The sequence below is a fragment of the Juglans regia genome, chromosome 14, assembly GCF_001411555.2.
Source record: "Juglans regia cultivar Chandler chromosome 14, Walnut 2.0, whole genome shotgun sequence".
In the NCBI taxonomy this organism is placed as follows: Eukaryota; Viridiplantae; Streptophyta; class Magnoliopsida; order Fagales; family Juglandaceae; genus Juglans; species Juglans regia.
Window position 1 is genome coordinate 14,390,365 of NC_049914.1, and position 72,089 is coordinate 14,462,453.

Below are 72,089 nucleotides of genomic sequence, written 5' to 3' on the forward strand. Positions count from 1 at the left end.
ATGTCAATACATGCCATGTCAATTGTCAAGTCACGTCAAGCTCATTTATGATCATGTTATGCATTCATATTTTTACTGTCATGCATGCATCTTTAAATTGTCACTTAAGTTCTTTATTAATTTGCTGAGGTTTGTACTCAAATCTCATCGTGGTAGTCTCAACTATCATTCCTCCCAAAATGGTAGACGATGTGTTAGGACCAGGAGATGCAAGAGAAGATGGCCGACTGGAGATGGTCGATTAGGCAGTGTAGGCACAACGCAAAACTCATAGCCTCCATGCATCGATTCATATATAGCGTTATGGCGTCCCTGATCGAGTTGCGCGAGCCACTCGACAGCGCAACTCGACAGATTAGCCTAGTAGATGATTTAGTTTATGCATGTACTTAAGAAGCTTTGTCTCCCGAACTTTTGTGATTACAAACCTTTTGGATTTTTTTTTTTTTTTTTGTAATCATGAACATCTATCATTTTAATGTTTATATATTATGTTTCAAAATTGTTGGGATATATCTCATTTGGTGAATAGTATTGCTCAAGAAAAAAATTAACTACTGTGAGTATTGCATACTGCTGGATGTATATTAGGTGCATTTCATATTTAAATGTCATGAACGGGGCAGGTAACCTTGTATTGCATGTCTCAGCGCTTAAGAATCTGTCCGATCCTAAGCGGAATCTATAAGCGTCACACTCACCACCAAGACCAACCAAGGAGAGTAAAAGTGCTTGCCAGGAGAGCATCATGCCCAAGCTAGCACCATGGAGAGCAAAAGTTCTCGCCCCCAAATGAGCATAATGGAGAGAAAGAGTATTCATTACCTTGGTGAGCACAATGGGAAGAAAAAGTTCTCACACCTCGAACGTGCACCTTAGAGAACAAAAGTGTCCACTACCTCAACGAGTATAATGGAGAACAAAAGTGCTCACCACCCCAAAGAGCACCATGAGAAGCAAAATGCTCCTCACCCCAGCAAAATGGTCCATCCTTGAGTCGAGAAGACCCATGGCAACATCCAACCAGTGACCCACATCGATATCATGGTCCATCACTTGATCTGTCTGGACATATGGCGGCAATGTGGTCTATCAAGACATATGGCGGCACTTTGGTCCATCTGTGTCGTGGGTTGATATGTTGATATTGCAACATTCGATCTAGACCCACTTCGACGCCATGGTCCATCTCTGCCATAGGTTGATAAAGCTGTGCCATGTGTCACTAGTTGAATGTCGATCAGCTAGTTTGATTTGGATCAAGGGTATTTATATTTAATTTGGTATATTGTATGGATATTTTATCTCATCCAAATATGTAACAGAGGTATTTTAACCTAATTAGAGATTTGTAGCAAGGGCACTTTGGTCATATCAATATATTTAGCAGGGATTTTAGTTCAACTTGAGATCCATAGAACGAAATTTTGGTTTAAATCATCACATAAATTCCTAAAAAAAAAAATCTCTTTTTTATATATAGATATGTACCTTAAAAAAAACCAAAAAAAAAAAACGTGAGATGCTCGTGTCTTTGCCGTCGGAAACCGATCATTGTTGCTTTTAGGGGTGAAAACCGACCCCTTCGGTTCGGTTCTTGGGCAAAACCGACGCCAACCAACAGGTAATTTGCGGGGAGAAACACCGGCCGAAACCGATCGACGAGGAGGAGAAACACCGGCCGAAACCGTTGCTTCCTTTCTCTATCGGTTCACGGTCGGTTCCCGGACCGAGCTTCCTCTGAGAGAGTAGAGAGAGATTGTTGCAGAGGAGAGAGAGAGAGAGAGGATGAGAGCTGGTAAGAACGCGAGGAAGAAGACGCGAGGAAGAAGATGAAGCTATTTTGAAACGACACCGTTTGGTTTAAACGAAACGGCGTCGTTCTACTTAATTTTTTTTTTAAATCGTTATAAATTAAACGACGCCGTTTGGTTTAATACCAAACGGCGTCGTTCTACTTATGTTTAAAACACAACTAAGGCTTAAAACGACGCCGTTCCGCTTAAACTTAAGTAGAACGGCGTCGTTTTAAGTTTAAAATATATATAAAAGGAAATAGTTTATTTAGTCGGTCGGTTCAGCGGTTTTAATTTGGTTCGAACCGACGCCGAACCGGCCGATATCGGTTTTCTCTATTTTATGCCGCACGCCGACCGGTTCCCTGCCGGTTCCGAGCTCCGGCGGCCGGTCTGAGTCGGTCTAGGTCGGTTTTTCGATTTTTTGTACAGCCCTAGTTGCTTTAGGGACGGGGAACACATGCTTCCCCATTCCCCAGGACCCCATGCATAAAATTAATTCCAACGAGGGGACCGCTCGTTATTGCTTCTCTCCCCACGTGAGTAGCATGAGACCATGAGAAACATTAATGGCCAACCCGTCCAATGTAAGATCTTGTCTGTTCGAACTTCGAAAATAATGATAATCCATTTTACGGCATCTAATTGGAAGGATCCTACGTCCCCACGTTATTTATTTGAAATTTCTGAACACATGTAAATTCACATGAGCATTTAATATTATAATTACCTATTTTAAATTTGGTAATCCGATCCAATAAATAAAAAATTAGAGAGAATTACATTTGTAATAAAGAGCATGTACTGCTGAATAAATTTTTAAATTAAAAATTTTTTTTCATTATTTACTATTCATCATCTCATATTCGATACTTTATAAAAAAATCATCATATCTTTTGAAAAAAATTATAGATATAAAATATAAAAGTAAATAATAACTAAATGATAGAATTCCTCTTTGAAATTGTTGGCATGACACATGTTGACAAGGCACGGATATTGAAAAGAGAAATGTAGGTGCTAAAAAATTGCATGGAAATTGTCTCAATATTTAAAATTAGCAAATTATATGTACATTATGTAACAGATCTTGACGAGTTCAAGAAATAATTATATTATTCAAATAATATAAACAGTAAGTGCCAAAATAAATTTCCAAAATTGTTTTAATTTAATTTGAAATTTTTAGTTTTTAATTTGTAAGCCTCTTTTTTGAAGTTTTATTTTTATTTTTTAAAAATTTTATTATTAATTTTATTATTTTTAGGGCTTTCTTTTTCCATTTTTAAGTTTTTTTCAACTTCGGTTGATTTCTTTTTAATTTTGATTGCTATTTATTTTTGTTTCTAGTTGTATTGATCTTTATTTTTTTAAGTTTTATATTTTTTTTTTTCCTAACTTGGCATGCCGATTAGGTTTAAAAAAAAACCCTTAGTGCACATTTCTAACACATCTGCTATGAAATAGAATGAACACTTTCAAATTCCGTCTATACATGTCATTTTATTTTCCAAAAACACATTACATCGAGACATATTTGTGAATTTATTTTTATGAAATTCGATTGTATTTAAAAATTGTGCAAAGTCCAGGAAACTATGGATGAATGTACTAAGAATAAAGTTATATTGGTCTCAGCTGCCTTGAAGAAGCTAGAAACATGTTACCTTTAAAATCATTGTTGTGAATTATGCCTTTAGGAATGTGGTAATTGATTTATCACTTTCCTATCAGAAAATGCATTGATCAAGTTACATTACAAAGAGAGGAACACTTCCAACCAAAAGAACAAAACAATATACTGTTGGATTATTTCAAATATTCCCTTCAATTTGACTTTGACTTCTTTTGAATTTTTCCTTCAATGTGATTTTTTGTTAGTTCCACATTGAAAAGACAAGTAAACTTTTAGTGGTTTATAAGTGAATGAGTTTCACAATACATAAATTGGAATATAAGGATAGACACACAATAGTAATGTCACCTAGTGCGAAGCACTGACCACACACGCGCACGAAGCATAGACACACTTCGCACTTATTTCATCTTTTTTTACGTTATTATTAACTGTCAAATGACAGCTATTTCATACCTTTCTGATAGAAACCGTTTTATCTAAATTCAAATAAAACATTACAACTACTGCTATTACATTTGTTTGTTCTAAGATTAGTGTTCGGAATTTACAATCTACACAATATATAAACAATGTTGTATCCTGAGGACAAATTGCTAGATTCTCTTTTGCAGAACTCAATTTCGTGAGTGGGAGGCAATATTTGTCTAAAGATTAACAATCGCCTCACTATTTTGCCATTTTCAATCTCTGTTTCTATTTGTTTTTAACATATACATCACCGTTGATTTGAAGAACAGAAATACTTACTAGAAACAAAGACCCAAAAAATGAAGCATCTCGTATCTTGAATGTCAACCAATGTTAATATCTTTCTACAATTCGTCGAGGATAAGGGCTTCTTAATTAAAAACACCAAGATCTTAGAACTAGTAGCTTAACTTCCCACGACCAGCACAAGTACTACAGGATCGGGCAGAAGAACACTTTGTACAGTAGCTCCATTTCTTGGGAAGCCTGGAACAGTCCAATTCAGTTATGTTCAGTTCAGTGGATTAGTTCAAGCTTGAGAGAGAGAGAGGAGAGAGAGAAGACAAGATATACCCTGCTGTGTATCGAGTAGCCATATTTTTTGCTGCCAGTCTTGCCCTCTCTGCACTGTCCTCAGACAATTTCTTAAGCACAAACCCTTCACCTTTGCATTCGGAGCATATACCAGAACCGCCACAATCTTCACAAACTTTCATAGGTATCTGCATAGGAAAAAAGAATTTCAGTGATACAAATAACTCTGGCATGGAGAAAAGAGCAGCTCCAGGTTAACAAGGGGATGTAGTTAATACTGTATTCGGTCCATTATATGTCTTTGTATAATGTTTGTGTTTGAAAGCAATTAATACATAAAATAATATACGGTGCAAGTTTTGGGGTTTCCAAAAGACATTCTTACCATAAGGAAGCACAACTGAAAAAAAGGGTGGAAGAGAGAGAACAAAAAATGGAAGCAAAGGTCTCAAAATAAGATTTCAGGAAGACCAAAAAAATTCAATTTATGCAAAAAATGAAACATGATTTTCTTGCCCAAAGTCTATGGTTTTTAAGCTAACTAAAATGTTCTTGGCAAATCTTCTTAAAATAAATGAACAATAGTCCAGAAGAAACAGCCTCTTTTAATCTATCTATGACAAAGAGCCCTTTATTGGTCATTCATGAGTTTTGAACAGCCTTGTTGATTCATTTTAAATTTTTCTTTCATTTGTAACCATTTGACTAAGATTCGAATTCTTGTGTTTTTTTTTTTTTCCCTGATGGAGGTCGGGAGATTCAATAGCATCCAGGAGAGAATGCATAACAGATGACATTTACCATTACACTAATGATACAAATACTGGAAAAAAAAAATAAAGCACTTTTTGATTCCTTGCTGAAAGCTCATGCTTATATGAGATAAGCGGTATGTCACTGCATGTATCGTATCAACATGGTAGAATGCAACTGGAATAAATTGGATATCAGGATTTCATTTAATATCTAGGCTTAAATGGTCTTATGTAACACACTTATTTATCTCTGCAATTCCTCGGTAAGACTTTCTATAGATATGCAATTGTATTGAGGTTATGTAGCCTCTGGCATTTATGGTCATGGACATAGCCCACTATATCCATAGTATACTAGCATCTCTTTAAACTCGGTGAAGACTTGTAGTGGACATGAGTTCAAAAGTCAATGGAAGTGTTTTGAAATAATTTAACTAGAAGGGCAAAGCATGGATTGGAGCACAGATAAAACCCAAGACAGTTGAATACAGAGCACAGGTTGAAGTGAAAATCATACAGAAGCTAGATTGGACCCGCATTCTTGGCTTTAGAGAAAATTGCACACACAAACCCAAGGAATGTACACACAAAGGAGGATACAGCACACTTTGGTGTCTGGATTGCATATTTATTGATCGGAAATGGAAGAGTGTGCTGGCCATTGAAAAGCCTACACTAGCACTAAAAAGGTGTCCGCAGGAAGAGGGGGGAGGAAAGGGGACCTTTGGGACTCTGGGAGGCATACATCAAGACTTGGAAAGAGAAAAATAGGGTGGTGAGCATTGACAGCTGAATCGTATGGCAGTATGTGAGAACACTACGCAGTGGAAAGGAAACAGATTTTCTGGAGGATGACAAATCAGCAGCCAGTGAGTCCAACAGTTCATGGTTTGTCCGGAAAGAAGTACAAACTTGGGAAATTGCTGAAAGTGCATCGCAGTGGCTTCAATTAAAAAGAGGAGTTGAATGTTGAGCATAGTAGTACTGGTACATGCAAGCATGTGGGTGTCCAAAGTTTGATGTTGCCCTGAGCTCTATAAACCAGTGCCACAAAGACTATTGGTCAAACATGTTGCCTGAGAAACTGGCTGTGTTGTGTGAGACTAGGAAAAAATATATCATACTTTCGTCACTGTAATTTCCATATATAAAAACTTTAGTGGGTACATTATAAACATATTGAGATTGACAAGAAAGGTGTGACCATTTAGACCTAGTTCTTGTGGACTTGAGCTGCTATAGTGAAACTCGTTAATATCTTATATTTCCTTCACAGTTTTTTCCCTTCTTTACTCATTATAATTTCTCAAACATGCAATGCTCTTCCTTAAAGTATATCAAATAAATTTTACATGCCGCTGTAAGTTAATTATCACCTCAGGTGTCTCAGAAGCCTTAGTTCGCCTTACAAGAAAGGTAGCTGCTGCACCCACAACTGTGGCAGCAATTGCCACAGAGGCAGCTGTTTCTGGTAGAGCAGAAGATACCGTTAATGTTTTTCTTCCTGGTTCTTGTGACTTTCCATCTCTCAACGGGCAAGAATTATGCTTGAAATCCCTAATCGCTTTGAACAACAAAAATAAGATAAGCGCAAGCAAGCATCAATTCAATCACATTCGACTTCTATTATACAGTAGTAAAACATCGATAGAACCATAAATGAAGATCTTCAGCCTATAAAAATAAGAGTAATGCTACATACAGTCGTGGAATGCGCAAAAGCTGTGCAGTCGCTTTGAAAAAGAGTGGGGTCTACTATTAAAAAATTAATTTATTTTCATGTGGGTCCCATATTTATTCACTTTTTTCAAAGCAACTGCACGGCGCTTGCACACTCACGACTGCAAGTAACATTTCTCTAAAAATAATAATGTCTCTTCCAATAATTGGAGAAAAATTGTTTTCCAAAATTTAGTTTCTTTATTAGTTGATTTGCTGATGCATTTAAAAGTTTGTCATTTTCGAATTAACCGGCATATATGGGTCACAACAGGTATCCATTGGACAAAAGGTAAACTCCAGCATTTAATCCAAAAATCTCACTTATAGTTGCCATACAATTTCATTGATATTGAAGCATTATTAATCAGGGAACACAAATGACCCAAAGCACAATCTTGGTGGTTCAAACTTGGGAAAACAGCAGATCAGAAAAATTGGAAAGAAAAGAACTAGAAGGCTGCCTTTTTCATCATCTGCAATGCACCATTTTCATGATGGACACTACCAATATCTTGTAATAGAGCCCCCTTTAGATACTAACAAATATACCCCATGTTTTGTTATTAGTTAATACTGATCTTGGACTTCATCAGCCGGAAGTGAGCAGCGAAGTTTTTCTCAGCCAATGTTTTCAATCCAGCTATCATATTACAATTAAGATGCCTCATGACAGTTTAACATTTGTTTTCTAATCATTGGCTCATCGTTGTGACTTGTATGGATTGTTTATGAGTGGTTTCTGTTTTGCAAAACTATAATAAGATACCATCACAGATCAGCAAGCAAGAAATCAGGTGAATTCAATCCACCAGAGCCTAAAATAGAACTGTAAACCGAAATTTGCTAACTAATAAGTACAGAAATGTGATTTCTTCGGTGCCACCACCTCCAATATTTTATGTGTATAACTTGATGACAAAAGTTACAGAATTTTCCTATCCACCAAAGGTATAAACCCGAAGTGCAATCCCTAAATGTTTAGCTAAAGGCAGTCACTTCACGCATCAAATCACAGAAAGCTCATTGAAGCGCTCGACTTCAACCAGCATCAATGCTCCCTGTATCCATGGTTTCCCTCAACACCCACAACAACTCTTAACAGGTTTTAAAATCACAGACATGAAACCATCTTTACATTAATTAGGGATCCATTACAACAGAAACCTTCCTCCATAAAGATCACAATTAATGAATGAATAGGGGGTTTCACCAAATCAACAGGAACCCACTTCCAAATGTTCCTCAAATGCATATACACACCCATCAACAACCCCGTACTAAAGCCACCATAGCTCGATCTGCAATGGGCATTTTCCATTATGGCCATCTCATTTTCTCTCACAACTGTATTAATTAGGGAGTGTTGGTACCTATTCATCAAAAGCACATAAACCAACTACTGCTGCCATTTTTATTTATCAAGTTTCAAAGGGCATCTTCTTTTAATTGCTATATGTTTAGTCTCATAATTGTAACGCATGCCCATCAACTACCTTCAGTAAGTTTCACTACCTACATACCAAAAGAGCATATAACGAGAAAAATATTACAAATAAATGCCCATTACAACTGGTAGAGAGAGGAAATAACTAAAATGAATTTGAATTTTTGAACCCTTTTTTTTCTTTTGAAATTTTGTATGCAAAAGGAGAAAGATGGAGTTATCTTACTCTTAGAAAAGGAGGGAAAGGAGAGGGCGTGCAGAGCGTGCTCCATTTAAGGTGATTTCTTATCTTAAAAGTTCCCGCATTGTTAATACTTGGTTCCCTTATCTCGGCAGCTGGGAACTGGGAATGGTTACAGACTTGCGGTTAGTTTCAAGCCCTCGTTCGTACAAATAATTCCGTAGTTGCCATTAAAATTATATCCGTACGAGCCTTGCGCTACGAATCGGATACATGATTTAGATCCCCTGCATCTATGAAGTATGAAAGATGACTTATCGGATATTCGTACTCAGTCAAACGTGGCAGTGTGGCACACTTCCATTGGATAGTGGTATTAATTTTATTATTATTAAAATATAATATCAATTTTTTTTTTTAAATTGGCAATGATAATTTTGCTACATAAAGACCAAAAATACCATTTATCATCTTCTATCAAGCATGAGACAAGTGACAAATAATCGAGGTGAAAATTGAATCGACTGATTCTTTATTTGTATAAAATCGGCCGGCTGTTTAATGGGGAGAAAATCGACAGGATCAGCTCCAACTAGTTTCCGGTCAGTTCAACGATTTTCAAACTGTTTTGGATGGCACGATGAGAATGAAAGAGATGGGTGGTGCGATGAGAGAGAGCGAATGGTTGGACCGAATAGAAGGCGGTAGAGTGAGATCGGTGTGTGGTTGCAACGTGAGAGAGAGAGAGAGATGGGCCAGCAAAGCAAGTTGCATAAAAGAGCAGAGAGAGAGAGAGACGGTGTGTGAGACTTGAGACTAAGAGGAAATGAAATGAAGAAGATGGGAGGGGAAGACTGGGTTAAACTCTAACCCAAAACGATGTGGTTTGGTCCATTAAACCAAACCACGTCGTTTCTTATTATCATTCTTTTTTCTAAAACTTAGTTATAGAACGACGCCGTTTGATTTAATACATTATTTCTTTATTTTTCTAAAATGACGTCATTTAATTCACTTAAATTAAACGACATCGTTTTATACAAAGATAAAATAAAATATATATTATATCGGTCGGTTCACTGGTTTGAAAACAGTTCAAACCAGAACCTAACGGTTTCTAACATTTTCTACTGTCGACCGATCAATTCTCCACAAGTCTCAGCCTTTTACAGACTCCGACGATCGGTTCCGATTAGTGATAGTCAATTTCTGTACACTATTAGGAAAATATAACAAATAGATTTCCAATCATTTAATACCTATTAAGAAAAGATAAATATAGTTGACTTATCTCTTATCAACATTTATCAATTTTATGTTAATAGTTATCATATTTAGCAAATTAAATTTAGAAGTGGAGAACATGGTTTTGAATTCCATTCCCTTCCAATCCGAATGGTCGAAATTTTTCGTTCTAGTGTAGTACTCAGTGGCGGTACCCCCTACATCCCCATTCCTTTTGTTCTAAATTTTCGGCCCATTTCGATCAATTCGGATCATTTTGGTCGAAATTTGCATTCCAAACTCCATTCCATTCCAAACTATTTTAGTGGTAAATTTGTGATTTTCTTAAGTTTCTTGATGGCATTTATGTAAATTTAATATCTAAAAGTATTGGTACACCAAAATTTATTAATTTTAAGATCGAAACAATACACCGGAACGCATCGATACCGAAATATTCTATTTCAATGCTTAAATCAAAATAATTACCGAAACGAAATTTAAAACATTAATAGAGAGTCCTATTGTATTTAACTTATAAAAAATGTGGTATAACTCAAATCATTAAATTTGAAAAAAATATATATATTGATTAAGACTTTAAAAAATCTAGCCCATAGATTATACTAAGCAAACTAGAGGATCTTAGGTGCCGTTTGGATAGTGAGTTGAGATGAGATGAGTTGAGATAAAAATAATATCGTTAGAATATTATTTTTTAATATTATTATCGTCTTGAGATTTGAGAAAGTTGAATTGTTTATCATGTTTGTGTAAAAAATTTTAAAAAATTGTAATAATGAAATGAAATGAGTTGAAATCACTTCTCAATCTAAACTTGATCTTAATCCTTACTTTTTCTTTAAACTTTCCATAAGCAACTTTAGGACTTCGTAATTGAGCAATAAAGTGCAATTATGAAAACATCTATTTAGTTAATGGAAGACATATACATGATATATACCTTCTCCTTCTACTGTTTTGGTGAGATACTGTCCGTCGATCTTTAAATTTATTATTTTAAAAAACAAGAACTAATTTCATGATTAATAAATATTGTTACAATTTCAATAACTTAGAATAAGTTAAAAAGATGTAACATATATATGTATATATAGCGCCATAACTCTGAATTAATGATCCTGATCAGGTAGCAATGCCGTCATTATTACTAGCTATAATTGTAACATTCTAACTTTTCTGGAATGAAAATTAATTCGTAATTAAGCACTACGATCTAACGTCGTATACGTCGATCATAACCAAGTACTCATTAATGTTAGCTATATTATTATTATATGTGAATCTCAGGATTAAATTAAAGAGAAATAATTTGTACAAGTTTTAAATAAACAAATCTCATATAAACTTTTGTAAAAAAATAGATCTCACATTAAAAAAATGTAAAAAAAAAAAAAAAACTTTTATTTATTAGTAGAATCTATTATTTTACAAAAAGCTTGTATGGGACTTGTCTATTTGGAACTTGTATATAACATTACTCATTCAATTAATTTAAGAAGAATAAAACATAAAAAATAAATAAAAATAAGTATTGTATGCTGTATGTGAGGATGATGAGTAACAAAATTCTGAGTAATGCTATACATCACACTCTTATTCTAATTTTATTCCACTATATATGTAAGATATGACACATTAATCACTATTAGATAATAAAGAATGATCTATTAAATGATTGCTCAATAGTAATAAGTATGTTACATCTCACATAATGGGATGAAAATAAAATTGTAGTATAATGTATAAAATTTTCCATATATATATAGACACACGCACATATTTAGTGATCATCAGCAGAAAATACTCTCATATGACAGCATCTAAATTTTCAGAGAATTAATCCTCGGTTATTGCAAAACAAAAAACATTCAAACCTTAATTACAAGCTAGCTAGTCCTTAATCGTGGACATGATTGATCTCACAATGGTTTTGGATATATAGCTGGAGGGTACATTTTAGCACACAGTACTTTCGCTGATATCCTCTTTTTAATTATATATCGATCCGTACGCGTACTTGATCATGCATTAATTTATGATTGCATCTTCTAATCCATATTCTCCATGTGATGAAAGAAGGTAACAAGCCAATCTCGTGACATTGCAGTTGAAAAAAAGTAGTCAAAAAATATTTGCATTCCAAATATATATATATATATATATATACACACAAGAGACATTAATATATATATATATATATATATAATTTCCTTAAAAGTTCAATTGGTTATTACATCGAAGCTCATATATATATATATATATATGTATGTATATGTTCAAGCGTCGTGACATTAATGTAACAATAACAATATGTGTATTCATCATCTATACACCACATATTTTGTAAGAAAAAAAAATAAAAATAAATATGATGTATAAAGATGATAATTAGTATAATATTTCATATATATATATATAATACACTGATGTACAACTTTAATTTGTACAACTAGTATTTAATAAAATATTAATTTTTCTAATTTATTTAAATTCTTTTAAACTTTGATGAGTTTGAATTAAAAGAAAATATTATTTTATTCATGAAGAGTTTCAAAAAGTATATTTTCCCAATTGTAATGGTCATTAATTATTAATTATGTGAGTTGATATATAATTGGTATCATCAGTGCGAAGAGGTACATATATAATTAAGGAAGTCCCTCATGAGATGTAAATCGCATGATTCTGACATGCATATAGATCATCACGAGTTCCAATTAATTAATTAGCCCATTTAATATCTAGCATATATGCATGCAAGAAAATTTGGAATCACCAGATAATATATTATATAGTACCATTGTTCGCTATCAAGTAATTTAATGCATGGTACTATATATATATATGAGGTAATTTCTGAAGGACTAAGATCAATGCGTACTCATATTCATATATGTTGGTGGTAGGGGAGCAGGAACTGCAGAGTTTTACATTGCATATTCTGCAATTTAAGAGTCTCGTATCTAAGCTAAAACCCTTCATTAATATAAGCTAGCTAGAGTCCTTATTTCCTGGCCTAGCTACCACCGACGGGTACGGTGCATATATATTGAATTTGCAGCATTATGTTTTTGTATTCCTACCTCTATGCATGATTAAATGCAGTACTACTAATTAATAATCATGGACTTGTGGGTTTTTATTGTTTGAAGTTTAATTACTATTTATATATATATATATGCATGCAAGGTACATGCCCGGCCGGCCTGTTCAGGGCCTTCAATATCATAGTCCTAATTCAGTGATTATACAAAAAAGTTGTTGGTTGATAGGTCAGATTATTGATCTTTGCCACCCTCCATATATAATTATAAGTTACCTTGTCTCTGCAACGCTTTAATTTGCTTGCTGACCCAATGGAAAGATCCGGCCAGTTGCCTGCATCAGGGAAAAACAAGAGAAAGATATATGATCTAAACTGCATCTCATCATGATGAAATGATATTCATGATGTGTTTGTAATATTGAAACATTTTAATCACTAAATTATTTTGGGATTTGTTTTCATCATGAAACATGAATATATATATATATATATATATATATATATATATATATTCTTTATGATCACAAGAATATTGACCCATGCAAGATTCAACTGGCCATGCCAATAATCCAACAATATTCTAATATTCTAGATAGAAAAATTTTACTCATCATCTTTAATTCTTTTTATCATCTCATGATATGACATTAAAGTGATATTAAATAATAGGTTCACAAGTAAAATATAATAAATAGTCTTTAATCATCTAATATTACATCATTGAATATGATAAGAAGATGATGAGAGAATGAATGATGATTATGTAAAACTGCATGTTAAAGAGTTAATGCTAGGGAATTAATCACAAATTAAACAAGACGAACACAAGGATCGATTTTAGATATTGGATTCGAGGTGAAAATATGCACTATATATAATTTTATATAATCAAATGGCCTGAAACAAACAAATAAATATATAAGCTATTTAATATTACATATTCAATCCATTAATTTATAACCAACCATGACATCCTCCCAAGCATAACTGTTTGCCATTTTCTACCAAATATCCCTGAAATTTCAAATTTAAAATATGACTGCGCGCATAGAACTGTAAAAAGAATTTTTTTTTTTTTTCCTTTGTGTAAAAAAAAGAGACGAGAAAGCGCGGCAACATCCTAGCTTGCTGCTAGGACATTTGGAAATTGAGGGCATCAAGCACTTATAGGAAATCTTCTGATTATTTATAGTTCCTTGTTTTAAAAAACTCCATTGGCAGTATATATTAAATAGGAGATCATGATCTTTTATTAAAGTGGATAGATAGATAGATAGATAGAGAGAGAGAGATTTACCGTAGATCATATTAAAAGCAACTTCCGATCAAGTCGGTCGGACTTTTCCACCTCGTCAGGTCGGGTCGGATGAACAATCCTAATCTTAGTTAAAAGTTTAGTATTTAAATATTTGGACTCAACAGTCATGAAGACTGCTATCTAACAAAGTCCTCATGTAAATTTGGCATAATGTATGCTTAATTATACGTCGGAGTGTTGTGAGCACAACATAATTGATCACTAGTAGTGTGTAATTAGTTAATAATTCTGATCTGACGAAAGAAAATTAGAATAAAAAAAATAAAAAAAAAAGGTCATCAAGTATTTAAAGTGCCTATCCACAAATCCTTTATACATCTACATAACATAGTCACGCACAGTGCACATGCAACCTTAAATTGGAAAGGAAAAAAAAAAAAAAAGGTATATATTTATGGAGCAAACAGTAGTTTGAGAGACATGATTTTGAATATGGATATTGCAATAACATAAACTCACGGGCATCGTCACTTGTTTGATCCACATTCAAAAAGTACGTACCCACCACACGCCCCAAAAGTAATTTCATTGCAATATAGTAGTGAGATGTGCCAGACCTGCAGTCTTCTTCAGCTACTCACGAGCCCATTTAATTCCCTTTTCCTTTTCAAACTCTCTGCATGCTACCACCTCCCTTTAACTTGCCCTCTTACGTACTATAAATATCTCCAAACCCACGAACTAACTCTGCCACGAACCAACCAAAAACCCCAACTCAAGTACCCTAAATATTGCAGTATTCTTCCATGACAACATTCTACGTGTTGGTGTTCTGTGATCTCCTCCTCATTTTATCTTCTTTACACACGAACATGGCCGCTCGAGAAATCCCATCTAGCGCTCCGAGCACGATTGTGAGGCCATTTGCTTCTGAAGCTCACGAGGACGTAACCATCAAGCCTCGGTTCCATCACAAGCATCGAGTTTTCAGAGGAAAGGAATTGAAGAATTGCTTACCCAAAGGCCGGTTTAGACATTCCTCTGCTCCGAGCCGCTTCGTGAACTACCACTCGCTTGTCTATCCAGGGTGTGCTTCTTCTAACAGGCATTAACGACGACGCATGCATGTTTCGGGATTATTTAAGGAAAAAAAAAAGAATTTAATTGATCGAGGTGACGATTGAGGTTGCTATATATATATATATATATATATATATATATGCATCGTTCTTCTGGCTTTCATGGCGCTCGCGGTTTGAGTAATTCGATGGGGATATTTTATATATATATTTGAGAGAATTATTGTAAGACTTCTCTCGTAACTATACCACCTAATAGTTTTGGATGATAGTTTTTTGGGTTGATCATTGTATTCATAGTCGTAGGTTCTAATTCTCCTTTTACTTCTTCTTCTATTTTCTTTTCTTTATTATTTTTTTTTCCCTGTTTGATCTACTGGCTAAATGTAAGCATGCAAGCCATTTTTTAACTATATATATATATATGCAGCCTACCAAACGTATCTGTGTTGCGTACATCAGCTTGCAATAATTAGCGCCAACGCAAGCTCTTCCATTACTCCTTAATTAGGAGGCAAAAATCATGAAAAACAAAAATTAAACCATGTGTTGCGCGCGAAGCTAAGGTTATAATACGTACTACTACTACCTAATTTAAAATTAAGAAAATTCATATAAGTACTTTCGAATTATGGATAGTGCCCTTATATATATAATTAATGTAGGATAGAATAAATAGGAGTTTCGCGTATTCATACTCCAAAAGTTGGTAATAATTACTAGTACTGTTGCATTGAATCTAAAATAAATCCGGGATTTAAATTCCAGCCACTAAATTCTGACATCGAGAGAATCATGCATTCTCTTTGTACCAGCTTGACATCGAAAGCCCAAAAAAAATAAGTAGAGTTGTTTTTAGGCCCGTTTGGTTGGATTCTATTAAGATCAATTCAGTTCAGTTTAATTTTAAATTGAATCTAACATTTAAATATTTAATTTTCAAATTACTAAATCCATCTCAACTCTTAACATCTTTACACGTAGAACCAATAATCTTTTTCAATTCAACACTTCTTTATATGTAAGACTTACAATTTTTTTCAAATTCTCATAAATATATCTAAACTCATTTTAACATCCTAACACATCTAAACTCATCTTAAATGGACTCCACAAAACTTATTTTATCATCTCAACTCAATACTATTCATAAAGAATTCAACTCATTTCAACTCAACTCAATATCCAAACGCAGCCTTAAACTCATTTTAAATAGAAGGAGATCGTCCATAATTTAAAATTTTGAAATTCAAATAATAGAATTACAATGTAATTAATTAACAAAGTGGTTCACTATTATATTAATTGGTTGTAAATTGAATTATAAAACAATTGTAAAAATATTGCCATATATTCGGATGCAAAGAGCAATAATTCACGTATATAATGTCTTTTACACCGCTATTCAGGGCCCAAATGCACCGTGCATCCTGAGGCTTTTCATCATCATGGCATTCACAAGATTGACACAGCACTCACCCGCCAAGGTCCACACTGCATTGTGCGTTTGATTATATTTAACCAAAGATTTTGTACGAGAAACACATGATCTTTCATTATTCAGCTGCAACGCACACTACTAAGGCTGCATTTAATTTCTTGACCGAACTCAACTCAATTAAGTTCAGTTCAAATTTAAACCTATTCTAACATCTAAATATTCAACTCTCAAATCACTAAACTCATCTCAACTCAAAACCTCTTTACACGTGAGACCAATAACCTTTTTTAACTCAACACCTACTTACACATGAAATTCACAATTTTTTTCAACTTTCCATAAATACATCTAAATCCATCTTAACATCCAAACTCATCTTAAGTAGACTCCACATAACTCTTTTTACCATATTAACTCATTATTATTTATAAAAAACTCAACATCTAAACACAGACTAAGATTATTATCTCATGCCCCAAGCATATGAAAAAGGTTGGTCTTAGGCTTGGTTCCCCCATCATCGATTAATACCCTACCTGACGGGAAATAACGTAGCCACGTCGACAGAACTATCGAGAAATACTCATGATCTCCATTCATAACCCCATTCGAATTCTTTTGTTTTTTCAAGTTCATCATTTAGAAGTTCTATCCGTAAATAACGAGGAAGAAAACTGTTAACCGATCAGGATGTTTAGCCCAGTGATCCTACATGCTTGCTTGGAACCAGAAAAATGCAGAGTTAAAACAGTAACCGTAGGAAAGCATGCATTAAGGCAAACAGGCGTCTCTGAGGATTTGATAAACATAAAACCTAGCTATACAAATCATCTTCATCAGCCCCACCAGCAGAAGTGGCGAATGGATCTGCCCCCGTGGCCCCGGTTTGGGTCTCAGAGAACCTGAATTCAGTTCCAAAACCTCTAGACTGCTGCAACGTCTGAGCAAAAGCCTGGTATTTGCGTATATCAGCATCGCTGACACTCCTCCGAGCATACTTCATGGACTCCTCAAAATGAGCAGCTTTGATCTCTGACACCTCATCCTCCACATCCTCCTCCATAGCCTCTGGATTCTCCCTTCCCCTTCTCTCCCTCTCTATATCCTGCAATAATATCAAATTTAAATAAAAACTCGTGTCAAGCTATATCTGTGTAATAATTATTGCACCCCACTGTTTAAAAATTAAAACATTCCTTTCACATTTTTTAGGAAAATGATTGGTTGCCCTCCAAATGTGCCCCCTAGTGCATTTTTTTTTTTTTTTTAATGTATAAAAAAAGGTACACTGGATGTATAAAAAGAGAAAACGCCTAGCTAGGGACCAGAAATAGATACAAGGAAATTAGATATAAGAAATAGATATAAGGAAATCATCAACAAAGCCCAAGGAGGAAGAAATTAGAAACTAATCCAATCTAGGCCAAACCCAAAGCTATAGAAAAAACAATATACATTACAATTATAAATGCATTCCTCCAAAACTATTGAAGAAATGAGAATTTGAGGACTACATGAAAGAATGAAGATGCAGAATGGCAATGGAGTACGGTTTTCCAAGAGGAACAGACAAGGCAACACATTTTCTAGACCTTTCAAAAATTGATAATGGGACTCAAAATCAAGGAACATGTGAAAAAGATTACCTTTTCTATGTTCTCTCTTATAGCATACTTGCATGCCCGCTGGCATATCTCTGTAATGTCAGCCCCACTGAAACCTTGAGTGTACTTGGCCAGTGCTCTCAAATCAACATCTTTTGAGACAGGTGATTTTCTCAAGCATGATTTAAAAATTTGATGCCGCGAATCCTCATCAGGAAGAGGAATATAAATTAATTGGTCGAGACGACCTGGCCTCAGAAGTGCAGGATCAATTATGTCAGGCCTGTTGGTGGCTCCAATTATGAAGACAGTCTTTTTTGCAGACATGCCATCCATCTCAGTAAGGAGTTGGTTCAGAACTCGATCAGCAGCACCACCTCCATCCCCAGCGCTGCTTCCTCTCTGCAACAATAATGATTAAAAAATTAAATCTAAACCAAGACCAACAAATCAATCAGACGGGATAATATGAAAAGCAGGATTTAATCATGTAACCCAAACAAAATATCAACCATTACTCAATTAAGAGCCAAAGCTTTCATTTACTTTTATCTGTTAAAAACTACCCATACATTCTGTGTGGAGTCTACTATGCAAAGTTCCAAAAGACAATTCATTGGAGTCAAACAATTCCTTTTTTAAAGCTGCGAGAATATTACGTACTAAAACTTAAAAGCCTAAATTCAAACAAGAAACAACCTGAGTAGCAATTGAGTCGAGCTCATCAAAGAAAAGCACACATGGCGCAGATTGTCGAGCCTTGTCAAAAATTTCTCGAACATTGGCTTCACTCTCACCAAACCACATTGTCAGCAGTTCAGGGCCTTTGACACTAATGAAGTTTGCTTGACATTCATTTGCAATTGCCTTGGCCAAGAGAGTTTTCCCACATCCTGGGGGACCATAGAAAAGGACCCCTTTTGAAGGTGACATTCCAAATTTCTCAAACTTCTCTGGGTGCTCCACAGGATACTGAACAGTCTGTCACAGAGAGAAGGCAAAACAAGTTTACAGATATTCAATGGTAAAAGAATTCACAAGAAATAAACCGAAATCCAATCTAGAAGAAAGACTTGCCTCTTGAAGCTCCCGCTTAACATTATCAAGGCCTCCAATGTCCTCCCAGCTGACATTAGGCACTTCAACAACCTGTTCAAACATTAATCAATCGAAAATTTTACCTTAAAATTTATGCATCTATACAACAAGAGTAAAGAAACCTAGCAAAAGATTTCATCAAAATGAACTCACAGTTTCACGCAAAGCAGATGGGTTGCTCGTTCCAAGAGCAGTGTGGAAGTGCTCATTGGTAACGGCCATGGAGTTAAGTATCTCAACATCAATAGATTCATCTTCCAAGTCAATCACATCCATCTTCTCTCTAATGCACTGCAGTGCGGCTTCAGTACAGAGAGCTGCAAGATCAGCACCAACATACCCATGGGTATCTTTTGAAATTCTTTCCAAGTCAACCTGTAGAGTAAGCAGAATTTACTACTAGTTCTATGGTAATAAAGTTAGGCATCTATATTAACAGAACATGAGATGTAAAATCTATTACCTATATATTTCTGGAGCGTCCTCTTTGTTTTCTAATCAGCCACCTCATCATTTCATTTTATGGTAGTAACCCATCACAACCCTCCACATGCTAAAAACCCCCTCTATTGTATTGTCTTTATTACTACAATAAACTCACTCGATTATCGAAATGAAGATTTTTTTTTAAAACAAATAGTCTGAAGATGAAATGTTTGCTACCATTTATGACTACTAATTCAATGGAGAGGGCAAAAAAGACTTTTCATCTTATTCTGGATATTGATTTCCCATTACTTCTCTCTTTGGCTTTCCCAACATTAATCTTATTGTAGTTATTGACTTTTTGCTCTTTACTCTTTTGACTTCCTCATGTAATAACTATTATATTTTAATTGCACAGGTCGACGACTAGTTTACTAGAAGTTCAAGCAAATGCTGAGTTCATATTGCAGGTCATGTGCCATCATAGTATTTCGAGTCCACAATTAGATCCAAATCCACAAGAATCTGTTCCAGCTCTAATATATATCATACACTGGACAACAAGGTCAAAATAGGAAACTTACATCATCAGAGAGCTTCATGTTCTTGGTATGGATACGAAGAACTTCAAGACGCCCAACTTCATCAGGAACACCAATGTCTATTTCCCTATCAAACCGACCAAACCTTCTCAAAGCCGAGTCAATGCTGTTTGGACGATTTGTAGCCCCAATAACAATAACATGAGCCCGAGATTTCAGTCCATCCATAAGAGTCAACAGTTGTGAAACAATTCGCCTTTCAACTTCACCATGTGTCTTCTCCCTCTTAGGAGCAATAGAGTCAAGCTCATCAATGAAAATAATAGATGGAGCATTCTTCTCAGCTTCTTCAAATGCCTTCCGGAGATTACTCTCACTCTCTCCAGCCAATTTGGACATTATCTCCGGCCCATTAATACAGAAAAAGAACGCCCCAGTCTCATTAGCAACAGCCCTTGCTATTAATGTTTTTCCAGATCCCGGGGGTCCATAAAGCAGAATTCCTTTAGGTGGCTTCACACCAATTGATTTGAAAAGCTGAGGATGCCTTAGTGGCAGCTCCACTAACTCACGAATCTGAGCCATCTGCTTCCGAACACCACCCACATCATCATAACCAATTTCATCCAACCTATCCTCATCCTCCCTTCTAACAGGTTCCCCCTCACAGAAGATTTCAGTATCTGGGGCAACCACACAATAGTCCCCAGGGTCAGTTTCAATGACCTTGAACTCCACACTTCTCATACCTCCTCTGACAAGGAATAAATCTCCCTTCTTAACAGGACGATAAGCCTCCAAGAAATAAGCTGCAAACTCAACAATTGAAATGGTGTTGCATTACATTAGAAAGGATTCAACCAGTGATTCAATAAGAACTCTTGCCATAAAAAACAGACTTCGAATGTCATACATCTTAAAAGCACATTTTGAAGGGGAATTTTCAAGTAATATACCTATTTTGGTCAGTGTTCAAAATTTTCTATTAAAACCAAATGTCATATTCAAAGGTCCACGGTTCCATTTGACGTAAATTGCAATCAATATATGCATGTAAGGTGAGACTCACAGTAGAATAAATCAATGATCTAAAACTCCCTGAACCTTGACACAATTGCACTGCCTCCTTTAGAACTTATGGAAAGAGTAAATAGATCCTTCTGTTAGACTTCCCTCTAAATTGATAGCTGCACCATGACAGTCATGTGGAATAACAACACACACAGCGAAAGAGACAGGCCGGATTAAGAGAAAATTTTTAGAAAAACAAAAAAAGGATAAGAAACACAAGAAGAGTGCTTCCTAAAAGAATCTTCTATCACCATAGCAACCTCCCTTCTCTACCACAACCCAATCCAACTGAGATTGCCAGATATAGTAGTTGTACTTGTCTTGAACCTTCTACACCCTAAGTATTTCCACATCCATGATGCAAGGGGCTTGAGACAAGTGGCCCAATATCAACAACTTGATATATCTTGATAGCCTCCATGGGGATGGATAACTGACAAGTCGCTTTTTACTGAACCCCAAGGCAGGTATAAAGTTCTGATCTTTCAGGGTCGTAGGTACCAATTTCACTTAAAAGTTAAAACATTTTTCCTTTTTCTTGTCTCTCGTTTGTGGTGGTTAGTGCAGTTTTGGATGGTGTTCGCTAAGATGTTAGAGATGGCAATGGTAGAGAGGGTCTAAACCGTGTCCTTTGGAAGCCCATCACAATCACATGGAAAATGAAGGCTAACAAAAGGCTTAGTTAACTTATCAAAAAATAAATTAAATAAAATAACATATGCTCCCAGTTGAACCCCTTATCCAAATAGAATAGGAGAAAGAGAGGAGCCACTAATCTCATTTGGCACAAGGAGGATATATTCGATCAATTCACAAAACCAACAAAAATAAAATAATTCATAATTTCAAACATAGGTGACAGTTCACATGTAAATCTCAATTCACCACCAACTAGAAAGAGTCCAGATCCCTTACTCTTTTGTAACCAAAAAAAAAAAAGAATCCTTATCTCATGGCTAAGAATACTCCCCAATTAATGGATGTCGAAGTTCATCAAGACCAAGAATTACTCTGATAATAATTTCATCGATGAAGCTGTCTTTGAGAAGAAGAAAATCATGTTCTGGATACCTCAAATATTTTAATTCCCAAATATTGGGACAATGCACCAGAGTGAACCATAACCAATGAAGGGACCCTCCATGCAACATACCGGAACTGTGTTAAATGGAAGACATAACAAAGCGAGGGTGGGAGTAATGACCTTGAATGAAGGCAAATGTTTACTTTCCTACAATCTTCAGCTTAAAATAACAAACAGTTTGAAAAAGTGTCTCAAGGGGAGGGAGAAAAGAAACAGTAAAAACCTTCTGCTTGAAATGAAGGAACTTAAGCATTGGCAAATGAATCAAAACATGATTTTTTTTCTGAATCTCTTTCTATTTCTTGCTAAATGAATTTCTAGTACACATTGCGTTAGCATTTTGAATGATAAATTCATTTCTCATCAAAGAAAAATGCATAAAAGAAGAAAGTATCCACATTCATGGTTAAAACACTTACGTTTCAGGTATGCATCAAACAGACTACCAGTAACCCCTTCAATAGTATCATCAACTGGCAGTATGTGGACACGTTTCCCATACTTCACATCAGGGCACTGGTGCACAGATACCACATCTCCAAGCCGAACCCTCAGATTTGATCTAACAACCTTGTTCATTCTAATCTTTGGAACCTCACACGTGTCATCAGCAAGAGCAATGCAGATTGTATCCTTACGTTTCTTGCCCTGCCATCCAGTTTGCCAAATATAATTTAAAAAAAAAAAAGGCATAACAAACAAAATACTCTCTACCGTTGCATTTATAAGTTTTATGAAACAAACACGAGCATGGGAATGCAAACAACAACCGCACATGAATACAATGACTTCAAAAATCAAGTTTTTGTTCATTAATCACACCCAAACTCCAACTATTTTCTGTGACGTCCTACTAATTTGTTGCAAATTCAAACAATCTTCATCGTACAGAAAAAACTTATAAAGACAAAGGCACCACCATAACTGCAAACAAATACAAAACAAAAAACGATATTCCCACGGAACTAGATTAGAAAACTTCCTATACAAGCTCTATCATTTCAAGGCACTAGGCTTAATTCAAGAATAATTTTCATGCCAAGGCTCTTTCCCAGAGACAATATCAAAATTTGAGGAGAGCAGACTTGGTTTGTGCAAACTGGCATTTAATTTGAAATAAAAAACTCTGGAAGAAATTTGAGGAGCATAACGCTTTTTTTTCCTGGGGGCCGAGAGGATTAATTAGCCATGTAGATCAATTGAAGTATAGAGGAACCTGACCGTGGACCTGGAATTGGTACCGGAACTGAACTACCCTAACTCCATGGCATTCAAGCTAATAAATACCAAATAAGGAACATCCATTGGCTGGCACAGATATCGAGAGTGATCATGAACTCCATTACTTCGTCAAGGAGGGAAGAAAAAAAAGAATTTATAAGTCATTAAAGATCGTAAACACTCAATCCTCCTAAAGTATTCATGGCATAGCAAAAAAGTGGAAGAAAAAAGAGTTAACCAGAGCTGAGAACAAACATTAACATACTGAGCTAGTCAAGTCCTCAAAGCACAACTCAACCCCCCAAGCTGTTTCACCAAACTCTTTGAAGCAAAAACAATATCCAAGGATTGTGCACCCAAGATAAAGCTCCATTATAGCCAAAATAAATAAATAAAACTCCGCAACCAACATCTTGGCTATTTCTCACAAAACAATGAAACAAACCCCTCAAAGCCTCTAAGTTCAACACAAACAAGCACGACAGCAATAATTCGTATAATTTTTCTTTTTATAAGTACAAATTGGGGAGGAAACCTTGTTACGATAAGTTTGCATCCCACGTAATATCCCTTGATTGTGCCTAAGGCCACTCATAAGCTTAACACAAACCTATTTCAGGAATCTAATCAAACCCTCTCCAACCATTACAATAAACCTACTAATCTATTACCTTGATGAGAATCGTATCACCGCGAAAGAGCTGGAGCTTCTCCATGGTCTCTGGGTGCAACGCCACTACCGAGTTGTCATCGTTGATCGCCTCGTCAACGACTAGCCGGTTTGGCGACTTTTTCCGCTCCAGAATCGCCGTCGAGAAGTCCTTCTTCCCTGATTTCCTGAAATCACCATCCAGGAAAAAAAAAACTACTAAATATCTGGAAATCAGGGTTCAAACAATCGACACTAAAATTTGCTACAATTATGGGGGAAGGAGTTGACTTACGAGTCAGAGGATTCGGGTTTGTTAGCCATAATTGGAGAGTTTTTCAGGATCGGAAAATTGTGAGACGAGGCGTAGATAGCTTGAGACAAGAGCGAGCGGGTTTATATGTTAAAAATTAGGGGCTCTAAGACCGACTTGTTTGGCAAGAAATATTTCTGCGGTGTGTTTGGCCGCTGGGAATTGGGAGATTGGGAATGGGAAACTATCACTGCCAACTCATTCACAATTTATAGATAATTTTGAATATAATAATATTTTTTATTATATTTAAACACATCAAATTAAAAATAAAAGTCGCCAAAGATATATGGTCTATGGCATAATATTCAAAACCTCCAAAATAAAGGTCTAGTTCAACCTCCTTCCCGAATAAAAAAAAATTAAAAGTAAAAGTCAAAATTAAATTTAAAATAATATTATTTTATTACATAGTTGTATATAAATTTTTATTTAGTAATAATTTTATCATTTTTCAATGGGAATGGCAATTGGATTTGGTGGCTTTATTAGATTAAGGCTATGTTTGGATAGTGAGCTAATCTTATATGATTTGTAAATATTTGTGAAAATATAATGATAAAAGATTAAATAATAATAAAAAATAGATAAATATCATATGATAAATATCATATCACTCTACTACGCAAACATAACATAAATCAACTTTGGGCCTTTTAAAATTGAAGCCCGCAACCATCATTGCTGGTGTGGGCTCTATTTACTATTTATAGTGTGCATAAAATACGATCAATTTAACGATGGTTCAAAATTTATTGCTCTTTTCCGATTGCAATTACCACAAACTAGTTCTGTTATCTCATCATCCCACATCACATACTTTATATTTTTTTAAAATTTTATTTATTTTTTTCTTTATTAAATTAATTGAGTTGTTATTCATACATCACATACTTGTTATGAGAAAAAAGAAAAACAATTAAAAGAAGTGTAGTGTGTGGTGTGTGAAATGCTAAGTAGAATTATTCATTCTATTGAGATTGATCCCAGGCTATCCAGAAGAAGGGAAATAGTAGCAGGTATGGTTATTTGGATTTTGTAGCAATACTTTTACTGCAGATAAATATATATATATAGTAACTTTTTTTTTTAATTCCTATAACTATCAAATTTAATTCATTAATACGAATAATGAATTAAATTACGAAGATATGTATTCAATTTATACCTCTTTAATGGAAGTTGGCGATACTAATTATGTAATTTATGTTGCCCACTCATTGGTTATAAGAGATTAATTATTAGATAATTCCAAAATACGTATGTGTAACACCCTCTTTATATAAAATATGATATTAGGTCAATTAAGATTGATACTTTATAAGAATTTTAATTAAGTAACATGTTGTGATAAGATAGGAGTATCATCATTTATATTCTAAGAATACTTAATAATTATCAAATCATGTGAGCTCTAATCTTATAGTCAATCACTCTTGATATCGAGATGGTTCTATATCGAAATGGTTTTAAGGACTTTTTTTTAGCCAAACATCTTGTTATTGATTAATGTTAGTAATGGGTGTCCCATTATTCACGTTGTGTCCACATAAGTGGGGAAATTATTAATTAATTAAGAGAAATTATACTTATAGTCGTGAGTGTGCAAGCGTCGTGCAGTCATTTTGAAAAAAGTAAATAAATATGGGACTCACATGAAAATAAATTAATTTTTTAATAATGGACACCACTCTTTTTCAAAGCGACTGCACGATGTTTGCGCATTCCACGACTGTATGTAGCATTACTCTTTTAGGAAAGAAGAAAGAGAAAGAGAAAGTGAGAGAGAGGGATCTGGTTTGTTTGTCCTTTCTACTTTTTTTGTAGAGTTATGCTACACAAAAGCCCCACATTCCTACACACCACTTAAAAATATACAATTTTACTTTTTTATCCTTATATTTCATACTTCAATTCAATATAAAATATGATGATAAAAAAGTAAAATTATATGTTTTTAAATAATGTACAGGGCGTGGGGCTTATATCTAAAATTTTTCCTTTTTTTATTCTCACGTTTACCTGCCACTTGCAAACCGACCGTACCTGGTCTGGTTTGTCTTATGCCACTTGCACAAGACCAACTTGTTTGGCAAGAAACATTTCTGCTGTGGTGTTTGGCTGCTGGTAATTAAGAGATTGGGAATGGGAAAGAGGCTAATAGCTCATTAACGACAACTTTAAATATAATAACATTTTTTTAGTATTACTAGGTACAAACGGTTTGGTACTTGCATATCGATGTTGACATGAATTTTTTTATTAAAAAAAATAATTTTGAGAGAAGAAAATGTCATATGTCTAACGAAAATCATTTGTCTTCAATTCGCACCTTTTAATTAAACGGATGCTTTATATATCAGCATCAGTACACGATTTAGTGCGCAAGCTTGCTTGTAAAAGGGTTGGTTTTCAATATTTTTTATTATATTTAAATACATCAAATCAAAAGTAAATGTCAAAATCAAATTTAAAATAATATTATTTTATTACATAGTTATATACAAATTGTTATTTAGCAGTAACTTTATCATTTTTTAACAGCGGGAAGGACAATTGCACTTGGTGGCTTAAGGCTATGTTTGGGTAGTGAGCTAATCTTAGATGATAGAGAAAATTTTTCAGGGGGATGGATTTGAAACCCATTTTCGTACTTGCCACTAACATCGCGACACGTAGATATTTCTAACACAATTCTCTACATCCAGCAACACCAAACTGACTCTCTATTTGCTTTGAAAAAATCTAATTGTAGGCGATTCTGTGCACTAATACGCGCACTCATTCAATATAATTAGTCAGAAAGTAGATTTTATTGAAAATAGTGTTAATTTAAATTTAGAATATGAAGACAACAACATTAATACGCAGATTGGTATGCAAACTTGCTTGTATTACGCAAACTTGCTTATATATAGCAAAACTCATTTGCTCTCTTCCTCTCTCCCTCTCTCCTTAACGAAATCTACCCTCTCCGTTCTCTTTCGACGAAAGCCCCACAAGTTGTGCAATTGTGCGAATACCCTTCTGTCAAAGAAGCAATCATGTTCTACATCTATGTTTTCTTGTGGTTTACATGAAGTGGGGAAGGAAGAAAATATGGAATATATATGTGAATCATTTCCATTTGCTGTATTATGTGTTTTTTGCAATAGGACAATAAGGCTGGTTTCTTATTTTTTTGTTGCAATAACTCTTGTCAATTCTTACAATTTTCAGGTGGAAAACAATCCATATGATCCCAATCTGATGGTAAATGGTTTTCATGGACTATAGGGACTACATGAAACAAAAGGTTCCATGTTTAGAAGCAGAATATCCAACATTCTTATATGCCATGCCCATGTCACCAACAAGAGTATTCTTTGAGGTTTACTCAATGCTTTTTAGTTTTTTTTGGTTGATTACTTCTCAAAATTATGTGTAAATATTTAGGGAGTGAAATGCAGGAAACTTGTCTGGTTTCAAAAAACACCATGCCTTTTGGTTTGTTGAAGGAAAAACTCTGGTCAAGGTTACAGACAATGGGGATCCGAATTACAAAAACTTATATGGAAACTAGAACGAAGAGGGTAGATTTCGTTGAGTTCAAATGGAGAGAGTGAGAGAAAGCAAATAGGGAATATGTTTGGTGTTAACGAGTGTAGGAGAATTGTGTTAGAAATGCCTATGTGTCGCGATGTTAGTGGCTAGTACGAAAATGGGTTTCAAACTCATCCGGCTGGGAGCTTTTCTCGATATGATATGTGAATATTTGTGAAAATGTATTTATAAAATATTAAATAATAGTGAATAGTAATAAAAAGTAAATAAAAATAATGATAAATATGACATGATAAAATATCATATCACTCCACTACTCAAACATAACCTAAAACAGCTTTGGGCCTCTTAAAATTGAAGTTCGCAGCCATCATTGCTAGCATGGGCCCTATTTACTATTTATTATTTGAAATTAGTTTTGTTATCTCATCATCTCACATCATACATTTTATATTTTTTTTTTAAATTTTATTTGTATTTTTTTCTTAAGCTAATTGAGTTGTTCTACTCATTATTCATACACCACATAATTGTTATAATAAAAAGGAAAAACAAATTAAAAAAAAAAAATGTAGTGTGTGATGTGTGAGATACTAAATAGAATTATTCATTCTATTGATGTTGATCTCAAGCTATCCAAGAGAAAAGAAATAGTAGCAGGTATGGTTATCTGGGTTTTGCAGCAATACTTTTACTGCAGATAAATATATATATTAACTATTTTTTTTAATTCCTACAACTATCTAATTTAATTCATTAATATGAATAATGAATTAAATTACAAAGATATGTATTCAATTTATATCCCTTTAATGGAAGTTGGCGATACTAATTATGTTGCATACTGGTTGACTATAAGAGATTAATTATTAGATAATTCCAAAATATGTATGGGTAACACTCGCATTATATAAAATATGATATTAGGTCAATTAAGATTGATACTTAATAAGAATTTGAATTAACATGTTGTGATAAGATAGGAGTATCATCATTTATATTCTAAAAATACTTAATAATTATCAAATCATGTGAGCTCTAATCTTATAGTCAATCACTCTTGATATCGAGATCGTTCTATATTGTACGGACTTTGCTTAAGCCAAACATCTTGTTATTGGTTAATGTTAGTATTGGGTATCCCATGACCCATATTGTGTAGTAATGCCTCTTTGGCCCCCCGTTCGCCACTAGGGTTCTCAGAAACAACAACGACTTGAGGAGAGCAGTTGTGAAGAAACCACGAGTAGAAGCTCGGCTTTGCCTTTGGAAAAGACACCATGAATGGAGATGAGAAATCGCAAGAAAAGAGGAGACTGCCCAGACGGAAGACGAAGAACCCAGAAGGATGGCAAGAAATGCAAAAAAGAAAAGAACTAAAAAGAGGAAGGAAAAACAAGACCCCAAGAGCCTTAAATAGGATTTACAGTTAAGGTACAAAAGGCACAAACGTGAAACGACGCACTGACAAGTACCTTGAAAAGCGAAACGACGCCCTAACAGTTGGATTCGAATGGATGAAAAACATCATGGCTTTAAGTCCCATCACGCCACGCATGATGAGACTTTGCAGGGTAACTGGAGAGGAATATTCCAATCGGTTAAACCCACATAGGCCTAGGTCATTATTCAAGCCTGTAGCCTACTTCACTGCTTGAAACCCAGCTCGATATTAAGAAGATTCAGCCCATCACCAATACCAACTTGGATAATTATTCGACGGTGGCATGAGATCAAAACAGTTATCATTCAAATTTACTAAGAGATGAACCCCTCATTCCAAGGTTTGAATTTGAAGTAACAGATGTGTCCGTTATCACTTAATAACAAAATGGTTCAAAGGCTCTATATAAGGGAATAATCCAGGTATAAAAAAGGCATCTGATTCATTAGTATTAAGGAGTTTATTCGATCACTGACTTTGGCATCGGAGGCATTCCCTCAACCCCCCAAGCCGTCTTACTCTTTGGTTACAGGTGATCGTGAGGTGTTGGCAGTAAAACACGTCCATAACAGTGTTCACATGGATGAGGAAGTTATTAATTAACTCTCATCTTGATCATCTCTTGATCTTGAAACGTGGAATTATTTATAAGACTCTAGTAGCCTCCTAAGCAACGTAGAGGTGCAATCACACCAAAGTGAACGTAGACTGTAAGACGAGCAAAGATCTGGGCTTGTATGAATTTCACTGCTTGAGGTAATTCAAATTAACCTTATTTAACATTGGTATCAGAGTCTATGCTGCTTGTTTTCGCCTCTATAAACATGATTACATAGTGTATGATGTTTTGAATAAAGCATGTAATTGATTATATGCCATGATTGTTTGTGTTTCATATTTTTCATTAAAGGCTACGGTATGACAAGTTTAAGGTTGAATTCTCTACATAAAACCATTTCTTATAATGTCGAAAAATGTCCCTTAAATTTGCTGAAGTTTCTTTGCATGTAAAAGAATAAATCTAAAACCCTAATTTTAAAATTATTGTTTCGACCGTGACTTTGAGCCAACTTTTAACTAACCAAATGTTATAAATAAATCTTAAATGGTTAGAAAGTTAGATTCATAAGATTTAATTTGAAATATCATTCGCTTAACTTGGACTTAATATGAGTAAGTTATGACCAATTGAAGATGGATGGTCAAAATTGAAAAAAAAAAAAAAAAGAAATTTGGGTTAAGGAAGAAGACGATGAGCGGTAGCTTTTTTACCAGTCTCATTCTCTGCCATTGAGAGTGCACTCCACTCTTGTACTATGGGTGCATTTTAATCATGTTATAGACACAAATACACATTAAAATGATTGAATTTTATGTTTAGATATCAGAAAACACCGAGAACAACAAAAGTGATATACAATCTCCGTCGTGGCAAGTATAGCAGAGGCAAGACAACTTCATGAGCCAAAACGAAGCCCACATGCGTAGGTGGCGCGTGCGGAGGCTTCCAGAGGCCATTGTCTTCACGTGTGGCACGAGTACACTTGGGTGAGTTTACAAAGTTCATACATATTTTTTTTATTAAAGCCGCGAGTTGAAAATAATTTTTAAGAAATATTTTTTTAGTAAAAATACTTTTAAAAACATTATTATTATAAAAGAATTATTTTTGGGACACTTGTCATATTTCCTCAAGTCCAATTTTAATGTGTTACATGAACATTATACAGATTATTTGTGGATGCATGTATTAAATTATTATTTTTAAATGCATGTCTATATTGAATATATGTCCCTAAATTTGATGTCCTATTAAACCCTTCTCATTAGTTGAGAATGTGAGTTCTTTATCCATTGAACCATCATGGATACCTTTATGATTGGATGTTTGAGATCATTATTTTTTTAAATTAAAATGAACAGAGTTGACATTGGTATTTTGTTATGCTCACGTGTAATGTATATATTTATTTTTATGTGAATAGATAAGGTGTAAGTTATAAGTATATCGATACCGTGACATCTCTATTTATTTATTATTTTCCTAGAAGATTTGTAGTATGATTTTCTTCAGAAATGTAATTTTGGGAATGTAATTTTATTCATGTAAATGAATGTGTTTCACTTCTATCGATATACTTTAAAATCATCTTAACATGATGCACCAAATTACCAATGAGACTTTAAGTGGAGCCTATGCGCAATGTGTTTAGCGCAATAATTATAGATCTTTCATGTTTGATGAATGTATGTGCATAAATTATGAGTGTATAGTGGGAGATGATTACTAGCTATGATATTTTGACTTGTATAGTGGGAGATGATTACTAGCTTTTTGTAAAATTTTCGATCTCACTATGTAGGAAGGAATTCCATAGTCCAGTTAAAATTTGGAATAAAATTAAGTGTGTGCTAAAGTCAATCTTGCGCAATGAATGTAGTGATAATGGCCATTAAGAACATAGTTGTTGACCTTATTAAAAGAGAGAAATTAGATGGGACAAACTATGACATGTGGCATAGGAAAATCCAATATCTGCTTAACGAACAGAGAAGTCCTAGAAAATCTGTTCAACCTTATGATACAACATGAGGAAGGAAATACTTCTCAACATTGTCGTGATATGGAGGCCCATCAGACTTGGGCAAAAAAATATCAGTGTGCGTGCTTTACCATGCTTAACAACATGGACAATGATCTTATTATGGAGTTTGAGAACTACTCAATTGCCGAAGATATGTGGAACCAGCTAAAAATTACTTATGGGGGACATCATCTACTAGGTTCCATCCTCTCACTTTGAGGTTTGAACAGCATGCTATGGGCCCTAAACATATCTTGGCTAAGCATTCGAAGCCGATGTCTACCTTGATTTGTGATCTAAAGGCTGCTGGAAATAGTCTCACTGATGAACAACAAGTTACTATTGTGATATGATATTTGCCCAAGTTAACATGAAACTTGTTTTGATACACAATGAGAATATTAAGACTTTTGCTTATATATCTTGCCATTTGGAGTTAGAGGCGGAGCGCATAAATGCGCACCATAATACTTTTCTCGTTGCCCAAGCTAAGAAGTACAAGATATTCAGGCCAAAGCGCAAGCAACATGAAAGATCTGCTGGAGTGGCAAGTAGTCTTGGGCCAAGAAATGGAAAGATAACAAAGTGTTGTAGAGGCAAACGTATTGGCAATGACAAATTCAAATTGAAGTGCTATAACTGTAGAAAAGTGGGAAACTTTACTTGTGAGTACACTCAGGCAAAGAAGGTATCCATTAAACACCATTCTCTCATTACTTATGTTCACATATTTTTGTTGCTCACTTAATTCCTGAATGGATTGTAGACACAGGAGCAACCAAACATGTAGTTCGAGATCAAGTTGGGTTTATAGATTATAGAAGAATACCAGCTGACAAATAGTACGTTATATTGGGTGCAGAACTCGAGAGGAAATACTTAGAGTTGGCGCCTACCAACTCAAAATGTGTTTGAGGCGTTTTTTACTTCTTCATTATGTGCTTTATGTACCTAGTGTTTAATGTAATTTATTTTCAGTTATTTTTATGTTGGAATTGGTTTTATTTTTCATTTTGATGGTCCTCAACTGAACTTTTATTTTGATAGGGCTTTGTATGGACATGATTTTTTTTGAATGATTTCTTTATATTGGATTTAGATAATTTCTCATTTTTTTTATGGCTACAAATGATGATGATGATATTGTTTATAATTTCATTGAAATTGCATACTAGATTAGGCTACATAGGAAAAGATAGAATGACTAGAGTTGCTAGAGAATGCCTATTGGGGTCTCTCACTAATGTAAGCCTACCTGTGTGTGAGCCTTATTTAGCTGGGAAAGCATGTAGGAAGCCTTTTGGAAAGGCTCCTAGGGCATCTTATTCTCTAAAACTAGTCCATTATGATATTTGTGAATCTTTGACTGTGAAGGCACATCATGGCGCCTTTTATTTTTTCACATTTATAGATGACTACTCGCATTTCAATTATGTCTATCTGATATCTTATCGCTTTGAAGCATTGAACTGCTTCAAGCACTTTGTAGCTGAAGTTGAGAATCAGAAATAAGGGAATTTAAAAATTCTACTAACTAATCAAGGTTGAGAGTATTTGTCTAAAGAGTTTCAATGACTATGTAAGCAAAAGGGGATACATAGGCAATTAATAATTACTAGCACATCACAACAAAATAGTGTTGTAGAAAGGAGGAATCGGACCTTAGTAGAAATGGTTCGATTAATAATGGCACAAGCTAACCTGCCAATATTGAGGGGGGGGGGGGATGTTCTTCTACCTGCTGCCTACATTTTGAACCATGTACCTTCTAAGTATGTTCATTCAACTCCATATGAATGATGGAATGGCACAAACCAAGTTTGGAATATTTGCGGTCTTGGGGTTCTACAGGTTATGTTCATAGCACTTCCCATAAATTTGGAAAACTTGGCCCTATAGCAAAAAAGTATATCTTTATAAGATATTTAGAGATCTCAAAGGGCTATGTAATGTATGGTGAACATCCTAACGGAGGAATGACATAGTCGCAATATGTCACATTTATTGAGAATGATTTTCTTAATATTGGTGAATCAAAAAAAGATCTTGAACTTTTTGAGTTGCAACAACTTGAGGGAATTACACCATCTATTGGCAAGTGTGGAAAACTATCAACTTTAGAATTGTAAAAGATAGTGGGAGTGACTTGCCTCCTAATGGGAGTGTACCACTAGAAAGTAACTCACAAGAGTCTCAGTTATGCAAAAGCAAACGAGAAATCATTCTTTGTCATCATTTTGAGATTGAAGGAGAATTTTCATATGTGCTCTGTGTGACTTTGATAAGCCTTCTTCTTATGTGGAAGTACTAAGTTCACCTGTTTCAAATAAATAATTGGCTGCTATGAGAAATTAGATGTATTCTATGGCAAAGAACCAAGTTTGGGAGTTAGTTTACTTTCACATGGGCACAAATCTATTGGAAACAAATGGGAAGTTATGGCTACTTTACTTTCAGTGTCTAGAAGTTATGGCTCTTGAAGATGAAGTTGTTAAAATATACAGAGATAGTATGGTAGCTTTGGCATATGCCAAGGATCCCAAATACTATGGTAGAACCAAACGCATAGATATTCATTTTCATTACATTTAAAATGTTGTTCACGAGGTGAGATGATCCTACAACATATCTCTACTAGTAAGATAGTAGCTGATTCTCTTATAGCTATTAGTATAAATGTTCGCCAAACCCATGTTAGGAGTTTAAGATTTCATCGGATTTTATATATGTTGTATTAAGGATACCATAGACTTTATTGTACATTCAACACTATTAGTATCTATTGCATTGGTGAGATCATTGTATTTATCTCATATTATAAATTAATTGATACAAAGTGAAAAATACATATTAAAGATGTCACCAGGCAAAGATCAGTTCACTCATATGGATGATCACCTTGGCGCTTGAATAGCAAGCAAAATGAGACAAATTAATTACTTTGGTGCTTGGAAAGCGAGAAAGTAACAGGCGCTAGATGAGTGACTGTGCTAAGAAACTCAAGTTAGAGCGTCTTTGTGGTGACTACGTCAAGATTCCTGCGATGTTTGAATGTAACAAGCAAGGTTTTGAATACTGTACCGGTGACCATTTCAGTCGAGACATTAAAACAAGATATTTCGGTACCGATACCGTTTGAGAATAATCTATATATGAATAAATTATATATAAATATATATAAATTATAAATAGTCTGGTCTGAATTAGGGGTCAAAAAATAAGCTTGCAATTTGAAGAAATGGAAAAAAAAAAGTAAAGGCTAAAATATAGGCTGGTACGACCGAAACGATAGAAACTCTGACCGATACGAAACTATATCCTTCTCTGTACCGTCTACACCACAAAAATGAAATATTTCAACCGTACAGACCGGTACGGTATGAAATTCAAAACATTTGTTACAAGCCCAATTAAGTGAGAGTTCTATCGTAACATACATGTCATATTGTATGTGCTAAACACAACCAGATGTGGGAGTGATTGGATGGGTCCATGTTTCATCATTATGTGAGCCTTAATGGATCAATAAATAATCTATTCATATATGCCTTTGAACTTGAAACTATGTTATAAGATGAAAACTTGATGTTGCTACTTTAGCATATTTTTTTTAGGGCCACGAATGATACGATCTCGCGGAACATATCTAGGAAATAGTCAAAGCCTTGCCGATTATGTATAGGGAAGATTTTTGGGATGTCGTTTTGACTTGCGGAACATGAGTGTCTAGGGAAGATTTTTTGGATTTGTACTTGTTATTTATTTTATGTCTTTTAGCCCTGACAATTATGTCATTTTTACTCGATATAATTATGAGCATATTACATAATGTGAGGTCAAGAATTACTTTGAGTTATAGACTCGTGAGGGATTAAGAACCCTTAACTTAGTGAGATCAAATAGTTTAGGGCATAGACAAAATGTTATGAGTGATGTACTATGTTAGTAAGATGGTTACTTAATATAATACTCATACCCTTTGCCTTCTCGTCAGGTCACACACTTCATTTTCTATATGAGAGATAATTGATTGAGAGATTATAAGGAAATTGTTAATGGGCATAGTATCCATTGTGGACAAGTGGGAAATGTTAGCAGTGGGTACCCTATGACCCATGTTGTATCCACATGGGTGGGGAAGTTATTAATTAACTCTCCACCACTAGGAGTTAATTAAGTCTCCACCACTGCCACTTAATTTCATGGAAGTTAATTAACCACCCACTGAAAAATTCTTTAAATAAGAGTTTTACATACGTTAAAAGAATAAGAGTGAAAAAGTGAATGCACAAAAAAATTCTCTCATCTCTCTACAATTTCAGCCTAGAGCAACCATATTGATCAGCTTTTGATCTTAAAGCGTTGAATTATTTAGGAGACTCTAGTAGCCTCCTAAGCGATATAGAGGTACAATCATACCAAAGTGACATGGGTTGTAAGATGAGTAGATATCCGAGCTTATGGGAATTCTGCTCCAAGGTAATTCAAATTAACTTTATTTAACTATTAATAAAAATATTAATTAATAAACTGATTTGTAAAGAAAAGTGGGTTCATGGATTTGAAGATTGCAAAATAGGGTTGTGCATCCAAGCCGATTTTTTTTTGGATTTGGTCCAAAACCTGGCTTATATAATGCGGGTATTTGGGTTTTATACCTATTGTATTTGGATGCAGGTATCAAAATTTTCTTTTAATTGTATTAACTTTTCATTTCTAGTTTCGTGTTTATTCTTTACTTATTATTTTCTTCAATTTTTTTAATTTTTATTTTTTGTCAATAGGGGTATTCTGTTACATTTTAGAAAATTTTAAGAGTAATGTCAACATATTTGGAGGAACCTTCTCCCCCATGAAGACAATCCTCTCTATCTTCACGCAACAAGACGAGTGTCAAGCAATCACAAGCCAAGTCAGGACTCTATGCCTTCTAGCATGTTGCCACTTATATATATATTTTTATCATGTGCTTCACTAACAGTTTCAAGGATATATGCATAGGGCAAAGTTTGATATGATTCAATAACATTTCAAAGCTTGTGGGGGATTCATGGGTTGGTGAAACTCAAATCTTGGGTGGCAACCAAATATTGAGGTTCATTGATATTTTGCAATGCATTTTTTGTTAGAGTTTTTAAAATTATTATAAATTTATATATGTGTGTTTTTATAAATAGGAATTATGGGTATTTAATAGTGTTTTAAATAACTTTAAAAGAGAGAGAAAAGCAAATGTTTATTAATACTTCCACTTCACAAGCTATTGCTTTAAAAAGTATGTACATACTTAACTGTATACTTGGGTGTGGACAAGCGTATGGTGCTTTGCGAAATATCATGCACGTGCTTACTATTGACGAATCCAATCTAACGGTTAAGATTAAATGACTCATAAGAAGCTTAACTATCATTTAGAGTTATTTAAAAATTATATTATTATCTTTAGAATGTATCATAATCGTCCTTATCAATGCACTGGATCCAATTTCACTTCCTTCGATTTTACCAACACTCTTTGTCGATGTTGGTTTTAGCAATAGTGTCATTGTTTGATAAAAATGCAATCATATGCTTATCTCCAACACTGTCCAAGGAGTTTAATGGCTTGTTTGTTTTTGCAGATGGAATAAAATGAGATGAGTTGAGACTAAAGTTAAAAAATTGAATAAAAAATTGTTAGAATATATTTTTTTAATATTATTTTTGTTTTGGGATTTGAAAAAATTGAATGTTTATTTTATTTTGTATTGAAATTTGTGAAAGTTGTAATGATGAGATGAGAAATTTCTTGAAAACAAATAAGATCATCAATACCGAGCTTGTTTTCTCTATTTTCTAGCCAAAGTTTGGCCATTTGATTGAAAAGGCAGGAAATTTAAGTTGAGCATATCTACAATGTATTTAGCTAGACTTATTTATGTTGGCCAATTTTGTTCATCAATTTTAGTTGGCTAAATAATTTTCTCTAATGTTTTATTTATTGTTTTGGTGCTAGTTTCCTCCTTTCTTTTTCATTCTCTTCATTCTTCAAGATTATGCTTGGCCACTTCAGAAATCTTCTCATAGAGCAAAAAATCACTGGAAGGAGTTGCTAGGTACTTGAAAGGAGAAACAAAAAAACCATTGGAAGCTTTGAATAGCTGGGTATATCCTCTCTCACAGTCTTCACATAATCACTATTTTCTTATCTCATCTCTACTCCTTCCCTTTCTCTTTTCATGCTTTGTAATTTTCATTTGTTTTGTTTTCTATCTACTTGTGCAGTCATTGTTGGATGCAATCTCTAGAATTTTTAGTCTAAATGAAATCTTTGGTTTGCTAATTTTTGCATTTGCTTTGCAAGTTTATTTTCATCTTAATCTGGTTGTAATTTGTACATGTGCAAGCCAGTCATGAAATTTTCTTTTTGTGTGTGACCTTCCTTTCACCATTGCTCTCCCCACAAAAGGCTGAGTAGAGAACGTTCTTACTTAGAAAAATTGTTTCTTTTTCCATATTGTGTGATGGTTACAATTGTTTTTTTAGTGAAAACCCTCAAAATAAAATGGAGACTTCTCCATTAGTTTTCTCCTAGTGTATATAGAATAAAAAAAGAAAATTTTCCACCTTGATCATTGTTGACGCGTTCTGAGATTCCGTCCAGAGTAGGTAGAACATATGGAAATAGTAAAGCCAAAGAAAAAAAAAATCATAGACAAGTTCAATTACTTCAACTCCGAATTCAATAAATTTAGGCGAAGAGGAAGATTTACATGCAACATCTACAAATTTGGATCAACCAATAGGATGTAAATATGAGAAAGAGAAAACAAAGAACGAACTTGGATTCTCTCGTAGTACTAAATGAAATGAAGGAAGATAGAAAGAATAAAATAAAACTTTTTGAAGAAACACGTGATCATGACAATAAGATGCTTTATCTTTGATAAGAGGAATTACTTAAGTACGGAATGAAGGAAAGAAAGAAGAAGAAAGAATTATCACCATTAATACAAGTGTCATGTATCCAATGCTACAAGAATACTATCATCAATGACAAATGGAAATTCTTTAAAGTCGTAGTAGGAAAAACTTGTATATTTTGGAATGTATTTTAGATTAGTTTTAATTATGTATTTTGAACCATACATATTGTTTGTATGACTTGTTTTTCCGATTGAGTAATTTGAGCTTTTCTTTGAAGGTTTGATGCTTCTAAGTAAGAACATTTTATTTGTTGTTTTGGGATCCATTTATGTTGGACATATAAGGTTATTTGAAGGTTCTTATGATGACATGCATAATTTAGGTTGAATATTCATTAAAAAAATCGTTGCACGATTTGAGTAAAAAAAAAACCATGCTACATTCTTTGCATAAGAGAAATGATTACACATTATTCTAAAAAAAATACAAAAGGAAATGACAGTGGAAAGGAAAAAAAAAAAAAACAATATAATCATACATGACAGAATCCTATGCTTCGCTATATAATTGTCTTAAGTGGTTGACGAGATCTGCTTGGAGTTGAGAATGCATTTTTCCTATGTCTAATATCATGATGACGTTGAATGAACTTACTAAATTCAGTTGTAGGATCGGGTGAAACTTGCTCGCGTGGGCTTTCATTAAACTGTTCATATTCGAAGTCTTCAAATCCTTTGTCAACCCGTTCATCTTCAATAATCATATTGTGTAAAATTATGCATACCATCATAATATTGTTGAGCATTTCAATGTGAAGAAATCTTGCAAGTCCATGAATTATAGCAAATCGTGCAGCACACCAAAAGTACACTCCACATCCTTCATCGTTGACTCTTGGGCTGTAGCAAAGTATTTTTTTCTTATTTCCTTGGAGAGTCGAGATGGTTTTAACAAATGTTACCCATTGCAGTATATGCCATCAGCAAAATAGCACCCTCATTGCATAGTTATGACCATTAATTGTTTAGTTGACAACCAGAGTACACCCTTAAGCAAGATCAGAAAATATAAATGATCCATTAAGCACATTATATCATTATAGTATCCAAGTATTCTAAAAAAAATGTGTCAAATCCGTAGATAGTAATAAGTCACTACTTCTAAAACAATTGTTGGTTTGTGGATATGACTAGAGTATATACCATGCCAAAAAGTTGGAAAATGTCTCCATCTTTCAATGCAAACAATCAATGCTCCGCAATATATATGAAAATCCACGTTTCTCACCAATCGCAAACAATCTAACAATGTCATCATTGTTGGGTTTCCTTAAGTACACTTTCAAAAAAAAAAAAATGAAACTACTGCTTTAATAAACAATTTTAGACTTTTTAATACAGTAGTCTCCTCAATCTTCAAATATTCATCTATAAAATCAGTTGTGGCAAATATGCAAGTGTCCTAAGAGAAGTTGTAATCTTTTGAAGGGAAGAAAAATCAAGTCTCCCCAAACCATCTCTTCTTTTGAAAAAATAAGGTTCATAGACCTCTACCGTAAATTGGATACGAAGAAAAAAAGAATGCCTCATTCAAAATTGTTTCATCTTATGTTGTTTCAGGCTTTGTTTTATCCAAACATACTGAATTTGGATTTATAAAAAGCTTAATGAATTGACTTGAAAAGAAAAATGAATTTCGTTGAATGAATGTGATAGACTTCACAGCAACACAAGCCTCCTAAAGTTCAGGGACTTGTATGCTAGTTGAGCAATTTTATATGACTTAAGGTTGGTTTGGTTACACAAAACCAAACTATATCATCTCATCTCATCTTATATAATCATTACAACTTTCTCAAACTTTCACACAAAATATAATAAACAATTCTAACTTTTTCAAATTTCAAAACAAAAATTATATTAAAAATTGTATTATAATAATATTTTATTCAACTTTTAATAAAACATCTATCTGAATTGCGTAACCAAACGATGCCTTATACTATATTTCATACCTTCATTCCAGTTTCATCGTATTATGTTGATGTGACCTTGCACATCAGTTATTTGATTGACTCTTATTTTTTAAATAAACAAATTCAAATATTGATGAAAAATATAACATCAATTACGGTAGGATTTGAGTGGGATGAGAATCTAACATACTACGTTTTCATTTTCTGTAGTTTATAATTTAAAATACAAAAGTGTTGGATCTAACATCAACATAAATATTAAAAAAAATTAGAAGAAAAATTTATGTTAAAATTTAAAAATCAACAAAATTGAAAAATATATATATATAAATAAAAGAAAAACATTTAAAAATAACTTTACAAAACATAATATTTTTAAAAAAAGAATATGAACAAATTTTTTAGAAAGACTAATAAAAATAGTTGAAATTGTTAGAAAGCAAAAGTGAAATTATTTTAAAAAAATTCAAACATATAGCACTAAGGCCTTGTTGTTTTCACAAATAAAATGAGTTCGGATAAAAGTTGAAAATTAAATAAAATAATGTAAGAATATATGTTTTTAATATTATTTTTGTTTTGAGATTTGAAAAAGTTGAATAGTTTATTTTATTTTGTATGAAAATTTGTAAAATTTGTAATGATTAGATTAGATGAGATGAGATGAATTAAAATGAGTGACAAAAACAAACGAGGCATAAAGCTAAAGCTGGCAGCGAGGATAAAGGCCACCCCTAGTGGTGTAACAGCCCGCTAGAAATTCATTGGTGAAATTTCTATTGACTTTAGGAATCTTGTGAAAAACTCATAAGTTTTTACGAATCGACCAATCGCTTAGGTTTTAGTATGTCATCATAATCAGTGTTATCACTCACTATGGTACTAGATTTATGAGTTTAATTATTTGAGATAGTTAGAAATGTCAGAATGTGTTATGGTCTGCGCCATTAGACTCAGTGGATTATTTAGAATTTTATGGCGCAATAGCCTATTTTCATAATTACGGACGAAACGTCTGTTGGAAATTGTGAAATTTATTTTTAGGGACACTTTGGGATTGAATTTCGGTAAACGATTTTCACTATACGTTAATATGAATATTTAGAATTTTTTAGTACTAAGTTTATTATGTATTTTTTTGGAGTGAATAGTAACTTCGATAAGCGCACCACCCAGTGTAGTGTTTTCAAAATCACAATGTGAAATGTCTAAATTAGATTGGAGGAGTTTTATTTGGACACTTGGCAAGATCTTAGCCACACATGGTGAATAGTATTAGACACTTGGCACCATGAGGAACTATTAGATGGAATTGTGAAGGAAGTCAATGTGTGAGATCATGCCACCTAAGCAAAGTTCTGTTTCATCTGATCAACTAAATCGTGCCAGACCAAAGATGGTTGAAATTTGTGAAAATTGTAATGATAACATGAGAAATTTCCTGAAAACAAATAAGATCATCAATACTGAGCTTGTTTTCTCTATTTTCTGGCCAAAGTTTGGCCATTTGATTGAAAAGGCAGGAAATTTAAGTTGAGCATATCTACAATGTATTTAGCTAGACTTATTTATGTTGGCCAATTTTGTTCATCAATTTTAGTTCCCTAGCGAAACCCTAAATGGTTGGAATCCAATTGACACCCCAAAAGCTTGGTTGAAACCAAAATCCTAAACAGTTTTCCCAAACCCTAAAGTTGGCCTCCAAACCCTTTTTAATCTGATTTCTAGCATTGTGTCTATTCACTTGATTAAATCACATCCATATGCTATTAATTAATCAAATCCTTATTATGACATCATTATCCAACCTTTTAAACTTTGAAAATTTGATTGGGCCAAGAAAAATTAGTTTTGGGCTTAATAGCATCTCAAAACCCTAACCAAACCTCCTTTAAACCCCAAATTGAAGCCACTTGGTGGGGCCCACCAAGGCCCACAAAATTGGCCACCTTGGCAAAACTTCTTGGAGAAGTTTCCTCCCCCACATGGCAGACCATCCACTACCATTGGCTGCACCCGATAGTGCCTTGATGTGAAGGAGAAATCCACTCTATCAACCTCCATCTTTCACAGCTGCTGCAGGCAGTCTTTGCCCCTCACTATTCCCCACTTTATGTCACATAGCCACATCAAATCAAGGGTCATTCCAGCCCAGAACTTCCCCATCCAGGAGTCTATAGTTGTGCAAGGCACTTTTCATTTCATTTTATCACTTCTTTTCCCCCGTTCTTAGAGAGAAACCCAAAAGAGCTCTCTCGGGTAGATTTCTGGGACATTTTGCGTGGCCATTTTAGACCCTTTATAAGTATTTTCCCAAGATGATTCCTTCACATAAGTTGTTTTTCTTTGAGTCTAGTTTCCGTGGATATCTTATTAGTCTCATTCCATACTCATTTGATCGGTCAAAAGTATTTTTAACCATGGAAAGTTCATTCTGGGCGTGAAATTGGAGAGTATGTTATGTTTTGGAAGTTTTGACCAAGCTAATGGACATATCTTGGTCCGAAAATTTTATGGAGTGTTGTTAACATGTGTTTATGAATGTTCATTGAGGTTTTGTTGCATGAATAAAGCTTTTGATGATAGATTTTCTTAGAGTTAGAAACTTGAAAACTGGAAGTGGAAAAACAGTTTCTGTTTTGTGAATGTTTGAATATTTCGTGGTCTAATCTTATTCCAAAAACTTTGATATTTTTATATGATGATCCTAAGTCTCTTATATACATGTTAGGACGTTATTTTGAAGATATTTAGTATTATTTTTAAATATATGATTTTCTATGCAAGAGAATTTTGGTTAGGCCTAAAATTTGATATTTTTGAGTTAGATCCATGTTTTTATTAACTTTTAGCCATGTGATTTTAAATTTGATGGTTGGATCTTCTTTAGGACACATTTTTAAACCATAAGATGTTTTAGTTTGAAGATCACATGTGTATAAGCCATGGATCAAGAATTTGATCAAAGTTAGTGGAGAGAAAAGTTTCTGTTTTGGACTAAGTTCAAAACCAAAAATTCCAAGTGTTGTTTTGTGATTTTTGGTGGCTTTTGTTTGATGATTTAAAACATTGTTGATCTTAGAATGATGTTATAAATATGTTAGAAGTAAGATTTGATTTTTTGGAATTCTTGGAGATGTTTTTATTAAGGTCAAAGCTTGTGATTTAAGGGTTTACTTTTTGTTAAAAAATTTGGGTCTTTTTACAAAAAATTTGGTGTTGATGATTAGCTTTTCTTAATGGATATTTTAAGTGTATTTTTAAACTTTGGATAGGAAGATCCTTGTTACAAAATTTTGGTTCAATCATAGGTTTTGAAGATGGAAGAAATTGCAACCAAAATCAAGACAAATGGCCTATGTATGTTTCGGCCATTGTGAGTTTTCCATAGTTGTGATTGGTTTTAAATTTTTCTGAGTTGTTATTTGAGTCTAGGATAAAATTTACATTAGGAATGTAAATTTTAGTAATTTTTGGAGTTAGGATGTGAAATCTTTAAGTTATGGGTAAAATTATCATTTTTCCACATGTAGAGGGTAAAATGGTCATTTTACTCTAAGTTGTTCCTCTCCACTTTTCTAATTGTTAGTAATTAATTTCTAACTTTTAGAATACCCTCTTACAATTCCTCGTGTTTCGCGCTTTACACTCATAGGACGCGACGATCGAGGTAAGTTAGTTTTTAACTTACTATCAGTTTAATGTGTATGAGTGATAAGTAAGGGAACTAAATTGTATGTATGCATGTTATCATATGTGTCATGCCAAGTCATTACATATTTATCTGTTAGACAAAATTTATTCTATCATGAATTATTCATCTGTTACACAAGATATTCTGTCACGTATTGCTATACATTGCAAGTATGTCATGTTAAGTTAAGTATGACATCTGTTACATGTATTTCATGTCACGTAATATTCACTGTCACATGTTACGCCATGTTAAGAAATGTTGTCTATTATATGGTATGTCATGTTACGAAATGTTGCATGTTACATGTATGCCATGTTATGAAATGTTCTCTGTTACATTTATTTCTTGAAGTATGTCATGTTTGTCGTCTTACTTTCATGTCACGTTATGCTACGTCAGGACTTCTGTCTTTTATGTCACATTCATGTTACGTCACGTTAGGAAATGTCATGTATGCAAATTAAGTTATTCATGTCAATCACGACCCTAAGCGCTAGGATGGGGTAATATCCTAGTGGAACTCCTTTGTTCACGCTGGAGTGCCTAAATAGGTGTAAAATTTCCTGAGTTGATGAAGTACAGTCAACAGGTTGCGAATGGGGCCTAATTAGCTGGTCACCGAAGCGCTCCAGGCACTAACGCCGATGGAGCCACACTTTATGTTACGTGTGTCTACAGCAAGTGTGGCACAAACAAATAAGTCATGGGGCCACAACAACTGTGGAGCATGCACTACCTGAGACATAGCAATTGTGACAAGTAGAATACGTGGAGCCACAACAACTATGGAGTACATATTAACGCATTCACAGTTGGTATAGAAACATGTGATGTGATACGGTAATCGACAGAGACACATGGCTCAAGGGGACCTGTGTAGCACCCATATGGTCACTTTATTAATTAAGTCCATTAAATAAGATTCCAAGTTCATGTATTTCACGTCCAAGTCATGTTTCACGTTATGCTATGTTCAAGTCTACGTTCACGCAATCATGGTAATCCCATGAGACAAGAATATGTTTCAAGTTCATATTATGTTATGTGCACGTTTACGTTATGTTCCAAGTTCACATTTATGTTATGTCATGCTCAAGTTCATGTTCAAATTATGCATGTTCACGTTCATGTTATGTTTCAAATCCATGTTATATTTCAAGTTCACGTTCATGCTATGTTTCAAGTCCATCTTATGTTTCAAGTCACGTTCATGCTAAGCTTCAGTTTCAGTTTAAGTTATGCCAGTTATGTTATATTGTATGTCAAGTTATGCTATGATTACTTATGATTTGATTATGTATTCATGCTTTTACTGTCATTCATGCATCATTAACCTGTGTAGAAGTTTTCTGTTAACTTGCTGAGATTTGTAATCAAATCTCACTGTGGTAGTCTCAACTACCATTTCCCCCGAATGGTAGATTTTGTTACAGGATCTGAAGGAGAACCGGGAATCGACCAAATGGAAACGGTCGACTAAGCGACGTAGATGGTAATACAGTAGTTACCTCAGATTACTACTTGTATTTGTGGAGTTCAATCTCCAGCACTCTTTTGATCACAACCATATGGGGACTATTATTGTGATCTTGGTTGTTTAGTATGTCGTTAAGTATGAAGTATGTTTTAGGTATTTGAGATATTTCAATTTGGTGCATAGTATTGCTAAAGAAAAAAATTTATTATCCGCTGCGAATATTGCATAATGCTATATGCATGTTAGGAACATTGCATCTTATATGTCATGAACGGGGGCAAGTAACCTTGTGTTGTATGTCTTGACGCTTCAAATGTCCATCTAATCCCAAACGAAATTTGGGGGCATCACAAGTGGGCTATTCAATCTACACATCCAGCATATGAAAAATAGTAGTGCTACAGATAGGCATAATGCCGTGCCTGCCCGCGAATGCCATTGACGTGGCATTTGCCATGTCAACAATTATATATTAAAAATAAATAAATAAAATAATTTTAAATAAATATTTTTTTTTTTTTTTTAAAAAGATGCAAATGAACCAAGCAGAGAACCATTCAAGCAGAAATCACATGCCCAGTTCAAGTGGAAGGGGAAAATGCCATGCCTCACCATTTCGTCCTCTTCCTCGGCATCGTAGCTCCAACGTGCACTAGTTGCATGAAATTTTATAGAATAACTTGACAGGAGCTTTCAAAAACACATACCTTATCGAAGCAAAGTCCCATGTTAAAAATCAAAACTGCTAAACTTAAATGGAAGAAGTCCAGCAGCACCTGAAAGTTAAACAATCCATTAGTTTAACAAGAGAGTATGCATACGGCATGCCAAAAAGTTCATCGAAGTCAAAGAAAATCCATGATCTTAAAATTGATGTCTGTGATAAGCAAATTGAAAACAATTACATTACAGGCCGCTAATCCATATCCACCAAAAAAAAAAAAAAAAAAACAAAAGAAGAAAGAGGAGAAAGAAAGAAATTCAATAGTCCAAAAAGCTTTACTACAAATTCTTTTAAAGTTCAAAGTGGGTATTCTAGTTTAGGAGCCAATTTCACCAGATAAAATTGTAATGCATAGATTGTATACCGACACTACAGCCATGCATCTATATCGTGAAATAAAAACATAGAAACATCAAAATTTCTTCTCTCCTAAGTATCTTAAAAACAAGGTGGGCTATAATTTGCAAGAAATGTCAATCAAAAAATCATGTACATCGGTGGACCATGAAGAAGAAAAAGCAACATCAACAAAGATTTTAATTCATAATCCCAAAAAGGAAACATAGTAAATAGCCAACATTGCACAAAAGAGATTGAATTGAATCTCTGGATGACAAAGGAAAAGAAGTTGGTGCCTTGAAAACAAAATCTATTTTATCATAGTCCCTACAAGAAAACCTTCATATTAAACGAAAATGAAAAAGGAACAGATATCCAAGAAAACAGCCAAAATATGTAAATCTAAAAGAAGAAAAGCAAAGAAAACAATATACAAATATGCGTAACAGAAGAAAAGCCATTTTACCTTCAGATTGAGATCGATTTGAAGTGTCAATCAATCCATCATTACAAAATGAGGTATTTGGATTGACTTTATAATGCAAATCAAAATCCTATAACCTGAGATTGACCTAGAAAGCTAGAGGAAGTGGACGACTGTTTCTAATTTGAAAAATCGGGAGTATTTCGAGGAACTGCCTCTGTTTATATATTAGAAACGAAGAAGAAAGATTGAGTACGGGAGAGAAACGAAGAAGATTGAATAAGTACGGTAGAGAAACGAAGAAGAATTTCAAACAGTAGGAATGAATCATAGCATAGAGAGCAGAGAGTTCCTGGGAGAGAGATCGAAGGCACAAATGTAAAACGGTGTGGTTTTGCGTCGAAGGCATGCAAAAATTCATGGACTCTAAATTCACCGTTTTATTTACTCCAAAACGATACATTTTATTTCCACGTGTCCACAGCAAGGCCCGAATCATGCCTGGGTTTAGAGTGAAATATGAAAAAAGTTGGGCTTCACCTTGATTTGTCCATCAAACTATATACCATACCTGACAAGAAATTACTTAGCCACATTAGAACTATCGAGCAATACTCGTCGCCATTCATAACCCCATTAAAGTTCTTTTGTTGTTTCCAGTAAGAAGTAACTATCCATAAACAACGAGGAAAAACTGGAAGTCGGATGTTTAACCCGGTGACCCTACATACTTGAGGCACAAAATGCAAAGTTAAAACAGTAACTGAGTGAAAGTATGCATTAAGGTAAACAGGCGTCTCTTGAGGATTTGATAAACATAAAACCTAATTATACAAATCATCTTCATCAGCTCCAGCAGCAGACGTTGCAAATGGATCAGACCCAGCAGCCCCGGTTCGGGTCTCAGAGAACCTGAATTCAGTTCCAAAACCTCTAGACTGCTGCAAGGTCTGAGCAAACGCCTGGTATTTGCGTATATCAGCATCGCTAACACTCCTCCGGGCATACTTCATGGACTCCTCAAAATGAGCAGCTTTGATCTCTGCCACCTCATCCTCCACATCCTCGTCCATAGCCGCAGGATTCTCCGTTCCCCTTCTCTCCCTCTCTATATCCTGCAAAAATATCACAATTGAATTACGTCTAAACTCATGTCATGCAATCTCTGGTATATAATTATAGCACCCCACTGTTTAAACAGATTCCTTTCATATTTTACATCTTTTTCATGAGACCATTGCTTCGCTCCTTCTATCTTCCCAATCCACAACCCCCCACCTTCCCCAGCCCAATAAAAGGAAAAGAAAAAAGACCATCACAATAAAGTTTAAACCAGCAACCACTGGAAAGGCAGAGAAGTATATTACTTAACCATCAACATCATGGTGTTCATTTTTTGTATTCCCCACCCGTGGGTAGCCCATGTGATAAGGGTGAACTTGTGTGCTTGTGCCCCCCAGGATCGAACTTCAATTTAAGTGGGAGGTCATGATGGTGGGTTACTGTGCTAGTCTATCTGGGAGTTTAGGTTCCATGGGTGAGACCTAATGGCTCTGCCATGGGGGGTGGTTACCCCGTCGTAAAAATAAAAATAAAAAAGACATTACAATTATAAATGCATTCCTCCAACGACAAGGTGGAGGAATGAAGATGCAGAATTGCAATGGATTATGGTTTTCTAAGAGAATGGAACGCCATATAAGCGAACAGATAACAAAGAATACCTTTTCTATGTTCTCTCTTATGGCATACTTACATGCCCGTTGGCATATTTCTGTAATGTCAGCCCCACTGAAACCTTGAGTGTACTTGGCCAGTGCTCTCAAATCGACATCTTTTGAGACAGGTGATTTTCTCAAGCACGATTTAAAAATTTGATAGCGCGAATCCTCATCAGGAAGAGGAATATAAATTAATTGATCGAGACGACCTGGCCTCAGAAGTGCAGGATCAATTATGTCAGGCCTGTTGGTGGCTCCAATTATGAAGACAGTCTTTTTTGCAGACATGCCATCCATCTCAGTAAGGAGTTGGTTCAGAACTCGATCAGCAGCACCACCTGCATCCCCAACGCTGCTTCCTCTCTGCAACAATAATGATTATAAAATTAAATCTAAAAAAGACCAACAAATCAATTAGAAGGGATAATATGCAAAGCAGGATTTAATTATGTAACCCATACAAAATATCAACCATTACTCAATTAAGAGCCAAATCTTTCATCAAACTTTTATCTGTAAATAACTACCCATGCATTCTGTGTAGTCTACAATGTAAAGTTCCAAAAGACAATTCATTGGAGTCAAACAATTCCTTTTTTAAAGCTGGGAGAATATTACGTACTAAAACTTGAAAGCCTAGATTCAAACAAGAAACAACCTGAGTAGCAATCGAGTCGAGCTCATCAAAGAAAAGCACACACGGCGCAGATTGTCGAGCCTTGTCAAAAATTTCTCGAACATTGGCTTCACTCTCACCAAACCACATTGTCAGCAGTTCAGGGCCTTTGATACTGATGAAGTTTGCTTGACATTCATTTGCAATTGCCTTGGCCAAGAGAGTTTTCCCACATCCTGGGGGACCATAGAAAAGTACCCCTTTTGAAGGTGACATTCCAAATTTCTCGAACTTCTCTGGGTGCTCCACAGGATACTGAACAGTCTGTCACAAAGAGAAGGCAAAACAAGTTTACAGATATTCACTGGTAAAAGAATCACAAGAAATAAACTGAAATCCAATCTAGAAAAAAGCTTACCTCTTGAAGTTCCCGCTTAACATTCTCAAGGCCTCCAATGTCCTCCCAGCTGACATTGGGCACTTCAACAACCTGTTCAAACATTAATCAATCAAAAAATTTATCCTAAAATTTAAGCATCGATACAACGAGTAAAGAAACCTAACGAAAGATTTTATCAAAATGAACTCACAGTTTCACGCAAAGCAGATGGGTTGCTTGTTCCAAGAGCAGTGTGGAAGTGTTCATTCGTAACAGCCATGGTGTTAAGTATCTCAGCATCAATAGATTCATCTTCCAAGTCAATCACATCCATCTTCTCTCTAATGCACTGCAGTGCGGCTTCAGTACAGAGAGCTGCAAGATCAGCACCAACATACCCATGGGTATTTTTTGAAATTCTTTCCAAGTCAACCTGTAAGGTGAACAGAATTTACTACCAGCTCTATGGTAATAAAGTTAGGCATCTAATAACAGAACATGAGATATAAAATCTATTACCTATATAATTCTGGAGCATCCTCTTTGTATTCTAATCAGCCACCTCATCATTTCATTTTATTTTAGTAACCTATCACAACCCTTCACATGCTAAAAATCCCTTCTATTGTATTGTCTTTATTACTACAATAAACTCACTCAATTATTGACATGAAGGTTTTTTTTGGGAAAAAAAAATAGGTCTGAAGATGAAATGTTTGCTATCATTTATGACTACTAATTCAATGGAGAGGGGAAAGAAAGACTTTTCATCTTTAACTGGATATTGATTTCCCATTACTTCTCTCTTTGGCTTTCTCACCATTAATCTTATTGTAGTTATTGACTCTTTGACTTCCTCATGTAATAACTATTATATTTTAATTTCACAGGTCGACGATTAGTTTACTAAAAGTTCAAGCAAACGCTGAGTTCATATTGCAGGTCATGTGCCATTATAGTATTTAGAGTCCACAATTGGATCCAAATCCACAAGAATCTGTTCCAGCTCTAATATATATCATGACACTGGACAACAAGGTCAAAATAGGCGAACTTACATCATCAGAGAGCTTCATGTTCTTGGTATGGATACGAAGAACTTCAAGACGCCCAACTTCATCAGGAACACCAATGTCTATTTCCCTATCAAACCGACCAAACCTTCTCAAAGCCGGGTCAATGCTGTTTGGACGATTGGTAGCCCCAATAACAATAACATGAGCCCGAGATTTCAGTCCATCCATAAGAGTCAACAGTTGTGAAACAATTCGCCTTTCAACTTCACCATGTGTCTTCTCCCTCTTAGGAGCAATAGAGTCAAGCTCATCAATGAAAATAATAGATGGAGCATTCTTCTCAGCTTCTTCAAATGCCTTCCGGAGATTGCTCTCACTCTCTCCAGCCAATTTGGACATTATCTCCGGCCCATTAATACAGAAAAAGAACGCCCCAGTCTCATTAGCAACAGCCCTTGCGATTAATGTTTTTCCAGATCCCGGGGGTCCATAAAGCAAAATTCCTTTAGGTGGTTTCACACCAATTGATTTGAAAAGCTGAGGATGCCTTAGTGGCAGCTCCACTAACTCACGAATCTGAGCCATCTGCTTCCGAACACCGCCCACATCATCATAACCAACTTCATCCAACCTATCCTCATCCTCCCTTCTGACAGGCTCCCCCTCACAGAAGATTTCAGTGTCTGGGGCAACCACACAATACTCCCCTGGGTCAGTTTCAATGACCTTGAACTCCACACTTCTCATACCTCCTCTGACAAGGAATAAATCTCCCTTCCTCACAGGACGATAAGCCTCCAAGAAATAAGCTGCAAACTCAACAATGGAAATGGTGTCACATAACATCAGAAAGGATTAAACCAGTGATTCAATAAGAACTCTTGCCAAAAAAAAAAACAGACGTATTCAAATGTCATACATCTTAAAAGCACATTTTGAAGGGGACTTTTCAAGTAATATACCTATTTTGGTCAGTGCTCAAAATTTTCTACTAAAATCAAATGTCATATTCATAGGTCCACGGTTCCATTTGAGGTAAATTGCAACCAATATATGTGTGTAAGATGAGACTCACAGTAGAATAAATCAATGCTCTAAGACTCCCTGAACCTTGACACAATTGCACCAACTCCTTTAAAACTTATGGAAAGAGTAAATAGATCCTTCTGTTAGACTTCCCTCTAAATTGATAGCGGCACGCATGGCTGTCATGTGGAATAACAACACACAGCGAAAGAGACAGACCGGATTAAGAGAAAATTTTTAGAAAAAACAAAAATAATCCTAAAAGAATCTTTTATCACCATAGCAACCTCCCTTCTCTACCACAACCCAATCCAACTGAAATTGCCACAAAAGCATCTGTCTCAACAGCCAACTTATAAAATGGCAAATGCATTTTCGTGTCTTCCTACACGTCCTTCGTTGACGACAGACCAGATATAGTAGTTGTACTTGTCTTGAATCTTCTAACCCCGAACTATTTCCACATCCATGGTGCTTCTAAACACAGTTCCCGAAAACCCAAAAACGCCTGTACTAAATAGAAGCCAAGTTTCTGAAAGACATCCCATCAGGCATCTTGTAAGCATTGAGTAAAAGATGCAAATTTACATACATGCCAATCAAAGTTATTACTGTGCAAACATCAGCATTGAATCTGGATTTGATAAATGAATATGGAGCATTGACATGGTGGGGGCTTATTTGAGTTTGGCAACCAGTGAGTGGCCCTATATCAACAACTTAATATACCTTGATAGCCTCCGTGGGGATGGAAAACTGACTAGTCACTTTTTACTGCACCCCAAGGCAGATATTTGTCCCTTTGCTTCACCAACCAATTCATCCTTAATGCACATCCACTCTTTCCCTCAACAACACTACCATGCTCCCCCAATCCTTGACTAACAGAAATCCTTTAAAGGTTTTCAAGTATAAAGTTCTGATCTTGCAGGGTAGTGGGTACCAAGTTCACTTAAAACATTTTTTTTTCTTGTCTCTCGTTTGGGGTGTGTTTTGGATGGTGCTTGCCAAGATGTTAGAGATGGTAATGGTAGAGCGGGTCTAAACCGTGTCCTTGGAAGCCCATCACAATCACATGGAAAATGAAGGCTAACTAAAGGTTCAGTTAACTTACCAAAAAATAAATAAATAAAAACATATGCTCCCAGTTGAACCCCTTGTCCAAATAGAATAGGAGAAACAGAGGAGCCACTAATCTCATTTGGCATAAGGAGAATATATACGATCAATTCACAAAACCAAGAAAAATAAACTAATCCATAATTTCAAACAAAGGTGACAGGGAAGTTTGGATAGTGAGTTGAGATGAGATGAGAGTTGAAAGTTGAATAAAATATTATTAGAATATAGTTTTTTAATATTATTTTTGTTTTGGAATTTGAAAAAATTAAATTGTTTATTATATTTTGTTTGAAAGTTTGGAAAAGTTGTAATAATTAGATGAGATGAGTTGAGATCAACACATTATTCAAACAACCCCATCTCAATTCACCACCAACTAGAAAGAGTCCAGACCCTTACTCTTTTGTAATTAAAAATAAATAAAAATCCTTATCTCATGGCTAAGAATACTAAGTACCCAATTAATGGATGTTGGACTTTGTCCAGACCAAGAATAACTCTAATAAAAATTTTATCGATGAAGCTGTCTTTGAGAAGAAAAAAATAATGTTCTGGATACCTCAAATATTTTAATTCCCAAATATTGGGACAATGCAACAGAGTGACCCATAACCAATGAAGGGATCCTCCATGCAACATACAGAACTGTGTTAATTTGGAAGATATAACAAAGCAAGGGTGGGAGTAATGACCTTGAATGAAGGCAAATGTTTCACTTTCCTACAATCTATAGCTTCAAATAACAAACAGTTTGTAAAAGTAATGCCTCAAGGGGAGGGAGAAAAGCAACAGTAAAAACCTTCTGCTTGAAATGAAGGAACTTAAGCATTGGCAAATGCATCAAAACATGATTTTTTTGTATCTCTATTTCTTGCTAGATGAATTTGTAGTACACATCGTGTTACCATTTTGAAAAACAACCATTTATCAAAGAAAAATGCATAAAAGAAGAAAGTATCTACTATCTACGTTCATAGTTAAAACACTTACGTTTCAGGTATGCATCAAACAGACTACCAGTAACCCCTTCAATAGTATCATCGACTGGCAGTATGTGGACACGTTTCCCATACTTCACATCAGGGGACTGGTGCACAGATACTACATCTCCAAGCCGAACCCTCAGATTTGATCTAACAACCTTGTTCATTCTAATCTTTGGAACCTCACACGTGTCATCAGCAAGAGCAATGCAGATTGTATCCTTACGTTTCTTGCCCTGCCATCCAGTTTGCCAAATATAATTTAAATAAATAAAAAAAGACATAACGAACAAAATACTCTACCACAATATTTATAAATTTTATGAAACAAACACGAGCATGGGAATGCAAGCAACAACCGCAAACATATACAATGACTTCAAAAACCAAGTTTTTGTTCATTAATCACCCAAACTCCAACTATTTTCTGTGATATCATACTAATTTGTTTCAAATTCAAACAATCTTCATCATACAAAAAAAGCTTATAAAGACAAAGGCCCCCCCATAACCGCAAAAAAAAAAAAAAAAAAACAAAAACAAAAACCGATATTCCCCCAAAACTAGATTAGAAAACTTCCTATACAAGCTCTATCGTTTCAAGGCACTCGGCTTAATCCAAGAATAATTTGCTTGCCAAGGCTCTTACCCAGAGACAGAAATTTGAGGAGAGCAGACTTGTATGTGCAAATTGGGATTTAATTTGAAATTAAAAAATCTATAAGAATTTGAGGTGCATGACGCTTTTTTTTCCTGGGGGCCGAGAGGATCAATTAGCCATGTAGATCAATTGATGTATAGAGCAACCTGACAGTGGACTTGGAATTGGTACCCAAACTGAACTACCATAATTCCATGGCATTCAAGCTAATAAATAACATATAAGGGAACATCCAATGGCTGGCACAGATATTGAGAGTAATCATGAACTCCATTCGTTGGTCAAGGAGGACAAAAAGCAATATACAAGAAACTAAAGATCGTAAACACTCAATCCCCCTAAAATATTCATGGTATAGCAAAACATTGGAAGAAAAAAGAGTTAACCAGAGCCGAGAACACACATTAACACACTGAGCTAGTCAGCTCCTCAAAGCACAACTCAACCCCCAAGCTGTTTCACTAAATTCTTTGAAGCACAAAACAATATCCAATGATTGTGTACCCAAGATAAAGCTCCATTATAGCCAAAATAAATAAATAAAACTCCGCAACCAACATGTTGGCTATTTCTCACAAAACAATGAAACAAAGCCCTCAGAGCCTCTAACTTCAACACAAACAAGCACGACACCAATAATTCATATAATGTTTTTTTTATAAGTACAAATTGGGGAGGAAACCTTGATACGATAAGTTTGCATCCCACGAAATATCCCTTGATTGTGCCTAAGGCCACTCATAAGCTTAACACAAACCCATTTCAGGAATCCAATCAACCCCTCTCCAACCAAAACAATAAACCTAATAATCTATTACCTTGATGAGAATCGTATCACCGCGAAAGAGCTGGAGCTTCTCCATGGTCTCTGGGTGCAACGCCACTACCGAGTTGTCATCGTTGATCGCCTCGTCAACGACTAAACGGTTTGGCGACTTTTTCCGCTCCAGAATCGCCGTCGAGAAGTCTTTCTTCCCTGATTTCCTGAAATCACAATCCAGGAAAAAAAAAAAAACTATTATATTTTCGGAAATCAGGGTTTAAAAAACCAGCAATAAAATTTGCTACAATTATTTGAGGGGGGGGAGTCGACTTACGAGTCAGAGGATTCGGGCTGGTTAGCCATAATGTAGGAGCTCGTAGGATCGGAAAATTGTGAGACGAGGCGAAGATGGCTTGAGACGAGAGTAAACGGGTTTATATATTAAAAATTGGGGGCTCTTTTACGATTGGACATCTTATTTTTAATTTTGATTAATATATAGTTCGTTTACTTTTAACTAATCATTTAAAATTTGATATCTATATTAAATTAGACATCACACTCTATATAATAATAAAATATTATTATATTTTTTTAATTAATTTTTATTTTTAATTACTTATTTATTTTATTTTCATAATCTTTTATAACATCTAACAATCTATAATTCTTTTTATATTTAAAAAGAAGAATGAATTTATTATAACTTATATTTTGACTGAAAACAATTTAACTAATTCAATATAAAGTAAATATAGATAATATTTGTTAAATTTAAAAATGAAAAGGTATTTAGCTAATTCAATATCAATGCTCTAAGACCGACTTGTTTGGTAAGAAATATTTATGTGGTGGTGTTTGGCTGCTAGGAATTGGGAGATTGGAAATGGGAAATTGGATTTGGTGCCTAATTAGATAGGGAGATGAGATGAGATATTTTAGATGAAAGTTGAATAAAATATTGTTATAATATTATTTTTTAATATTATTATTATTTTTAGATTTGAAAAAAGTTTAATTGTTTATTACATTTTATGTGAGAATTTGAGAAAGTTGTAATGATGGGATGAGATGAGATGAGATGAAACACACTTCTTGTAACCAAACGACCTAATCTTAAGGCCTTCTTTGAATTCAAAAAGCATCTCAATTCATCTTATTTAATCATTACAATTTTCTCAAATTTTTAAACAAAATAAAATAAACAATATAACTTTTTCAAATCTCAAAATAAAAATAATATTCCTATTAATATTCTATTCAACTTTTAACTTTTATTGCATCTTATCTACGGGTGGCAATATGTGACACGACCCGTTAACTTAATACGAACACGATACGAAATAAGTGAGTTTGGATTTATGTTAACAAGTTTGGATCAAAACGATTGACCCATTAAGACACGATTCATTAACGGGTCACTAACATGACAACCCACTTAACCCCGTTAGTGACCCATTTAGACCCTTTAAATTTTTTACTAGAAAATACAATTATATCATTTTTAACCTAAAAACACAAAAATATCCTAACCCTATTTCGTATTTCCTAAGGCTCAGTTTGGATACAAAAGTCCTCCCAACTTATCTTATCTAATTATTACAACTTTTTCAAATTTTAACACAAAATATAATAAACAATTCAACTTTTTCAGATCCTAAAATAATAATAATATTTTAACAATATTTTATTTAGCTTTCATCTCAACTCATCTCATCTCGACTCACCATTCAAACCTCTCCTAACTCTCTCTTAGGTTATGTTTAGATAGTGAGGTGATTTCAGATTATCTGTGAAAATTAGTGAAAAAAGTAATGATAAAATATTAAATAAACACACCTCTACCCTCAATCTCTCTCAGTTCTCAGTTGACTTAGTTCTCATAAGTCACGACCGCCTCCCACACTTCCTCTAGATTGTAATTTTGGACTTATGTAGTTAGTTTTATATTTTTAGGAGATATTGTGACTTTAAATTTTATATAAAATTATGTTAATGAGGTCAAATGGATTATTTGGGTCAATTCAATCCATTTGCATAAACAGATTGACACAGGTCAAAACGGGTCGTGTCATGTCGATATATTTTTAATTAATTCATAACGAGTCATGTCGTGTCAACCCGTTATTTTAATGGGTCGTATTAGGATTTGGAAATCTTATCCGTTAAGCTTAACAGGTCGTGTTCAAATTGACCCATATCATATAATATACACATTAGAACGATTTGCTATTCGATTCTTATCTCATCTCATCTCAACTAATTATCCAGACTTCCCCTAAAACAATTTTGGGCCTCTTAAAATTGAAGCCCGCAACCATCATTGCAGGTGTGAGCCCTATTTATTGTTCTTTTCCAATTACTGCGGAGGAAAAACCAACTATGTTGCCTTAGATGAGAAGGGGATTATTCTAGTGAGGTTGGTATCAATGTTGTAAGGCCATTGGTCCAAATCAAAAAATTGACCGAATAGATACTCTTATTGGTCGATCTTGGAGTATAATTTTTTTGGACCGAGAGAGATTAAATGTATATATATTGTTAAATATTTTTTTATATATATAATATATTATTTTATATAGTAGTTGTATAAATTAATTATGTAATTTTCATCTAAGTGATCACTATTGACTATATATACAATGAAATTATTTAATATTCATTAACCATATATAAAATGTTAAAGAGATCACTTCATTTTAATTTTACTAATTTAATTAATTTTTCTACTAAACAAGAAAAAAGAAAAAAAAATGTTCATGGATCTACTGGACTAATAGCTAGGGGTGGCAATATGTGACATGACCCGTGAACTTAACATGAACATGACACGAAATTAGTGGGTTGGGTTTAATGTTAACAGGTTTGGGTCAAAATGGATTGATCCATTAAGACATGATTTATAAACGGGTCAATAATGGGTCAACCTGCTAAACACGAAATCAACCCGTTTTGAACTGACAGCCTACTCGAACGTCCCATTGGCTACACAACCACCCGTCGTCTCCTCCAGGGTGTTAGCCACAGTCACTAATTTAGCTCTTATGTCACCTCGACGTCACCGGCTCCCTAGGCTGGTGGGTGGCCGAGATAATGCCGCTGACGAAGCAATCTCGGGCTTAGGGGACACATAGAATGGAGAACCAAGAATGGAGACCCTGTCCCCATCAAGATCAATGGCCTGGAGACGAGGTCATGTTTGGATCGGGGCACGAAGAAGGAATGTCCTCGTCATCACCTAAGCACGTTGCTACCCCAGCATCAACCGGCACTTCGAAGTGATCAAAGTATGCATAGGGAATCACCTCCAGGAGAACCTCAGGCGGTAGGACGAAGACGCAGGATTCCCTTTGGGGTGGGTCAAGGAAAGCTAAAAAGAAGGTCATCTCTAACTTTTCCTCCCCTCGGCTGAGGATTCCCTTGGGGTAGAAGACTGAAACGCCTAAGGCAATAGGAAGGGGTGTTGTTTAGCCCGAGAAGCGTCATCGCCACCTAAGGAATGCAGTTGTGCACGCATTGGTTCCAGGTTCCATAGCCCTTCGACATGGACGGAGCCCGAGAGGACTGGCCCACTAGAGGCCACCCTTGTGATTCAGAGCTGCTGTCGTTGCTACCCAACCCCGATGACTCCTTGGCCTCCTCTACCTTGGTGAGAGACTTCTTCCCCTTTCCCTCCAATGGAGGGCTGGGAGGTATCTTTCGGCCCCGACAAGCGAAATGACCACTTGGGAGGCGTCTCCAGATGAAACAGGATCGATCTAACGACACCAGGAACTAGTCTATGTTGGTCCTGGTCAGTAGAGCATCAAAGTGAACCTCCTTTAGGTGCGCCTCCACCTAAGAGTAAATGGCATCCAGCCGAGCTTGCTCCTACCCGGTCAGATCCAAGTTGATTTCATTGTCGTCCGGCATGACTCCCTAAGCAGAGCGAAAGGGAAACTCGAGGCAGGCCATCTCCTTGGTGAGAAACTCCCACCCTTGGCCCGTGACAAAGAAAAACCACTTGAACCAATCTTTAACCTGGGAGAAGTGGCTCTCCAAGCAGGCAACCTTATATCATGCGCAAGAGCGAAAGCTGCAAAGGTTGTCGCTCAGATGTTGCACCCCGAGTGTGAACAAGAACCACCTGGCAATCAAATCTATATAACCTTCACTCGCGAGTCCCAGGACCATGCGCCAAATAATGCATCAACATAGCAAAATCCTCCACATATTGGGATGATGTTGTGATGGAGCTTAGCTAAGTAAGTCCAGGATTTCTTGGACCAGGTGGCAGAAAGGAAGTTGTAGTCCATTAGTGAACATCAAAGGGTACAATGCCACCTTCGCAACAAAACCCTCCTAGTCAACGGCCCCTTCGCGAAAGAAGACCTGAACGATCTCATGTCTGCGAAAGTGACCATCGAGGACCAGTGATACCCCTCGAAGTACTGAGACTCATCACGGACCTCGGGGGGATCGAGGCCCCCAGGGACCCTAGAAGGTCCCTCCGAACAAGTTGAGTGAGAACCTTGGGAAGAAAAACATGAGGTGTTCTTGGGTGCCATTGAAAGAGAAATAAGAGGGCTGAGGAGAGCTGAAACAGGAAAGAACAAATGAGGTCACAACGAGAGTCAAAGAAAGCAAAAAGGAAGAATCAACATGGGGCTTAGGTTTAAATAGGCAACTATGGAGATCTGGCAGCCCAGACAGGAAAGCGACACATGTCGTCAGAAACAAAATGACGGGGTAACATATCCTGTGATTTTTGCTGCACGAGGGGACGTGATATCCAACCATTAGACGCAACCCCCGACTTGGGAAAATAGACGAGTGCACGTGACAAGCAGCCCACACGTCATGTGTCATAAGTCGCTAGGCACAAAAAAAAGGGAAAAAGAGAAAGTAAGAAAATTAGACAAGAAATTCCCACCGTACACGTACAATAGGAATTCGTGGGGTAACTGAAATGGATGTTTACTTCCTCTATCGGGCTGGGCCTAACTACGAGAAGTATTTACATCCCAAGCCAAACCAAGTCTATCATGGAAGCCTAGTGTTCAACAATACCATCGGCCAACAAATTGCGTAAGGGAGAAGAAGGCCTAAGGCCTGAGCAGGAAACCAACTAACAAGGGAATGTAGGATGCTGCCTACCCTATAACTACCTTGCAAAAGCATGTTGTGACAAAGCCACACTTCATTTAAGGATAAAATACAGGACATGGATAAAGATCGCAGCAAAACCTCCTATCACTAACAGTGCATTTATAAGGACCATTATGATACATTGTCGTCGAAATGGCATTGTTTGATAAAAACACAATCAAGTCCTTCTGTCCAGCACCGTCCAAGGAGTTTAAAAGCATCAGTATCAAGCTCGTTGTCCCATTCTTTTTGCCAAAGTTTGGCCATTTGGTTGAAAAGGCAGGAAATAACAAGTTTGGCATATCTTGTAACACCTCGCTTCCTCAAGGTTAAGAACAATGTCATTTCTAGAAACTTTAAGGGAGCCAGAGTGCTACTACTGACCTTGACTAAAAAATCTTCTTATTCTTAGCACCAGGTACAAAGATTCATTATAATAAATAAAATCATTCAAAATACTGAAATTATAAAATAGAGTACGTGGAAGCACTTATTAAAATTTCTTAAACTTGTACTATAAAAATCATAATTGAAAAACCGTGTAGATGATCTAAGCCTCTATCATGCCTCCCTGGGCATTTTGTCCTGTAGCTCCATATTCATAAATTTCATCACCTAGGGTGGTATAAAACATAAAACAAAACTAAAATGAGTCAAAAATTCAGTAAGAAACCCACCATAGCTTGAAAATAATAAATATAAGGTTTTTAATAAAATATTTCATATTGAGAATTTAAAATTATGATCATTCATAAATATACTTATGCCATGCATGACTTAAAAATATATATTGTATCTTATCTGATTTATTTGACTTATCTGAATTATCTGACTGGCTAACACACTTAACTCTTTGTGCAAAATTGTGTATCGATCCCACATCCTGTGGCTACAAGGCGAACCGCTGATATGATCTTATAGTAATATACTGTGGTAGACCATGCTTGAGTCCGTGACTTGCACATCCACTCTAACTGTATTGGTACTATGCATCTGAATGGCCATCTTATTAATCTAATTTTTATCTTACACTTGATCTTATGAAAGCTTACGTATCTTATGCAAAGTCAGATACATGACATACATAATACATACATGATGATAAAATGCGGAATTAAATATGATCATGTATTATGATGAATGATGTGCTTGCAGATATCATGACATGCATGGTACATAAATATTGACTTCCAAAGAGCTGGCTTTAATAATAATTTATCTAACTAGCTAATGAGTGATAATCCTAATTTTATGATCAAGCTACTTAGCTCGTAGCGCTAATCTAATATTTGAATCAGGGTGCAACTAATTACTTATAAAACAGGCACGTGACTTGCATCAATTTTCAATTAATTGCCTACTTTGTAATTAAAACATGAAATGCTAAAATAACCTATATTTCTTTAAAGACCAAAATGCTTAAAACCCTAAAATAGTCTAACCTTTCGTGGACCCAAATTCTTGTACATCCATATTCTCCATTAAACCCATAAAACATCAATGCAAGCAAGCCCCTGGCCCATTTAAAATTGTATAGCCCATAACACAATATAACATACCAGCCCGTAACTGAAAAAGATAAAGAGAGAACTAATGTGAGAGTGAGAGAAAATTGAGAGGTGCTGAGAGAGAGAGAGAGAGAGAGAGAAAGTGCGTGTTGTGGGGGATAAACCAAGAGGGTGAGGGCCATACCGTGGGGCAACCAAGATGTTTACAATAATGTCAGGGGTTGGGCGTGACTATTAGTAGTGGAGGGATGCAGTTTGTGGTGGTGCAATGGGTTGGCTTCCAACGTACATGGAAAATTCGTGCTTGCTTTGTTTGTGTGGAGGCTTGTGGGCTAGGTGTTGGATGGCGGGTGGCTCAAGGCAGAGTATGGCTGAGCAGCGGTGTAGTCATGTTGTAGCACGAAAGACCTGGTGGTGCAACTGCGACTCCCTGTGGAGGAGGGGAAGTGCTCTATTTTAGGTTAAGGAAAATAAAGGTTTGGGTGGTGCAACTGGTTGGCTCGTGGCTGAACTGTTGCTACGGTTTCTCGTGGCGTTGCTGTGCAGAAGGCGGCTTAGAGGGGCTGGGCAATCACGGTGGTTCGTGGCTCCAACTTGTTAGCTTCGACATTGTTGTTGGGGGTTGCTTTGCTATCACGTGGGGCTGGTTTTTCTTGCAGAAGGGAAAACACAGCACTATCATGGGGTTAAGGAAGAAAGGGTGGCCCACTAGCTTGCTAGAGAAAAGGGATACGTGAGCGGCAACCCTAGGGACTTAAGGAAGATGACTTACGTGCGTGGGTCTGAACATATAGAAGGCATGCAGTCGAGTTTAGGAATTTTAATGTGAAAGGACTCTAAAATTGTAACCCTAGTGTGATTGAAATTGAACACGTTCATGGGCTTCATAAATAAATCGGACCTTAGTTCTCAAGTCCAAAATAAATCCAACTGGTCCAATAAATTTTTATGGGCTTTTAGAATAATTTCTTGGGCCAATTACTAATTAAATAAGGTCCACTTGGTTTATAAAATATTAAATGGGCTTAAGTCCAACATCGCTCATTAAACCAAATTTAGACTCAATAAAATTATTCATATTGCATCTCTAATAATTTCAGGTCGGGGTGTTATCTACATTGTATTTAGCTAGACTTATTTTTGTTGGCCAAATTTGTCCATCAACTTCAGTTGACTAAATAACTTTCTCAAATATTTTATTCATTGTTTTGGCGCTAGTTTCATTTTTCTCTTTTCATTCTCTTTATCTCTTCATTCTTCAAGATTATGCTTGGCCACTTCTAAAGTTTTCTTAGAGAGCAAAAAATAACTGGAAGGAGTTCTTGGGTGCTTGAAAGGAGAAACAAGAAAACACTGGAAGCTTTGAATTGCTAGGTCAGTTCTCTCTCTTGCTCTTCACATAATCACCATTTTTTGTCTCATCTCTACAGCTTTCCTTTCTCTTTCCATGCTCTGTAATTTTCATTTGTTTTGTTTTCTATCTACTTGTGCAATCTCTGTTGGATGCAATCCCTAGAATTTTTAGTGTAAATGAAATATTTGGCTTTCTAATATTTGCATTTGCTTAACAAGATTTTTTTCCAGTTTAATCTGGTTGTAATTAGTACATGTACAAACCAGTCCTAAAGTTTCCCTTTTGTGTGTGACCTTTCCTTTGCCCTTGGGATGTAACGGAGACTTAAAGCATTGGAATATGCAACACAAGATTACATACCCCCGTACATGACAGTTAATATGTAATGCATCCTAGAAATGCAGCTAGCAGTATGTAATAATCGCTGCAAAAAGTAAGGGTGAAATGAACTTATGCTAGAATAACTAAAATCATCCCAATAATATTGATTAAATCATAAGTTCAAATCATTAGGTAGCTTAATCTTAGTACAAAATACCAAGTTTCCAAAAATCTAAACCAGCTTCTTCATGCGCTCTATGACACGAAGGTTCTGGCCTAGAAATATCAATATAAGATCAAATTTCTTGTCGACGTCTAGTTCCTCCTCAATCCTCTTGATCCACTGGTCTATTGGGTCCATCTGCACCTACAACTTCTATCATTTTGAGTGAAATGATAGTGGGTACACAAATGGTGCGATTTACTTAAAATTTCAGTAAATTAGACAACCAACGTGCACAAAAATAGACTATGCATGAAGAATAATAAATATAAAATGCATGCAATGCAGAAAACTGTATTTGTCTCCCATTCAGATTTCTCAAGAAGATAGGTTTTTTATGCACATTTTCTCCTAGAGAATATAATTTCACTTCTGTCTTAAAAATTGTACTTCTGTCATGGAATTAATGTAAAGTGTGGTATCATCACAGTTCCCCATATGCACTGTGAGTACTTGTCGGTGACCGTAATACAACTCAAGTGGAAACTACGTTGTCTATAGACTCATTCTCAATGCATTGGTAATATAATATAACATAACATAACATAACATCATAAAAATCATAACATGTACACCTACCAGTTTTAGATGTCATAACATATGACTTCGCTCCGGCGTTCTTTAAAAAGAACTCATTCAAAGCCTGTTGACTGTTCTTCTTCAACCCAGGGGTTACCATTCCATATTTAATCACTCCAGAGTGAACATAGTAGTTCCACCAGGACACTTCCCCATCCTAGCCTTTTGGGTTGTGATAAAATAATTTTTCATGCAATACTTTAAAAAAAATGATTTTCATGATATGCATGAATGTGGCACATTTAAAAAATGATAATTATATGCAAAATGACAAAAATGGAACATAAAATATGACATTTCATGCTCAAAATGACAATCATAAAATGAATGCGACATTTATCGATAAATCATAAATAATCATCAAAGTCTAAGTTTGAGGCCAACTTACAGACTATTGAAGTTGGAAGTGAGGTAGTGGTGGTGATAAAAATTGCACTAAGTTAGAATCTATACTATCTTAAGGAAAAATAAAATTTTCTAAATAATGAGAAATTATGAAAATACCCATAACTTCCAAATACTGCTACTAATGCAAGTGCTCTCCAAACCGTCTATGCCTTAAAAATCAAAAGGATCTTAGCCTATTCATCCTCAATCCATGGCATGCTCTCCCTAGTTGGTACCTATATGAAATTTTGACTATTGATCATCATGAATGCATGCATGACAAATTCCTCCAATAAAAAGATGATCACTAGAAATCCCCATTGACAAAATAAAAGCTTAACATTGAGCAAGTTCATCCCAACACTTAGTCATACCTAATAGAATCCTTAAATCTAACTAAACCTCAAGTGATGCATGATATAACCTTTCGATGCTAGAATTAAATCATACATTCTTCTTATCCCAATCAGAAGGTTTCCTAAATGCTCATATTTCAAGCCTAAGTGAAATAAGGTAATTTCCTCAAATGAAGCATTCTTAAAAGTCAAACTATAGTTTTGATGATCAACATAAGATAGAGATTAAAAACTATTATGACATGTTTCTAACCTCAAACTAAACCTTAAAGAAATATTCTAAGATATATTCGAATCATATCATGAATTATCAAGGCATGCCATAACTAATATCTTCACCAAAAATAATTTAAACACTAAACCTATATTCACCAATATTTCAGCTTCTAGCTAAACATGATATCTCATGCTATATTCACTCAAAATTAATACTAATACTCAAAGACACAACTTAACATATAAACTAAGATCTAGAAATAAAAACTTCCAATGATTTTGTGGCCCTCCTAAGCTTCCCACTCAAAACTCACAAACTCAAGAACTCACTTAGAACACTTAAGAACTCTCAAAGAACAAGAGAAGAGAGCTCTCAAGAGTACAAATGGGTGCCGATTGGTGTGAATTCGGATTTTGACATGTCATTACCTTTAATGACATGTATAAAGGTTTATCTAAAGTCCTAATATTATCTATGAATAATGGAAATGGATAACCAAATAAGGAAATTTTAGAACAAAAGGATGAGAAATGATAAGAATAAAAAATCAAGTTTAAAACATAGTTTAAAGATCACTAATCATTTGGTGATCGATCAATGCTCTTAACCAAGATTCTAAACTCAATTTAGGCCTCGTTTGTTTTCAGATATGAGATGAGATGAGATGATTTGAGATTAACGTTAAAATGTTGAATAAAATATTGTTAGAATATATTTTTTAATATTATTTTTGTTTTGAAATTTGAAAAAGTTGAATTGTTTATTTTATTTTGTATGGAAATTTGGAAAAGTTGTAATGATGAGATGAAAGGTTTTCAAAGTTTTAGATTTTAGTTTTGAAAGCAAATCAAGCCTTAATTCTTTCTAAAGCTCTTAGGGTCGTGGATTACTCTAATGAGCTATTATTCTAGATTCTAATGTTGATCTAAGAGTTAATCTATATGGGTAAATAGGCGGAGTGTAACAAAAGATAGAAAGAATAAAATAAACTTTTTGAAGAAGCATGTGATCATGACAATAAGATGCTTTGTCTTAGGCAAGAGGAATTACGCCCTAAACAAGAGAAGATTCTTGATGAGTAGGAGAAAGTACGCCCTTTAAGAAAATAAAGAAGAAACTAATACAAGTGTCATGTCTCCAATGCTACAAGAATACTATCATCAACTACAAATGGAAATCCTTGAAATTCATAGTAAGAGAAACTAGTATATTTTAGAATGTATTTTAGGTTAGTTTTCATGATGTATTTTGAACCATACATATTGTTTGTAAGGCTTGTTTTTTGGTTGAGTAATTTAAACTTTTCTTTGAAGGTTTGATGCTTCTAAGTAAGAACATTTTATTTTTTGTTTTTGGATCCATTTATGTTGGACATATAAGGTTCTCTGAAGGTTCTTATGATGACATGCATAATTTATGTTGTATATTCATTAAAAAGGTCATTGCACGATTTGAGTAAAAAAAAATCATACTATATTCTTTGCATAAGAGAAATGTTTACCCATTCTTCTAAAAAAAAAACAAAATGAAATGATTGTGCAAAGAAGAAATAAAACATCAATACAATCATATTTGACAAAATCATATGCTTCGCTATATAGTTGCCATAAGTGGTCAACAAGATCTACTTAGAGTTGACAATGCGCTTTCTTATCTTTAATATCATGATCATGTTGAACGAATTCACTAAATTCAGCTGTAGGGTTCAATGACACTTGCTCATTTGGGCTTTCATTGAACTGTTCATATTCGAAAGCTTCAAATCCATTGTCAACCATTTCATCTTCAATAATCATTTTGTGTAAAATTATGCATGTCGTGATAATATTGTCGAGCATTTCAATGTGAAAAGATCGTGCAAGTCCATGAACTATTGAAAATGGTGCTTGAAGCACACTAAAAGCACGCTCTACATCCTTCCTCGCCGACTATTGGGCTGTAGCAAAGTCTTTTTCTTTTTTCCTTAGGGGGACCCAAGATAGTTTTAACACAAATGTTGCTCATTGTGGTATGTGCCATCACTGAGGTAGTACCACATTGCATAGTTATGACATTAATTATATAGTTGACAACTAGAGTACACCCTTAAGTAAGGTCAGAAAATATAAATGATCTATCAAACACATTTATATCATTATGATACCAAGGTAATCCTAAAAACATGTGTCAAGTCTATAGATTGTAAGAAGCCACTGCTTCTAAAATAATTCTTGGTTCATAGATATGACCAGAGTATATACAATGTCAAGAAGATGGGCAATTTTTTCCACTTCCAATATATACAATCAATGCTCCCTAACATGCCTGGAAATCTATGTTTCTCACCAACTAGGAGCAATCTAGCAATGTCATCATTGTTGAGTTTCCTTAAGTATTCTTCATAAAAAATTAAAACTACTGATTTAACAAACAATTTTAGACTTTTTAATGTCGTAGTCTCTCCAATCTTCAAGTATTCATCTATAAAATTAGCAACGACACCATATGCAAGCATCATAAGCACAATTGTAATATTTTGAAGGGAAAAAAAACCAAGCCTTCCAAAACCATTTCTTCTTTGAAGAAAATAATGTTCAAGGGCTTCTACCTTAGATTGGATACCAAGAAAAAGAGATTGATTCATTTGAAACCTCATTTGAAAGTATTTGTGAGGCTAGATTGGCGAATCATAAAAGATTTTGGTGGGCTTGCAATCTATCATGTCTAATGAATTTGTGTATTTTTTTTAGCAACCATGTGAGCTTGTATTCTTCCATAATAAGTTGTTTCACTATCTCAAATTCTTCATTAGAATATGAAGTGACAAGTGTAATTTTCCAAAAAAGAGAACCATCCATTGGGAGAAAATTAACAAAAAAATTGATTTTACAAAGAAATTTGTATTGAAGCAAATAAAATTGTTAAGAGAATTTTCGTGTTTTGTAGTGAAAGTATAACTGTTAGAGAAATATAGTCGTTAATAGAATATGTCCATTGGAAGAATAAGATCGTTGGAAGAATATCCATCGAAAAATAGGGGTGGACAAAAACTCCAAAACTCCGACTTCGACCGAATTCTGACAAGGCTCTGATTCCGATGGAGTCGGAGTTTTCAGAATATGGAGTCGAAGTCAGAGTAACTCCGAGTCCACTAGTCGGAGTCGGAGTCAGAGTCTAGAGCCCATGTTGGCTCCGAACTCCGACATATTTTTTAAAAAAAATCATATAACCAAAACGACATTGTTCTACTTCAAGATGAACGACGTCGTTTCGCTCAAAAGGGATCCAAAACGTAGGACCCCCTTCTTCCCCCCTCACTTTCTCACAACACCCACCCAATGTGTGCCACCTTCCGGAATTCATTAGTCGATTGTATTTGCGAGTCACTCACTCACTCACTCAGTTTTTTTGTAGAATTTTAGGGTTCTAAAATCATTTAATTTTCACATTGTAGTTTGAAATTTGTGAAATGTGTATGATTTGTTGTTCATTTCAATGATTTGTTGTTTGCATTTCAATTATTTCAATTTTTAGTCTGTTAAATTTAAGAATTGAGGGATTAAGGTTTTGGAAAAATCGAGTCTTGTAGAGCGAACGTCACACAGTTGTTCGATTAAGCCTTCTCTCAAATATGGCTCGAGCAAACGTTCAGTTTTTTTGTATTTTATTTATTTTTAAAATTACAAACACAACTAGACACATATATTTTTCATTTTCAATGTGTTTTCAATTTGTAGATAATTTTCATAACATGTTAAATGACGATTGTTTGTTAATTGTTTTAGATTATTTGCATAGAAAATTATTGATGCTACACCATCTATCCACGATTCTCCACAAGAGGATGAAGCACTGTTGTTGGCATCACCAACAAGTACTTCGGGTTGTATACCCCCCATCTAGAGCAGCTACCTCCTATGCAAGTAGTCGAGTCCCAATTATCTAGAAGATGTTGATATACTTAATAAGGAGGAGGAGTAGATGAATGTTAGGGCCGATCGACCAGCACGACCTAGTAAAAAAAGGTTGTGGACATGGGAACATTTCACCAATGTTCCTGGTGATCGTGAGAACCCGCAGGCCCGATGCCATTACTGTGGGCAACTACGCGGTTGTCATTCAAAGAAGCAAGGTACGTCAGTATTAATAGCACATTTTATGGACTGCCAGCGGTATAAGATACACAAATGGCTGGTGGCAACTGATCAGACGAAGTTGAGTTATGAGGCTTCTACAGCCACTGATGGCACGTAGATTAAGAAACTATCAATCTCTCAATACAGTGAGATGATGTTGAGGGATGTTCTTGTAGAGATGATCATCACTGATGAGATGCCTTTTACCACGGTTGACAAAGCAGGCTTCCACAAATTTGTACACACTTTAGAGCCACGATTTTCCATGTCTTCATGGTATACAGTGATGAGCGATAGTTTGAAGAGACATGTGAATGAGAAGGTAGCGATGAAGGAAATATTTGTCGCCACTAGCCAAAAAGTGTCAGTTATGACTAATACATCTACCTCCATACAGAATATTGGCTACATGTGTATCACAACCCACTTTATTGATAGGGAGTGGAAGTTGTAGAACCGGATTATTAGCTTCAAAGAAATTGTTGATCACAAGGGTTCATCCATTGGCAAGGAGATAAATGACTGTATAAAGGATTGATGGGTCAAAAAAGTGTTTTGTATTACGGTTGATAATGCTAGTGTGAATGACATTGTCATTGATTGGTTTAGGCGGAATACAACTGTAAAAGAGGATATCGTTCGTGAGCACCAGTTTATCCATGTTTGATGTTGTGCCCATATCATCAATCTCAAAGTTTCTGAGGGGTTGAAGGTGGTTGATGATTCTATTACTAAAATCCGAAACCTTGTGAGATATGTGAGGGCTTCCCCCCAACGGCTCCACAAGTTTAAGGCCAGTATGTTGCAACTGGACGTTCTGACTCGATGAAACTCTACACATACATGATGTTGGATGTAGTGCAGAAGTACCAAACAATGTTCAACTAGATGGAGGTCGAGGATGGGGCCATGAGGTATGCTTTGCTGGAGTTAGTTGGGGGGAGAAGGGGGCTTAGTGCTCCGGACATAATTGATTGGGCCAATGTCAGGTATTTTGCTCAATATTTAATGTTATTTTATGACATAACTATGCAGATATCTGGGACAAAATATCATACTATGAACATGTATTTCGAGGAGCTCTCGAGGCTTTATGACCACTTGCAACAGAGTTGTGCTGATAGTGTGAGTTTATTGAATACAATGACTATGAGAATGAAATACAAATATAATAAATATTGGGGGGATGTGAAGAAGATAAATAGATTATTATTTGTAGGTGCAATCCTTGACCCCCCGATATAAGTTGGCAATTGTAGAATTTTGGATTGGGGACGTCCTCAATGATGAGAATGCTTATCAGTTTATTAGATCGCTTAAATATGATATTGATTATTTATATAGTCATTACAACAATAGTGGTCGGTCTTCAACTAAATGTGGTAGCTCCTCACGCTCGACCGGCTCGATATCTTCCTGGGATGACACACACGTTGCATGCACAAAGTTCAAATGTTTTGATGCTACGACGATTTCATCAAAACCGTGCATCAAGGAATATTATGCAGTGTAAGTTTGAGATTAGCGGTACTTTATGTAAGATGTTGAGTCACCTAGTGATACATTCAAGATATTAACTTGGTGGAATGTGAATTCTGGCAAGTTTCCAGTCGTTTCTTGAATAGTCAATGATGTACTAGTCATTCCTATCACTACGGTTGTCTATGAGTCGCCGTTTAGCACCGGAGGTCGTGTCATGGATGCTTATCGGAGTTCATTGTCTCCGACCACCATTGAGACCCTTGTCTACACACAGAACTGGTTAAGTTCAACGCCCATCGGAGTAGATACCATTGATGTTGAAAGTTATAGGCTTGAATCAGGTAACTTTATGATTTTAAATGATTATTTACATAATTTTAATATTTTCATTATTTAATT

The 72,089-nt window shown here is 35.1% G+C and overlaps 3 protein-coding genes across 3 annotated transcripts; all 3 read right to left on the reverse strand.

Annotated features, from left to right (window-relative positions):
* Window positions 1-4,193: 4,193 nt before the first annotated feature.
* On the reverse strand, window positions 4,194-8,724 carry LOC108990324. Its single transcript, XM_018964247.2, has 4 exons — window positions 8,586-8,724; window positions 6,570-6,757; window positions 4,478-4,626; window positions 4,194-4,390 (listed from the first exon to the last, which is right to left on the reverse strand). Exons 1-4 carry the CDS (start codon window positions 8,629-8,631, stop codon window positions 4,303-4,305), a joined length of 471 nt encoding a protein of 156 aa, XP_018819792.1. The 5' UTR covers window positions 8,632-8,724; the 3' UTR covers window positions 4,194-4,302.
* An 8,458-nt stretch (window positions 8,725-17,182) lies between these two features.
* Window positions 17,183-24,798, reverse strand: LOC108990323 (cell division cycle protein 48 homolog). The gene is made up of 9 exons (XM_018964246.2): window positions 24,603-24,798; window positions 24,330-24,495; window positions 22,857-23,085; window positions 20,325-21,091; window positions 19,468-19,689; window positions 19,294-19,365; window positions 18,916-19,197; window positions 18,259-18,618; window positions 17,183-17,717 (listed from the first exon to the last, which is right to left on the reverse strand). Exons 1-9 carry the CDS (start codon window positions 24,629-24,631, stop codon window positions 17,427-17,429), a joined length of 2,418 nt encoding a protein of 805 aa, XP_018819791.2. The 5' UTR covers window positions 24,632-24,798; the 3' UTR covers window positions 17,183-17,426.
* Window positions 24,799-48,320: 23,522 nt separating this feature from the next.
* Window positions 48,321-56,473, reverse strand: LOC118344489 (cell division cycle protein 48 homolog). Its single transcript, XM_035685164.1, has 9 exons — window positions 56,356-56,473; window positions 56,077-56,242; window positions 54,605-54,833; window positions 51,509-52,275; window positions 50,662-50,883; window positions 50,490-50,561; window positions 50,114-50,395; window positions 49,459-49,818; window positions 48,321-48,849 (listed from the first exon to the last, which is right to left on the reverse strand). Exons 1-9 carry the CDS (start codon window positions 56,382-56,384, stop codon window positions 48,559-48,561), a joined length of 2,418 nt encoding a protein of 805 aa, XP_035541057.1. The 5' UTR covers window positions 56,385-56,473; the 3' UTR covers window positions 48,321-48,558.
* Window positions 56,474-72,089: the final 15,616 nt, after the last annotated feature.

Bases quoted from the DNA above. Each gene is read 5' to 3' on its own strand.
- LOC108990323 (XM_018964246.2), bottom strand. From the start codon at position 24,631: ATGGCTAACAAACCCGAATCCTCTGACTC. The intron at 19,690-20,324 runs GTAAGTTTCCTA...CTTACTCTACAG, and splicing joins ACATGAAGCTCTCTGATGAT to GTTGACTTGGAAAGAATTTC. The intron at 17,718-18,258 runs GTAATCTTTTTC...ATATTATTGCAG, and splicing joins TAAGAGAGAACATAGAAAAG to GATATAGAGAGGGAGAGAAG.
- LOC118344489 (XM_035685164.1), bottom strand. From the start codon at position 56,384: ATGGCTAACCAGCCCGAATCCTCTGACTC. The intron at 56,243-56,355 runs GTAAGTCGACTC...TTGTGATTTCAG, and splicing joins CAGCCCGAATCCTCTGACTC to GAAATCAGGGAAGAAAGACT. The intron at 54,834-56,076 runs GTAATAGATTAT...ACTGGATGGCAG, and splicing joins GTGATACGATTCTCATCAAG to GGCAAGAAACGTAAGGATAC.
- LOC108990324 (XM_018964247.2), bottom strand. From the start codon at position 8,631: ATGGAGCACGCTCTGCACGCCCTCTCCTTTCCCTCCTTTTCTAAGA. The intron at 6,758-8,585 runs GTAAGATAACTC...TGTTGTTCAAAG, and splicing joins CTTTCCCTCCTTTTCTAAGA to CGATTAGGGATTTCAAGCAT. The intron at 4,627-6,569 runs GTGATAATTAAC...TTTCCTATGCAG, and splicing joins AGGCTTCTGAGACACCTGAG to ATACCTATGAAAGTTTGTGA.